Source organism: Rhineura floridana, chromosome 1 (genome assembly GCF_030035675.1).
Source record: "Rhineura floridana isolate rRhiFlo1 chromosome 1, rRhiFlo1.hap2, whole genome shotgun sequence".
Classification (NCBI taxonomy): Eukaryota; Metazoa; Chordata; class Lepidosauria; order Squamata; family Rhineuridae; genus Rhineura; species Rhineura floridana.
The window spans coordinates 138,911,880-138,970,442 of NC_084480.1; the positions used below are offsets into that span (position 1 = coordinate 138,911,880).

Consider the following 58,563-nt stretch of genomic DNA (forward strand, 5'->3'; position numbering starts at 1 on the left):
CTCATAGAGCTACAATCCTCAGAAGAGGGGTTGACTGTTAAACCAGTCTGGCCATTGGAGGTCTGTCAGGGGAACAGGAGTCTCCTAACAATACTCAGCACCCTTCACAAACTATACTTCCCAGGATTCTTTGGGGGAAGCCATAACTGTTTAAAGTAGAATAAATGTCTGGCTGTGGGTGTGGCCACCTGATTAGGCAGGACAAACAGCCGTGAGTCTGGCTTTTAGAACACTGACAGTTGGTTTCTACTGTGCATGCCTGTGCTATCATAGACACCAATTTTAAATTTCTTAAATTAATTAAAAATCAGCCATGCATTTTTTAAACTGCAGAAGATGAAGGTCAGAATATGGGGCAAGGCCAGTAACAGGATTACAGGTACTCTGTGAATATGGCTGATTTTGAATTAATTTCAACCAATTATGAGATCCCTGACAGAAAAAAGTCCAACAAGGGTCTGAATTTTTATTTATTTTGGACTTTAAACTCTAGATTCTCTCCGAGTGTTTTGTGTGTGTCATGAAAATGTATAGGGCTGTTAAGCAAGTGTTTCTGAGTTCAGGACAAGTTTTGAAAAAAAATTTTTTTGAAATGATGTTATGGGAAGCAGCAGAATGGCATGGAGGGTATTTTCAATTTAACATGAGGGAATGTGGAAAATCCATGCTGGCTATGGTATACAACCACTCTGGAGGCTGTTATCTTTTGGGGGTTGGTGCTTTTGGTTTAAAAAACAACCAGCCAGGGCAGAAAGCGGATCGTGATAATAACAGTCTGTGAAGGAAAACTAGTAATCCCAGTCTGCATGTTTACTCGGACATAAGTCCTATACAGGGCCTTCCTTACTCGTACATATGAATAATATAATCGCCTCAATTCCCCATTAGGACAGAGTTATGCTGTCAGGCCCCCAAAGCTGTAAGGCGGAGAAGAATCAGTGCTTTTGAATTCGTCCAGTCGGGTTGTACATAAAATCCGTAGAGAGCCCAGACCTAATTCAGTTCCGTCCCCAAATTTCTATACAGCTCAAAGCAAGTCTACAGGGAGGATTCTGAGGCCTGATTTTTCTATGTTCCCAGAACTCCAGTTTTTTGTTTTTTAAAAGCAAACGGTTGTAACACGACATTGAGCCGCCGGGAGAAGAAAGTCTGCGTGTAGGAACGAAGTCAGTTTTGTCAGGAGAGGAAAACGAGGAGAAGAAATTAGAGCCGAGGGGCCACGGGAGTGCGCGGGGAGGGCAGATCCTCCTAAACACTCCCCTCCCGAGTCCAGCCGGCTCTTTCCTCCTTCTCTGGCCCGCTGTGTTATTTCCTCTTCCTCTCGGCGGGCGGGAGGAGAGAAAGGGAGGTAGGCTGGGCAGGAGGAGGAGGAGGAGGAAGAGACGGCAGTGGCGGCGCTGTGACTACTGAGCGTGTGTGTGTGTGTAGGGGTGACGACGCGGGGAGGGAAATAGACCAGGGAGACCGACGAGATCCGCCGCCGCTGCTGTCGTCGTCGAGCGGGAGGGCGGCGCTAGGAGCTGGCGGGGGCCTGAGCGAGCTTACAGAGTCACCGTGTCACGGCGGCGGCACCCGCCCGCCTGCTCGCTGCCTCCCGGGAAGAGGGAGGGAAGAGAACTGCAGCCGCTACCTCCTCTATCCCGGAAAGGCCTCCCCATCAGTGCGACCGCCGCCTCCTCGCGACACCACCGGAGTCGATTCCCCTCCCTTCGCGCGCTCCCAAGCCGAAGCGAGCCATCCTAAGCTGTGCACAAGGAGGGGTGACTTGGGAGCCCAGGCTAGGCCAAGCCGGGCCCAGGCTGCGGATCCGGTGCCGAACAGCCAAAACCGGGGGGTGGGTGGGAGAGGGGAACTGGAGCCCGGGACGGGCCTGGGCTGGGCCGGGCCGGGCCGCTGCCGCCGTCTTCTCCTCTGAACTAGGATGTCCCGTCATGAAGGTGAGTGTGAGGCCGGTGCAGGCCGGGCCTGGGCGACACAAGCCGGGGGGGGGGAGGAGAGCGAGAGTTGGATCATCATGGCGCCGCCGACGCTGCACTAGGAGTGGTGGTGGTGGTGGTAACAAGTAGGCAGAGAAGCCGGCAACGGAGCCCAGCCCGGGGTAGCAGGAGCTGCCGGCGGCGGCGGCGGAAGAAGGGCGGGCCGGACCTGCTTTGCATTGTCATGGGGCCTGTGTCCGTTACGGCTCCTTTTCGTCCCGGACCAGGAGGTGGCCTGAAGTGCGGCCTAAAACGAGGCCCAGGCTGTTGTGGACACCTCAGCGCCGGGCCTGTCTTTGGCCCCGCCCTAGGGGGGATAGTAGTTATGGGGCGACTGCTGCCCCGTTTTCTGGGGGGGAGGGAACTATGCCCTTATGGCGGGCGTGATTGATATGAAGAAGCGTGGATGAGCGAGCAAGGCCCAGCTGGCAGGGAAAGGAAAGTATTTGTGTTGGGAGATAAAAAGGATGGGTTTTGGGGGCTGGCTTGCACACCAGACAGTGTTAAGGTTTGTTGTGGGGTACGTGGGAATGGCGTACATGGGCTTGAGTACATGAGCTCCCAAACGGCAGTGAGAGTTTGGGAGTTAAGGTGGAGGAGAACTACGTTTTGGTGTGTACATAGGCTTAGTGAGCCAGAAGTAGAGAGAAATCATAAATAGGGCTGGATATGCAAAAGAGAGGATGTTTGGAAAGAAGTGGGGGCCACGCAGAGTGAGGACGAATGTGGTAGTTTCACATTTTGTTGACGGAGGAAAATGGATGTATGTTAAAGTTCTGGGTGGGGTAAACACAGAGTATATGGTGGCGAGAGATTGCCAGCAGTGCTAGTGTGGATGTATACCTGGAGATGAGGGTTATGGACGGGGACTAAAGGCCTGAGAACTACACAGAGGACACTGTGTGCGAGTTGATGTGATAAGGAAAAGGTGTATATAGAACTGTGCTGACGTAAAGCGTGGACATGTGAGAAAGTGAGTTTTGAAGAGGAAGCTGAAATTGGGAACACTAAAGAGTTGGTATGAGGTTCAGGATATACTTCTGGGAATTGTTATTCTTGTATAGCAGAAAAAGGCTTGTATGGTAGCCATGAACAGTAGAAAATAATTGCAAGTTGAGAAAGGATAAGGGAGAGAGATTGCGTAGGATCTAATCTTTGATGTAGATTTGGCTTGTATAATGTGCTTGAAAACACAAATTTTCAAACACCTTTGTTGTAAAGTTGATTGGGGTTGAATAGCTTGTGGGAAACCAAGTTGCAAATGTAATCTAATCTTGTAGGTAGTTCCTTTTCTAGTGGCAAGTAAGAATATGCATCATTCAAGTAGCTGTCTATACTTTTTCTTCAAGCTGCTTCATGACATGTAGGTACATGTGGTCTGGTGAATTCTGTATAGTTATTTACAATGTTGACCAATGTGTGGCCCTCAAGATGTTGCTGAAATAAATAAACTCCCATCAGCCTTAATCGTTGGCAACTTCTGGAGGGCCACATGTTAGCCATCTCTGACTTAAATCTTTCCCTCTTAGATATGTTATGCTGTTTTCATTCTACGGGATCTCCGGGGTAGATTAGCTTTTAATGCTGTTATTAACTGGAAGGGTGGTGTTTAGATTAATTATTGATTGTGGTCCTCATTGTTTTTATATTGTATTTTACTGTGTTATGTACGTCGCCTAGAGTGGCCGTTCATTCGGCCAGATAGGCGACTCATAAATAAAATTTTATTATTATTATTATTATTGCTTACTTGCATTTTGCAATAATACAGAGGACAACTCAGGTGATAGTTCAGTTTGCCTTGTATATTATTTATTGTTGAAGCAGGAGTAAATGGATGATCAATAAACAATAGTGAAAAGAACTGGAAAGTTGAAAAGGTGTGTGGCTAAAAGCAAAAAATGTATGACTAATGGACCGTTTTTGTTTTGTTTCTGTGTTTTGTTGATACTAATTAGCAATAAGATGACCTGCAGAAGTTATCTGTAGTAATGCTTTTCAACAAGCAAGCACAGATGACAGATTTAATACCCAATGGTTATGACATACGGTCGTGGAAATAAATATGCATAGGCATTATCAAATATCCATAAGTTAATGCTAATGAGGAATGAGCAGTCCAGGACAACTAAAACTTTTGTTTTTACAGTGTAAATGTTGCTGAAAGTGTTAACGTTATTTTTTATGAAAACAATCTTCCATCTTTTACTAATGGTGGGTGCCTTTTTGATAGCTGGAATTCCATCAGCTAATGGAATTCCAAATTCCAACTATCAAAAGGCACTACTAACCAATAGTAAAAGATGGAAGATAGTTTTTCATGTTATATAAAGTTCAGGCTTCCATCTTTTACTGTTGGTTAGTGCCTTTTGATAGTTGAAATTCCATTAGCTAATGGAATTTGCTGCCAGATGTGGCAATGACCACAGCTTAAAAAGCTTTACCAGGGAATTTGAGGGTATGTCTATTATGGATCCTCGCTTTTCATAGGCAGTATTGCACTGTATGCAATTCGCTAGGGACCAGATAACTGGGGAGACCTTTTGCCTTTGTGCTCTGGTTTCTGGCTTCCTGCATCTGATTGGTTGCTGTTGAAGACAGGATACTGAACTAGGTGAATCCTTGGTCTGATCCAGCAGAGCTTCTGCTTTTAAGTTAGTGAACAGTAGGTTATTTTACTGTTGTCCTTTTGAGGATGAATGGTTCTTAAATTGTTGTTCAAGGACTACAATCAAGTTGTAAGCAGGCTTAAAGTATAGTAGCAGGATAAAGATCCATTATAGCTGTGCTGATTAAAATTATAACAGAGAGATGCCAAGTACTTTTGAGGTTTATATGTATCCTGTAGATGCCAACTCATCAGAGTTTGAGAGCTCTCCCCTATAAATGGCTGTAATAATAATGGGTTTAAAGGTATTTGCTTAAGTGTGAGATCTTGGAGATTCAGCAAGCACACAATCAACTGGGTGCACAGTATGAACATGTTCTTGTAATTTGTGAACTTCTTTAGTTTTACAGCTTGATCCTGATTTTTACTCAGAAGTCCCAATTCAGTGTTCATAGGACTGCAGCCTTAAAGTCAGTTTTATTTTCTGCAGTGGGATTCCAGTGATGAAAGGAGAGAGAGAATATTTACTTTTTATTAATGGGGATGATCTCAAACTGAGATGCTCTCAGAAAATCTGAAAGAAGTCTGTTATTGTGGAGACTTTTGCAAATTATGGAGGTTATTCAAAGGCAATCTTGTTTTAATATTGGCTGTGTGAGTATTTTGGCTGATATTTTGTCTGTGGCCATTCCATAAGATAGAACACACTAAAACATGATGCAAACACATTCAGAGTTCCTTGACCTTTTGCCTATCAGAAAATGAACATTAGCTATGAAATTCTCTTAGTAACTCTTGTTTTAGTAAGTAATGTTGATTTTCTCATAAGTAGCTGTTTGGACACACTGAGTATCTCTCAGCAAGCAAGTAATAAAGGCAAGTTGAAATAGTTTCTGTGCATTAGACAGTTGAAGTTTCAGAGAACTAAGTATTAATAATCTGAAAAGCCTTGGGTCCCATAATTCAGGAGTAGGTTGACAGGCAGCAAAGCTTTGAGTTTCTCCCAGGGAACAAAAACTAGAGTTCTAGGAAGTTAGTTCACTTAGCTTGTAACTGAACTGACGTAGGATGTGGCATTGGTAACTACTGCAGCACACTAACAACTTATGTAGTGCGCCTGCTGAGATCCATGCTGGTGGTATAGTAAACGGAGGCCTTGATTCTGCAACTAGTTGTACCAAATCTTTGTTGCCTTTCAGTGAAACTGCTTGCCAAACAGTTGTGTTTGGTATCTTTTCCATGCTCAGACAGCAGTGAGTAGATGTGGAGAATTGCCATACTGGATTAGACCAAAGGTGTTATCTAACCAAGCATTCTATTTACAACAGTAGTTGGCCAGATGACTGTGGGACAAACGGCTTGATAGGGACTGCTATCAGAGCCTTTTAATAGAGGTTTGTTTTTAATTCTCTTGGCTGATAATCTGAAAGATCTTTGCTCTATAAATTCCTCTAATTCTCTTTTGAAGTCATTATGCTAGTAGCTACCACATCTTGAAGTAGGTTTGTGCTAACCCTGAGTTCCAATATTTTGAAAGAGAGAAATGGTTGATTCAGTCCACTGTGGGTACAGTGCGTAACAGACTCTGGCTCCCCTACCCACTAATGCATGCACATTCATTGTTGGGCTGTTGCAGGGGATTGGGCTGTTGGAAGATACCTGGGCATGTCCTCTTGAACTCTGTAAAACACTATGAACATTTGATGGTGCTTTATATAAACAATCTATACTTTAACGCAAATTAGGAACAGAGGAGAGGGATGGAAGTGAAGGCAGGGATTAATAGGGAAAGAATATGTTAGCCTGAGGTACAGTAGGAGACTGGGAGTTGTGCCAAAGTCTTCACAGAAAAGCTGTGTTTTGAGGCAGTATTTGAAGGAAAAGAGAGAGGTGGCACCATGCAGATTTTGGAAGGCATTTCCAAGCATCAGAGGTAGCAAGGGAGAAATGCTGAAGTAATTTGAGGGAGCAGAAGATCTTGGGACAGTTGAGGGTAGGAGCAGAATTCATGGGCAGGGATATAGCCATACATAAATCAGAGACAAAGGAGGTCAAGTTTATGGAGTGGTTTGAAGGTACAGGTGAGGAGGGGAGACGTGTACCTCCCACATGACCAGCCCTCCTCCTCCCACTTAGTCAAGAAATGTGGCTCAAATTCCTAGACTCAGCAGAATAGGGAGTGCTTTTGTTTTATTAATATATCCCACTTTACGTTACAACAATAGAAGCAGCATACTATAGGAGTATGAAAATAGATCAAGATAAAATAAAAACACATACATTATAACAGAATGACAGCAATTAAAAAAGCAAACTAAAATTCAGCAAATAACATTTAAAACTATAAAGCATATCATATATTGAACCCACCTAGAATAAAAAAGGCTCTACAAACCATCTGAAAACAGGAGAGGTAGCATGGCAGATCTTCACCAGGAAAAAGTTGACTAGACTTCTTACAGTCTTTGTGCTACCACGGAGGAGGCTCTGTCTCATACAATATACTCATCTATTTTATCTCATATATGGACAGGATAGAGAGCATGGCTTCAAGACTGATCTTCTAAAGTCTGAGCAGGCAGTTTTTTGGTGAACCTGTCCTAAACGGTTTAGGGTTTTAAAGTTCAGTATCAGCACTTGCGCCCAGAAACAAATGGACAAAGTGAACAGATGGAACAACTTTGGTGTTATCTGGCACTCAAAGATCAAAGCCTTTAATATTCTGTCAGCAGCATTTACTCTGAAATTTATATACTTTAAAAAAGGCAGCCTCATGTAGAGAGTATTTCAGTAGTGGAGACAGGAAGTGACCAGGACAGGATAACAGGCAGTAGGTTAATCTTCTCCAGGAAAGATTGCAGTTGATGAACCAGCCAGTGCTGGTAAAAGGCACTCCTCACTGCCACCTGCGTATCTGGGAAATGATGGATCAAGCTCTTGCCTGCTGCTTTAGGGGGAATGCATCCATCTTCAAAACAAGTTGAATATCCTTATCCAGAAATTCTGACCAACAGTGTTTCTGTCTTACCTGGATTAAGTGTCATCCAAGTGTCACTTGTTCACTGCCATCTACTCCTGAACTAATTCTAGGCAGCAGTTTCTTGGCATTCATTACCTTCATGGGAAGATGGAAACAAGAGGTAGAGTTATGTGTCGTCATGGATGATCTCTCCCAGCAGTTTTGTCTAGACGTTCGAAAGCAGGGGAAATAAGGTGGAACCCTGAGAAACCTGCAGATCAAAGGCCATGAAGTAGAACTGCAGTTTTTCAAAGCTGCTTCCTGGGATTGACCTTTCAGAGATGAGCAGAACCATTTCAAAACATTACCCCAAATTCCATACCTTCAAGGAATCCCAAAAAGATTCTAATTATCAGTGAATTTATAGTCATTGAAAGGTCCAGGAGAGTCAGCAAGTTCACCAGCATAGGAATCTACAAGGGTGACAGAGGCAACTTTTCTTCCAAAATGCGAGATATGGGATTTGGGCATAGGCTTTCCATTCTCAGTAACAGATTAGTGTGATAAACAACTGTATGTGTGCTAAAGGGTGGGATGAAGAGCACCAGGATGTCCTGTGAGATTCCTCTGTGTGGAGGCGATGTACCTGTCTTCGGACAGGTTTAAAAACAGAACATTTTCTTCATATTTGCTCTTTACATCATATAATAGTCTTTTATTTTCAGCCTTTTTTCTAATAAATTTAACATTGAATTTGTCTTTGTTTTGTGGATGCCATATAGTGAGTAGACATTTTTCAGTGACCTTTGAATGTACTCTCAAGATATTATTCCTGGTTAGTCTTGGCTAGGAATGGAGGAGGAATCTGTTTTAAACTGATTTATGCATGAAATTTGGAAGTTCCAACTCAATTGAGCTTTGCCCACCATTGGGCCACATCTTGCACTGAGTGCCCACTTATGTCCAAGCTGCTCCTGCATTGTCTGTTTTTGCCTATAATTAGTCTTCATATATGCACATGCAAAGATTATATATAATATGTATAAAAGAGTCAAGCCCTATGTGGTATGTGATTTCTGCAGCATAACTTTATAAGTATTTTTATACATTTATGTGCATTGCTATATGTATTTGTTTATGTGCTTGTTACTTTAAGAAACCTGGAGTATTAATACATATAATTTTTCATTTAATATACATATTTTCAGAAAATTCCATCCCTGATCTTGGTCAATTTCAGTTTATATGTTAATTTAGGATTTCGTGTCCCAGTGTGAATCACTTTGTGCTTAAGTTGAATCTCATTTGGCATTCTTTAGCTTATCACAATATGGAGGCATCCTATTTGAGTTCTTCAGTTTGCTTTGAAACTTGACTATCATGCTGTTCGCTCCAGCTCGCATTCTGTGCATAAACTAGCATTTGCCAAGTATACAATGTTGGGCTTTCACCATTTACTTCCCTCTAGTGTGAAAATTATTCATGTATCCCATCCTTTAGTTTTGTGTAACTAGTTACTGTTCTGTAATACCCATTCCCTTAGGTTTGCTTAAGAGCATTTATTAAGAATCAAAGTGTTTTTGAAAGCCCAAGCATAAAATATCAAGGCCGTATCTATTCTTCACATCCTCAAAGAATCTTAAAAAGCTGGTGAAGCAAAATTTCCGTTTGGAGAAATAGAAGTGGACTGCCTTCAAGTCGATCCCTACTTATGACTACCCTATGAGTAGGGTTTTCATGGTAAGTGGTATTCAGAGAGGGTTTACCATTGCCTCCCTCTGAGATTAGTCCTCCTCAGCTGGCTAGGGCCTGCTCAGCCTGCCACAGCTGCACAAGCCAGCCCCTTTCTTGTCCGCAACTGCTAGCTGGGGGGCAGCTGGGTCCTTGGGACTATGTAGCTTGCTCACGGCTGCACAGGTGGCAGGGCACATAACCCCTGAGACACTCACTGTGGGGGTGATCTTTAGCTGGCCCTTGACACCCAGGAGACGCGAGTGGGGATTTGAACTCACAAACTCTGGCCTCCCAACCAGACTCTCCTCTGCACTGTGCTACAGCCCACTAATTCTTTTTTAGCAAAAGATTATTCTTCTATATAAAACATGGTATCCTTAATTTTACTTTCCTCTAATTTATCTGATAGATACATAATGTTCTGAAACTGTCTCCCCGTTCCAAAAAACCTTTCTTTTAAAGTTATGTTAGATGGACTACCCTTCAACCCTTTGGCAAGGAAGCAGATTTAAGCAACAAGTTACAAATGGTTTGTTTTTAACAAATCTTTCTTAAAATTACTATTGGATTGGATTAATGCCATCTGACCCTAGTGACTTATTTCTTTGAAATTTGTCATTTCTAAAGCTTCATCCTTTTCCACCTTTCACTATGAGACCTGTTTGGAAAAGATGGTTTATTTGTGACCATCTTTCTAGTATCTTATTTAGTAAATAATGATGCGGATGACTTAGTTCATTTCTCTGCAATTTCCCTTCTTTTGTACTCCTTTTATACAGTTGTCACCTCCTGGTCCCACTGCCTCTTTGATGGGATTCCTGCTACTAATGTGAGATTCCTCTGTGGAGGCGATGTACCTGTCTTCGGACAGGTTTAAAAACAGAACATTTTCTAGCCCACAGTTTATTTATGTCCCTCTTGGCTTGACTTATTATAGTTTTATATGTTGCAGATTCAAGCAGAGTCCCCTTGGCTCTGATTCTTGAGTTAGCAAGTGGAATCATTAGTGGCCTTCAGTAGGTGAAACTAAATTTTCACATCTTTTGTTGCAAGAACAAAATCTGTGCATGTATCCTACCAGGTTGTGGGCATATTACATATTGAAATACACAGGATGTGTATGTCTTGACATTTTTCCTTTGATGCAGTTTGGATTAGCAATTGAACTATTAATGAATTCTATTTATCAGTAGCTAATGGCATGCACTATACTTTGAACCATTATACTTGCTAAATGTCTGCCGTGGAAGGGATGTGGAATATCATGGTTGTACATATCTAATGATCTGTGCAGAACCAAGACTTAATAATTTGACATTATTTTTTTAGTCTTTGCTGCCGCCTCTGAAGACCTTATACCCACAGTAGAAGTGGAAGCCTAGCAGTGTCAGAGATGTTCCTGATTCTGATTCTTGCCAGCTGTGATTATCGGGAATGCTGTGAATTGACATCTTAAATATACAAAATCATGGGTAGTTTATGAACTGAGTTATAGGATAGGCACGAGTCCTCTTTTGTACATTGCATTCAGTCAATAATGCATGCATATTTCAAGATTTCTTCCACTACTATGATGACTAAGTGTTTACCTTAATCAAATGAAAGCTTGCAAGTCTTATCCCATCAGTAATATTTCAGAGCTGTGTATTGTATTATACACCTGACACATAGTTGAACTGTGGGGTTTTTCTTGTGTTGCTTGACATCTTGAAATATGTAAGTCTAATTGCATCCTAGATCATAGGCCAATTTCATTATCTTTTGAATACTGAGACACCCTTGTTTCTGAACTAAAATTGGAGGTATACATTCTTGCAGCTAAACATGTATAAGGGTAAGAGTTGCCTTTCATGTCCCTGTGTTTTTGCATGAGACCCTGTTCTGTGCTTGCCTCCTGATTGGAAAGAGGCCAGTCCAGACCAGTGTTCCATGCAAAGGGGCAACAGGCAGAAAACTGAGGATTGGTAAGTCTGCTTCATCTCTGTATTGGGCATTACTGAATGATCCAACAATATTGATTTAAAGAGTGGGTAGAATTACTTACCCTCACTGAAAGGTGATTCGAAGGATGCACGGCCAAAACAGTCAATGATGTAGCTACACAGTGAGCAGCCTGCTTTGAAGGAGCAATGTTGAATACACAGGAGGCTTTAATTAGCTTCTTGCAGCAAAGTAGTGGCTCTCTTGCAGCACACTGGTGTGCCCAAGCCCACAGTTTAGGAATTAATATCAGAGATCATATTAAAAACCAACCAAAATACTTGGTAAACAAATTTACATATATGCAAATATTAAATGTAAGCAAGAAGGGTTTTTTTAATGAAGAATTTTGGTTATTAAAAAAATATATACCTGGATACTGAAGAAAAGTTTAATATTACATCAGTGAAAACAACATAACCATAACTCTGACTATTTACAGTCAGTCATGGCTTTGTAACTGGTTTTGTGTCATGGTATATGATACATTTGGTCTTTTCCACTTTTTTTTTTAATAATATGGAACCTCATACATCTCTTGGTTCCTGTTCCTGCTTGAACTACCTTGTTATTTTCAGTGCAGGGACTTGACCCATACCTATACAAGAGAGTTTATGCAGATTTGATCCTGCTCTTGGAATGAATGACGGAGTTTTTGTACACAGTTCTTTGGATTAGGACACACATTTCCATGCTTGTCCAGGACAAGTATTGGGAAGGGTTTACTTCCTTGTGGAAAGGCCTCTGGCCTAGCAGGCTAACTTAAAAATTGCCTTCTACCAGGGAAGAGACTTTGCTTCCTTCATGCCTTGTGCAGAAACCAAGCAGACTGGTAGAGGAGGAATGGAGCAATCTGACCCTTTGTCTACCACCCCACTCTCACCTGTGTGGAAATCCTACCAGGTGAGTGGTTAAATACAAGGCAGACAGAAAATGACCACTTTTTAGACCACTTTTCTAAGCTTTTATGTGATCAACTGTGCAAATATCATAAACTAAGAAAGTGATCCTGGATGTTTTCTCTCTTGCCTGGGTTCAGCAGTATGCAAGTGCAGAAACAATGTTGGTTGATCTTTTTACAACAGCTAAGAGCTGGAGAGGTTCTGTGGGATTGTCTTATTTTCTTCCCTCCAGCACAAATCTCTCCCTCCCAATTTAACTAGTTGAGTGTTAAATTTGCCACTGATGTTAACTGGTACTGAGGTTAAATAGGGTGCCGTCTTAACCAGAACTTGAAACCATCTTCAGAAGCTGGTCTCAAATCTTGAAACCAAAACAATTCATTTGAACATTTCTAGCCCATCTTCTCTCTACATTGAAAGTGGTCCAAGTATTGTAGTATTTGCATAAATAGTTGATTATTAAAATGTAGCACATTAATGGGAAAATACAGATAAACATTTATCATGAAACATCTTCAGCATTTATATAGAACAGGGTTGATAAAAATAAATGGTTTTTAAAAAAAATAAAAAACCAGATTTCAAAAATTTAAATCAGATTTCAAAATTTTCTTAAAACAATTAGTAAAAAAAGAGCCTAGGTCAAAGATATAATCATGAATACTAATTCTATGAATATGTTAACAGCAGTTTATGGCGATGGGAGATAACCCGATTAGTCCTATTCTGCAGGTGGTGTGCATGAAGTGCATGTGCTCTCTCTCAAGACCTTGCCTCTCTAAGTGCAAAGATAGAGATGTTCAGTGAATAGATAATTTGGGGAGATGGAGCAGATCTGAACAAGGAGGAGACCGCTGAAGTGGTAATCCAGCTCTTAACAGCAGTAGCTTCTTCTGCAGGTGTAGAGAGATTTTTTCTTCCTTTGGACTAATTCATTCTAAACTGGGGAATAAGTTGGGAACTGAAAAAGCAGGAAAACTTGCATTTCTTTTCCAGACAATGAACAAGGAAGACAAAGGTGAAAAAGAAGATTGAGTTAACTGAACCACCCAATATTTTAAGTTTCTCATGTTGGTTTAAATTGCCTAAATTATATTTTTTAAAGAATTTTACATTTATCTAAAAACTGAAATACTTAACCATTCAAAAATCCATGTGCATATTTTGTTAATGTTATTGTTCGTTGAAGAAGAAAACTAACCAGAAGAATAACAATTTTACAGCATTAGTACAATTTAAAAGCCTATTTGGTGGTTGTCATTCTGGTACATCATGACAAAATACTGTGATTACAGTCATAGAATCATAAAATAGTAGAGGTGGAAGGGGCCTATAAGGCCATCAAGTTCAGCACTCTGCTCAATGCAGGAATCCAGTTTAAAGCATACCTGACAGGTGACTGTCCAGCTGCCTCTTGAATGCCTCCAGCATCAGAGAGCCCACCACCTTCCCAGAAAATTGGTACTATTGTCATACTGCTCTAACAGTTAGGAAGTTTTTTCTGAAGTTCAGCTGAAATCTGGTGTCCTGTAACTTGAGACCATTATTCCATATCCTGAACTCTGGGATGATTGAGAAGAGGTCCTGGCCCTGCTCTTTGTGACAGCCTTTCAAGTACTTGAAGAGTGTGATCATATCTTCTCTCAGTCTTCTTTTCTCCTAAGACTAAACATGCCCAGTTCTTTCAATCTCTCCTCATAGGGCTTTGTTTCTGGTCCCCTAAACATCCTTGTTGCCCTCCTCTGAACTTCTTCCATTTTGTCTGCATCCTTCTTGAAGTGCTGTGTCCAGAACTGGACACAGCACTCAAGATGAGGCCTAACCAGTGCTGAATAGAGGGGAACTAATACTTCACACATTTTGGAAACTATACTTCTGTTAATGCAGCCTAAAATAGCGTTTGCCTTTTTTGTAGCCACATCACACTCAGCTTGTGATCAACAGCAATCCCAAGATCTTTCTCGCATGTAGTATTGCTGAGCTCATCTTATAACTGTGCCTTTGGTTTCTTTTTCTTAGGTGTAGAACTTTGAACTTCTTGTTGTTACATGCCTTTTGGTCGATTACGACTTATGGCAACCCTATGAATCAGCGACCTCCAATAGCATCTGTTATAAATCACACTGTTCAGATCTTATAAGTTCAGGTCTGTGGATTCCTTTATGGAATCAATCCATCTCTTGTTTGGTCGTCCTCTTTTTCTACTCCCTTCTGTTTTTCCCACCATTATTGTCTTTTCTAGTGAATCATGTCTTCTCATTATGTGTCCAAAGTATGATAACCTCAGTTTCATCATTTTAGCTTCTAGTGATAGTTCTGGTTTAATTTGTTCTAACACCCAATTATTTGTCTTCTTTGCAGTCCATGGTATCCGCAAAGCTCTCCTCCAACACCACATTTCAAATGAGTTGATTTTTCTCTTACCAGCTTTTTTCACTGTCCAACTTTCACATCCATACATAGATATCGGGAATACCATGGTCTGAATGATCCTGACTTTAGTGTTCAGTGATACATCTTTACATTTGAGGACCTTTTCTAGTTCTCTCATAGCTGCCCTCCCCAGTCCTAGCCTTTTTCTGATTTCTTGACTATTGTCTCCATTTTGGTTAAAGACGGCGGCAAGGTATTGATAATCCTTGACAAGTTCAATGTCCTTGTTGTCAACTGTAAAGTTACATAAATCTTCTTTATGTCATTACTTTAGTCTTCTTGATGTTCAACTGTAGTCCTACTTTTGTGCTTTCCTTTTTAACTTTTATCAGCATTCATTTCAAATCATTCCTGGTTTCTGCTAGTAGTATATCATCTGCATATCTTAAAGTACTGATATTTCTCCCTCCAATTTTCACACCTCTTTCATCTTGGTTCAATCCCGCTTTCCATATGATATGTTCTGTGTATAGATTAAACAAATAGGGTGATAAAATACACCCCAATCGGTTTCTTCATATCCTTTCCTTACAGTAGCCTCTTGTCCCAAGTATAGGTTGCGCATCAGGTCAGTTGGATGCTGTTGCAGCCCCATTTCTTTTAAAGCATTCCATAGTTTTTCATGATCTACACCAGTGTTTCCCAACCAGTGTGCCTCCAGATGTTGTTGGACCACAACTTCCATCTTCCTGACCATTGGCAATGCTGACTGAGGCTGATGGGAGTTGTGGTCCAACAACATCTGGAGGCACACTGGTTGGGAAAGGCTGATCTACACAGTCAAAGGCTTTGCTGTAATCTATAAAGCACATGGTGATTTCCTTCTGAAATTCCTTGGTCCGTTCCATTATCCAACGTATGTTTGTGATATGATCTCTGGTGCCTCTTCCCTTTCTAAATCCAGCTTGGACAACTGGCATTTCTTGCTCCATATATGGTAAGAGCCTTTGTTGTAGAAAACTTTGAACTTATCCCTGTTAAATTTCATTCTGTTGTTTTCAGTCCAATGCTCCAGCCGATCAAGATCCCTTTCCATTTTGTTTCTGTCTTCCAGGATATTAGCTATCCCTCCCAATTTTATATCATCTGCAAATTTGATGTGTATTCTCTGTACCTCCTCATCTAAGTCATTGATAAAAATGTTTTTTTTTTTACAATAATTTTTATTCAAATTTTCATAAAACATACAAAACAAAATCATAAAACATTCAAAGACAAAAAACAAAACAAAACAAAAATGATTAAACAAAAAAATAAAATATTGACTTCCCATTTGTCGCAGATCAAATCAGTTATAGGTCTACAATATATAACAATCCTGTCTCTTAAATTATATTATAAAATCACTTTCCTCCAGTAGTTATCTTAATTAATCATCAAATCTCATAAACATTACTTTATTCTTTCCACAAAAAGTCAAAGAGAGGTTTCAACTCTTTAAGAAATATATCTATCAATTTTTCTCCAAATAAACATGTCGATTAATCCATCTCGTTAATAATAATAATAATCTTATTGTCATAACCATAGTCCAAATAAACATATCGATTAATCCATCTCATCAAAATCTGTTAGGTCCAATAATTTCAATAGCCATTATTCCATTATCCATATTAATTCCATCTTCCATCTTCAATAGTCCTGTTAAGTCCAGTAATTTCAGTGTCCAATCTTCCATTATCAGTATTCCATAATAATCTTGCTGTCATAGCCATAGTCATATAACAAGAGTCTGATGGGAATTTCCTCTATCCCAAATATTTTCTTGCCATCAATTCTGAATAAGTTGCTGAAATACTGTTGTAAAGTCATATCTCTGTTCTTCTTTTTTACAGAATGCACTGGCTCATCTCTTGAGAGTTTTTCCATTGTCACATGGCTGCAGTTAATTCCATAGATTTTCTCTATATCTAGCTCCATCACATCATTCCAGTCCAGAAGATTATCCAAGCCATTGATAACTTTATCTCTAATATCTTCATTAATTTCTTCAGAGATAACGTTAAATTCCAAACAGTAGATTTTATTTCTAAAATCCATAAACTCCAGATCTTTTTCCAATTCCACATTTGTTCCAATCTCCAGGGCTTGTATCTTCCCTTTATTTTTTCTTTTCTCATCTCTGATCTCATTCTCCTCTCTCACAGGATCCCCTATTTCTTTAAGCTCCTGCGTCATTTTGCTCAGTTCAATTTTCAGCTCCTTACTGCCCTGTCGCAGGGTTTGTTTCGTTATCTCAATCTCATCCATTATTTTCTGAAACATAATTACTTCCAGATTCTCAGCCACTTTCTTGATTGCCATTTTTAAAACCACGAAAACAAAACAAAACAAAAATAAAGAAGAACCACTTCTTATTTCAGCAACAATTGGGTTAATATTCCAGGCTTGATGACATCACAGTATAAACAGAGCAGCCTGCCTTATCTCTCTATGTTCAAGAATACAAAACAAATTTAGTTCCCAGCATCAAAACAGTTAGTGGCGTCGTGAAGAAGCAGATTCGTCAAAATAAAATAGACCAAAAAGAGAATAGTCCCAGACAATATAATGTTCCTCGGAATAGAAATCCCTCTTCTGTTTATATCTTTAGAATGCACTTCCAGGACAGCTTTTTGCAATAGAAACAGAGATAAGCTGTTAATTTCGTGAATAACAGAGAAGAGTTATAGCTCACCCAGAAGTTCTTTAAAGCTGATTCATTTGACAAATCTCTTTTTGCTGCAACAATTTAAACCAAGTAAAAGAAATAATAGAAAGAAGGGTGCTTGCCTGTTAGTCCGTTTTCTCTTTGAAGAAAAGATAAACGTATCGCATTAATCAGATAGAGCTTGTTCGGAAGTCCGTCCGGCATTGCTGGCTGGACCTTTTCTCATAAATTAATGAAATCCAGTCCTCCCAACAAAAACAGGCTTTTGAGGTTGATCTCTACGTTTCTCCCTGCCCGGGAGAAATTTCATCAGTCAAAAAAAAAATGTTCTGACTGATTTATATCTGAATAAGCTTCTTCTGCGGCGGGAGCCCGTCTCAAAAGCAGGCACAAGCGAAGTCACCCTTCCCGGAAGTCAGGTCATTGATAAAAATGTTGAAGAGCACCAAGATCAAGCACTGTGGTACCCTGCTTGTTACCTCCCCCCAGCTTGAGAAGGAACCATTGATAAGCACCCACCTGATAGTTGTTCCATCCAGCTCACATTTAGCTATCTTGCTAATCTGAATATCATGGGGCACTTCGTCAAAAGCACTGAAGTTGAGTTAAGTCCACAGCCTTCCCACAGTCTGCCAGGGAGTTTACCCGAACAAAAAATTAGGTAAAATTAGTCTGACAAGATTTGCTCTTGATAAATCCACGTTGGCTTCTAGTAATCACTGCTTTGTTTTCAAGGTATTTATAGACCGACCACTTTATAATCTGTTCCAGAATTTTCCCAGGGATTGATGCCAGGCTGACTGGTCTGTAGTTCCCAGGTTCCTCCTTTTGCCCTTTTTGAAGACAGGGACAACACTGGCCCTCCTCCAGTCATCTAAACAACTGAACAGTTGGAGATGGGTCATCTCATGAATGTCTTCACAAGTTCTTTCTGCTTTAGTACTAAAACGACCAAATTTTCATCCCAGTTTTGATTATAATTAATTTGAAAACAATCCAGAATAATTGCTTAGTGTGTACCTACCTTCGAATGAAACCTACATCTCTGAATATGTATTAAGGTTATATTAAACAATAATGTACTTCTACTAAAAACGATTGAAAAGAAGATTCTGATATTCCCCGATACAGAAATATAATTTCGGACTCCAGAAATGAAGTCTTTGTGCAGAATTACGCTACAAACTTCATAAAGCTGTTTTGAAGCAAAGAGTAATTTGTGCTGATATAGACGTTTTATATAGTTTGCATCCATTTTTGGTATCATCTTTTGAAGAGACAAGGTGTAGTATAGTCTAGTGAGGTCAGGTGAGCAGAGCAGTCCTATGCTTACCTTCTGCAGGGTCCTGAGATACGCTGCTGCTGTGCTGATCGGATGGCTGCCATATACAATACAGAGCTAGTGCATTTGGAAGGGGGCAAGGGGAGGGAGGATTGGCATATTGAGGAGAACGGTAGTCTCTTCCTGGTTTTTTTTACTTCCATCAGCCAAGGGGCCATTCTCTCTGGTTACTTATTCACATTATTTATTTATAAATATATTTGTATACCGCTATTTCATTTAAACACATCAAAGTGGTTTACAACAAGCAAAAAAAAAAAGACAGGAAAACCAATAAAATACAATAAAAATAAGGTCAATTATTATGCAGGTGATGTCTTACAGGGGCAGCTAATGGCGTTTCTCTCAGACCTTCCCAGAGGCTCTGTGACTGTAAGGGGTAAGAAGTACCTAGCAGTTGGCCTTAATTGGAGAGATTCCAAGTGACCCTGGAGAAGAAAGACACCACTACCAGAACATTAAAAACAACAACAACACGTCTCTGGCAATACTGCTGCAGCCCACCAATTGGAGACTAGGCTGGTGATGATGTCCGTATGCCCACAAAAGCAATCAATGAATTCATTGTGATCAGCACATACCTTTGTGTCATCGTAAACACCCAGGATGATACCAGAGGACCCCCTCTCCATGAGCCTCAGTGACAGAGTTAGCGAAAACCCCAGTAATGCTAGGCGCCAGGTAACTCTAGGGGCAGGCATTCCAGTTTCCTTATGCTCCTCCCAAGCACTGTTTTGGAGCACAACATGCACAAAGGGATGGGAGGAAAAGACGCAGAACAGAATACTTGCATAGCTCCATGGGCAGAGTACTTGAAGAGAACATGTACAGTCCTTCTGGGATGGGTCAAATACCTACCAAGGGAAGAAAAGACTCAGCCACAGGAAGGGGCCAGGACACGCAACAAGGACAGACATACAGTGACTCCTGGTGCCTTCAGATGCATTGTGAAAGAGAGAGGAGTTAAAGCCCTACCAGGGGAGAGGAACAACATGGTGCTACTCATCTTTTGCGTGCCTGGAAAAGTCCAGTCATTTCTTTATTTCAATATATATATAGGCCACCTTTCAGGATTTAACCCTCCCAAGGCAACTTTCAACATAATTGCAAACATAAAATCCATGCATAATGTAATTACGAACCATAAAACCACAATCTGTAAAACACTAAATCATCATAGAAGGAGCAATAGAATAGTATATAAACATATAGTATATAGTATATAAACAGTGTCAACAGAAACTACTGGTTTCTATGTGAACAAGGCAGAGACAACAATAGTTAAATACAAAACTATTAAAATTTCAAGTAAAAGCAGTTCATAAAAAAACCAGGGCTGTGGAGTCGGTACACCAAACCTTCCACTCCGACTCCTCTATTTTTCTACTGTCCGACTCCACCCAAAATTGCTTCTTGTCAATCAAAATTTATTTGGAAGTCGGAGTCGATACATTTCTTCTGACTCCAACTCTGACTCCGACTCCTCCCAAAATTGCTTCCGACTCCGACTCCACCCAAAATTGCCCCCGACTCCACGACTCCGACTCCACAGCCCTGAAAAAAACAAAAAATTTCAGGGCTCGTTTAAAAAGTCACCAACATAGAGGCCATACATCCTATGTGGGGATAGGGTTCCACAAGCATGGGGCCACCCACTGAAAAGGCTGCATGTCTACATGTGTCTACAGTCATGTCAGACAGAGCCGGGCTCTAGTCTGTGAGCCACAGTAGCAAACAGCAGTGACACACATCTTGTGGCATTTTTCTTTTCCCTAGCCGCAGGGCCAGGAGCACATGGGCTCCAGGAGGAGACCTGTTCTTGTAGAACAACTTACACCTTGGAAATCTTTGCCCAGGGGATAGTCCGCACACTAGGAATGGGAAGAAGACTGTTGCTATCCAGGTACTACATGGGCAGCCAGCTCCTTTAGTGCCCCCGCATGTGACCAATCTACCTCCTTGCTGTTTTGCTTTATAGATTAGCCATGCCGGATAGCATCCCAGCAGTACTTACTTCTCTGAGCCTCCTTCTCCCAGCTTACTGCCCCATACATTCTGGCAGCAGCACCTATCCTATGTGTTAACCCTGAGATGCATGCCCCCTCACTTTCTAGAAAGCCTGACTAGACGGAGGTGAGGTCTCTGCCACTGAGTCCATCGAGCTCCCCGCCATGTTGCTTTTACAGTCTAATCCTGAGGCTAGCTGAAACCATATCAAACCGGGGGGGGGAGAGATCCTTATCTGCCATTTGATAGTAACAAAGAAACAACACACATTACTGTGAGTTAGTTATGTACTTGTTGTCTGAAGTAAATTTAGAGGTCCCACAATACCGGAGGCAGTGCTCTAAAAGGCTGGTTAATGAAGTTTGGCAGGTAGCTCTGTCTAATCATTTAACACATTGGGTTTGGAGGGCAAGGTGTCAAGGAACAGAAGAGAATTTTTTTAGAGATCTCAGGTTTATTTTGTTTGCATATATAAATGGGTGGGAAGGGGAGATTTGGCCACCTGACTCTCAAGGGTCATTTTGGAGAGATGTTTTGCATTACCCGAAAGCAGAGATGCTTATTTTTGCTATATGCTGTTTTTAATCGATGACACAAACCATTGTACTTAACTGAAAGTTTGTTATATTGTTGAAACATTTATTTATCAGCATCTAGGATGGATGCCAACTGCTCATCCCAGCAGTGGTCCTGTGCCTCAGAAGTGGCTTGACATACAGGGTAGCAGTTGCAGTGATCCTTCTGCCACCAGCTCCATGCCTTTAGTATAATGGTCCGTCTTGGAACTTCCTGGTTGCATGAAATGGGGTGAGGAATGAATCCTTTTCCAGCAGAAAGATGTGGAAGACTCTGTTCCCCATTGGAGGGCAAAAGCATTGAAGCAGTACAGTTCAGACAAGACATGGTATGCCAAAAAAAATTAGTTTAGTGGTGGAGAAACATGGGTGGCAGTTGCAGCAGCTCTTTATTACAGCATATATTCCTTTCCTTCATTGGTTACCTGTGTGGAATGCTTTGTCCTGGTACTCCTAGTTGTTATGCCCCTTCAGTTGCTGGGGATCTAAGAGGGGGAAGTGTTAGCAATGTTCAAAAGACATGCTGCTGCTAATAGACTGCCTTCAAGTTGATTCTGACTTATGGCGACCCTATGAATAGGGTTTTCATGGTATGCGGTATTCAGAGGGGGTTTACCATTGCCTTCCTCTGAGGCTGAGAGGCAGTGACTGGCCCAAGGTCACCCAGTGAGCTTCATGGCTGTGTGGGGATTAGAACCCTGGTCTCTCAGGTTGTAGTCCAGTACCTTAACCACTACACCACACTGGGTCTCTCAAAAGACATACTTTTTTCAAATTGTCCCCTTTTTGTACAAAGTGCCCTTTCTTTCTTTCTTTCTTTCTTTCTTTCTTTCTTTCTTTCTTTCTTTCTTTCTTTCTTTCTTTCTTTCTTTCTTTCTTTCTTTCTTTCTTTCTTTCTTTCTTTCTTTCTTTCTTTCTTTCTTTCTTTCATATACTGCCCGCCCTTCCTCCCAGCGGGAGCCCAGGGCGGCAAACAAAAGCACTAAAAACACTTTAAACATCATAAAAACAGACTTTAAAATACATTAAAACAAAACATCTTTAAAAACATTTTTAAAGCGTTCTAAAAAAAGGTTAAAAACTGGGTTTAAAAAAAAAAGTTTTAAAAAACTATTAAAAAGAAATTCCAACACAGAAGCAGACTGGGATAAGGTCTCAACTTAAAAGGCTTGTTGAAAGAGGAAGGTCTTCAATAGGCGCTAAAAAGATAACAGAGATGGTGCCTGCTTAATATTTAAGGGTAGGGAATTCCACAGGGTAGGTGCCACCACACTACTTTTCCTATGTTGTGCAGAACAGACCTCCTGATAAGATGGTATCTGCAGGAAGCCCTCACCTGCAGAGTGCAGTGATCAACTTGGTATATAAGGGAGAAGACGGTCTTTCAGGTATCCTGGTTCCAAGCTGTATAGGGCTTTGTACACAAAAATTAGAACCTTGAACTTGGCCCGGTAGCAAATGGGCAGCCAGTACTATTCTTTCAGCAGCGAGGTGACATGTTGACGATACCCTGCCCCAGTGAGCAGTTTCGCCACCACATTTTGCACCAGCTGCAACTTCTGGACCAACCTCAAGGGCAGCCCCACATACAGCACATTACAGTAATCCAGCCTTGAGGTTACCAGTGCGTGGAGAACAGTGGTCAGGCTATCCTGGTCCAGAAACGTCCGCAGCTGTCTTACCAGCTGAAGCTGGTAAAAGGCACTCCTAGCCACTGAGGTCACCTGGGCCCCAGGTTACGAACCTGCTCTTTCAGATGGAGTATGACCCCATCCAGAGCAGGCAACGGATTAATAAAATGAACTCGGGAACCACCAACCCACAGTGCCTCTGTCTTGCTAGGATTCAGACTGTTTATTGGCCCTCATTCAGCCCACCACTGACTGAGTCCAGGGAGCGGTCCAGGGCTTGCACGGCCTCTCCCGATTCAGATGTTACAGAGAAATAGAGCAGGGTATCATCAGTGTACTGCTGACACCTCGCCCCAGATCTCCTGATGACCGCTCCCAAGAGCTTCATATAGATAACAGCATGGGGGACAAGATGGTACCCTGCAGCACCCCACAGCACAACTGCCAGGAGGCTGAAAGACAGTCACACAATGCTGTTCTCTGAGAGCGACCCTGGAGATAGGATCGGAACCATTGTAAAATAGTGCCTGCAATACCCATCTCATGAAGTTGGCCCAGAAGGAGACCATGGTCAGTGGTATCAAAAGCCTCTGAGAGATCAAGTAAGAGTAACAGGGTCACACTCTCCCTGTCCTCCTGATAAAGGTCATCCATCAGGGTGACCAAGGCCGATTCAGTGCCTTAATCAGGCCTGAACCCAGATTGGGATGGGTCAGGATAATCTGTGTCATCCAAGAGTACTTGCAATTGCTGCGCCACAACCCTCTTAATCACCTTCCCTAAAAAGGGGGTATTTACAACTGGTCGGTAGTTGTCACAAACCCATGGGTCCAGGGTGGGCTTTTTCAGGAGTTTTTCATATCTTCTCACTACATTTTCCCCTTGTGAGCTCTAAATGTTCATGACATGGGGCCAGGGAGATACAACCCCATGCTGTGCATGTTATCTTATTTGTGGTATACAGTAGGGCCCCAGTCATATGGTAGGTTCCGTTCCAGGCCCTGCCGAAAACCGTCAGAAAGTGGGGCCCTACTCAGCTGTAGTGCAGGAGCTCCCCGCGTTGCAGCTGACTGCAATCAGCTGAAGTGCGCAAGCTCCCCGCGCTCCAGCTGGAGCTTGGGAAGTTCACGCGCTCCAGCTTATGCCTGTCAGCTGGAGCGCGGTGGCTGGAGCTCCCCGCGCTCCAGCTGATCGCCCTGCTGGCCTCCGCCGTATTAGCGGAACGCCGGCAAGCAGGGCCCTACTGTATTTGGATGGGGTGAACTGTGATTTGCTGTTGAGTTATACCATACTCTCTGCTCTGTTGTGGTGACATGGATAGTTGGGGCTATTCTTTAAATAAAAAATGAGCTGCTCATGGGCATGGCTGGATTGAAGGGGAATAGGGTTTGATGTAAGCTCCTCCCTCTTACTACCCACATCTCCCCCCCACGTTTTCTGCTTTGCTAACAGAATGGTGCTGATCTATTATAGTTCCACTGGTGTTTACAGTGCCTTGGAAAAGTACTCAGACCCCTGACCAGTTCTCTCATATTACTGAATTACAGATGGTATATTGTAATTTTATTCTGTATGATAATGAATTTTGAAACACTGAAACTCAAAATCAATTATTATAAGGTGACATTGGTTTTATGTTGGGAAATGTTTGTAAGAAACTTAAAAAACTGAAACATGTTGCTTGCATAAGTATTCAACCTCTGTGCTGTGGAAGCTCCCAGTTTACCCAGATGAAAGAAATTGCCCTATCAAGGACACAGTTACCTTACCATTGGCCTCCACCTGTGAATCATTAAAGTTGCTGTCACATTGTCAGGATAAACCCCCCACTGTTGAAGGATCATTGGTCAGGCTGTGGATCTGAAGGAAAATGAGCATTCTATGGAAGTGACAGATAATTAATAATACAAATGCATAGATTAGGAAAAGGGTACAAACTAATATCCAAGTGTTTGGATATCCCAGTGAGAACAGTTGGATCAATAATCAGGAAGTGGAAGCTGCATCGCACTACCTAGGCACTGCCAAGAAAAGGCCATCCCTCAAAACCCAGCGCTCGGACAAGAAGGAGACTTATGAGAGAAGCCACAGAGAAGCAAGCAATCACTTTGAAGGAGCTACAGAGTTCAGTGGCTGGGAGTGGAGTAACGGTGCACCAGTCAACCATATCAAGAGCTCTGCATAACACTGACATGTATGGGGGTGATGTGGGAAAAGGTTTTGTGGTCAGATGAGTCAAAGATAGAGATTTTGGGCCAAAACTCAGAACGCTATGTGTTGCACAAACCTAACACTGCCCATGACTCAAGACACACCATCCCTATAGTGAAGTATGGTGGTGGCAGCATCAGGCTGTGGGGATGCTTCTCATCAGCAAGGAGTGGGCATCTTGTTAAAATTGAAGGAAGAATGGATGGAGCAAAATACAGGGAGAAACTGCTTCAGTCCACTAAAAAACTTAAGCTTGTGAGGAAATTCACTTTTCAGCAGGATAATGATTCCAAGTTCAAGGCCAAAGCAACATTGGAGTGGCTCAAGAACAAAAAGGTGAATGTCCTACAGTTGTCCAGTCAAAGTCTTGATCTCAATCCCATTGAGAATTTGTGGCGCTCTTTGAAAATTGAGGTCCACAAGCGATGTCCAACCGACTTGAATGACCTGGAATGAATCTGCCAAGAAGAACGGGCCAAAATCTCTCTGACACTCTGTGCAATGCTGGTACATACCTATCCAAAAAGACTTAAAGCTGTTATTGCAGTGAACATTGGCTCTACCAAATATTAATGTGTGGGTGTTGAGTATTTATGTAAACAACATGTTTCAGTTTTTTATGTTTCTTACTGTCTTTTGCAAGGCACTGTATGTCCTGCTCAAGTTAGCTAACATAGCAGCCCTTCCACAAGATTCTAGATTAGAGCATTTTAGCCAGTGGAACTTGCATATAGGACTATGCCTTCCGGCATATAGTGAAAAACAACCATAAGGCTTGAAGAACATAACTGCCATTAGAATGACATATCAATTGAGGATTATATTTGGAGCAAAGGAATTGAATTCATAAGCTGAATCAGCTATGAGAGTACCTAGAGATCTGAAAAAGTGTTCCTTAACTTTTTCCTTTCAGTTTTGAAAAGAGTTCTGATTAAATGTTTTTTACTTTTGTCCTTTCTACTGGATGTCAAGGGCCTGCATCTTTAACAGAAGTTAACCTTTCATTTTCTTTAAAAAAGATTGCTATACTTCTTGGTTGCAGGAGCCCACTGTAAAATTAATCACTGTTCTGTGGAATTTTCAGCAGTGTGAATTGCAGATATTTTATTTCCAAGTGCTGCCTTTCCTTAATATGTGTGCTCTTTAACTCCAGTAATCTTGCAAGCAGATATGTGCCAAAAGTATGAATACAGGTTGGCTCTTGATTATCTACTTAATCGGCACTGAAGATACTGTTTATAGAAACCCCCGTCACTGTCAGATTCAGTACAAGAATATAGAAGGTGCTATACCCTTTGAAATGAGACTAAGAACCTAAAGAATTGCCTTGTTCAATCATGTAAAAATAAATCTACTCATGCATTCTGTTTTCAACACTTGGCTGTCCAGATGCCTTTGGGAAACTCACAGGCAGGGTATGATTACACATAAGAGTCTTCTCTGTCCACAGCATCCGTTGTTCATCTAGTGCAGTGGTTCTCAAGCTTTTTTGGTTCGCGGCGCACTGTAAAACATAAAAATTTTCTGGCGCACTTCGTGTACAAAATTAAAAATATATTAATATATTTTAAACTATGAATAAAAATAACAAACTATAGAAAACTATTACCCTATACAAATGGGTTTCTTCTCATTTTTAAAATATACTTTCATAATATTTGAGGCACACCTAGCCACCTCTTAGGGCGCACCGTTTGAGAATCACTGATCTAGTGCCTTAGTGTACACCTCTATAGCCATAATTAACTTGCTAGAGCCAGTATAACATAGTGGTTAGAATATTGGACTAGGATGCGGGAGATCAGGGTTCAAATCCCTTCTCGGCCATGGAGCTCACTGGATGACCTTGGGTCAGTCACTATCTCTTTAGCCTTACCTACCTTACATGATCTCAACAGGGTGGTTCACGACAGATGCTCTTGTAGGTCACTGATTCATAGGGTTGCCATAAGTTGTAATGGACTTGAAGGCACATAACAACAACAAGAATTAGCTCCAGAAAAAGATGCAGGTGGCTAGCAGTGGTGGGGAAATGCACTCCAACCCTGATGTGATTTTGTTTTAACCCAGATACTGCACTGAATTTTATAGTTGCATTGCTCAACGACACCATGTTGAATTTGAATACTGTGCTTGATTGAGGGTCAGTGATGCATTTCTCCATTTACTTAACAGGTACACTGAATCATTGGGTTGAGATGGGACAAAAGGCCTCTGCACAATCTTGTTTGGTATTTCTTTGCTAAAAACTGAGACAAAGATTACAAATGCTCTTTAATTTTCTTTCAAACTTTTTGGTACAGTGCCCCAATCTCTGTTCCTTTTGTATATATAACTGTAAAATTTCATTCTAACATCAAGGGATTATTTTCTGTCCTATGCAGATAAATTCTGTTTGGCCTTTAGCACTTGCCTCTTTCTACCTGCAATTCTCTAGCTCCTGGTATAGACTTCCAATATCACTGTGGGCCAGAGCAGATATATAATTGGTGGAAAGCTCAAACGTAGTTAAGAGATTGTTATGCCCCCCCCCCTGAATTTTACATCGGCACATATATTAACTATGGTAAGGCTAATAATGAGGATGTCAGAGCTAAGAGGGCATACTGATGAGCCTTAAAATCATTCTGGATTATAGAGCATAGCATTTTCTGTATCCTGTTTCATTTTGAACTTTTTGTTCATCTTCATAGTTATTTTTATTCATTAGACTTGTTTAGCTTCTTACCTGATTTCTTCTGTCCTTCAAAATACAGTTCTTCAGCAGTTCAGAATTGTCACATTTGGACCAGTACTCTTATGTGTCAGGAACTGCAATTTTTCAGAGATAGCGTGATGTGTAGTAGCTGGGTTGTTAGACTTACACCGGAAAGATTCTGGTTCAAATCCCTGGTGAGCCACAAAGCTTGCTAATCATCTTAGGCAAGTCAATGTGTGTCAGTCTAACTTATCTCATAGGGTTGTTGGGAGAATAAAGGAGAGGGAACCTTGTTTTGAGCTCTTTGGAGAAAAGATAAGATAAGACTATAATTATGAAAAACATATCCCCCAATAGAAAATACATTTTGTTTGTGGTGGAAAAGCCTAATGGAGCCACAGTTTTTGAACACATTGCTGTTTGTAGATGTGAAGAAGTGTAATGATGTTTAAATCTTACTTACTTGTCTAAACTTTCCAATTTGTCTGGTAGTTTATGATGTAGTGCAGTATTTCCTTATCTTTAAAGTGACTGATTTTAAAAGAGGGCAAAGTCATATGGCAGAAAGAGTTTTGCTCTGAAAATAGTTGAAGGAAAATCCGAAGTGCACTTATGAAATCCATTCACTGGTGATACATTAGACTTTTCTGTACTATTTTAGAGATTATAAAATCTGGATAGAGAGGATTTCAAGCATTTGCTAGATTGCTAGTACAAAAAGTTAGATGGCCAACCCTGTGTACCAGTACTATGACTTGTGTGGTAAAATGAGAGTATGGGAGCTGGTAAGAGTATAATGAGTGTGTTTACAAACATTTTGTGGGTGATGCAGTGCTAAGCTTGCCTGATGAGAAATTATTGGTGTGCTTAAATACAGGATGAAGTGGAGTGGGTGATTTGTCTTCAGGAAATGAGACTTGTGATATGGTACAAAACCGCTTTGAGAAACATTTTTAGGAAAAGGTGTAATCTACTCTCTAGAATTTCTTCTACTACTTTAAATTGACAAAAGGTTTTCAGGAGGTGAAATTGCAGGAGACCTAGGTGTTTGGTACAACAGTGAAACATGTCTTTGAACAGGGGTGGATAACCTGTGACCTGTAGGCTGGATCTGGAGCACCAAGCTCCAGGAAGTGGCCCTCCACTGCTTTATCTCCTTATCTCTAGAGCAGTCTTCAAAGAACAGACAAAAGTGCCCTATTTTCCAATCTCAGAGATTGGAGATAAAGCCTCCAGCCTGCTCTTCAAAAGTAAAAGGCAGCATTTCTCCCCTACTCCAGCACTCTTTTTAGTTTGCACAGATCCTTCAGCTGAGATTCAGGGAAAGTGAAACTCAATGTTGCTGAAGTACTCTTCAGAGCTGCATGGGAGGTGAGGGAAAGGAAGTGGTGGTGGGGAAATGAGTGAGCCTGAGACTTGCTGAGCCTTGTTGGTTGGTTAAACACACAGATTTGTAGCTCTGTATCCTGATTGTATTTTCCTATTCAGTGCTGATTTATATTTTATATGGTTTGATCTTCATTCGTGATGTGTATTGTTAGATTGGTCTGTGACTGAAATAAAATTTTACTATGCATGTCATATACAATGGTTTAAGGTGACCTGTAAGCATGTTTTCCTATGCACCTGTTTTCTCAATATAAGGAAAAGAGGGAAAAAGAGTACAGTGATCTAATTCCTTGGCTCAAGTAATTAGCTTAAAATCAGTAGATTTCCTCCTTTATGTTAAAAAAGATAGGAATTGCAAACAACTGATTCTGTTTTATGGAACATTATTCATGACCACTTAAGCTTTGGCAGTTTTGCTTGCTACAAAGTAGAGGCAAAGAAGATGAATTGTTAAAAGTAGAATTTATCAGTCTTGCTGTGTTTTTTTGCCACCTGTTTTCTAGCTCCCTGCCGCTCTGATGTATACCAAACAGCTGAACAAATTCTGCTAAGTGGGAGAGGGTGCTTGAGAGCAATCATGTCAACCAATCAGTGTCATCTCTTTATTCCCCAGAGTAACCAGGAGTTTGACAGGAGTGCCAGCCGTGCTTTCTGGGAAGCCCCCCTAGGGCCTACAGTAATCCACTGGATTCCATTAGTCTCCATGTGGGTATCATTCTAATAAGGCCTTGCATAGGGGAGAAGCCAATCTAAACCTTAATGGGAAGCACTCTGACAATGATAACGCTAAGACATCCGTCACCCCCCGACTGCTGTCCTCCTGCTCAATTTGAGAGAACCACGTGTGCCTTATGGTATGTTGGGACACCCCCTTCATTGTCACAGAATAGTAGAGTTGGAAGGGCCTATAAGGACATAGAGTCCAAGCCCCTGCTGAATGCAGGAATCCAAATTAAAGCATACCCAACAGGTGGCTGTCTACTCAGTTAACAACGTTGAGGAAGCGTCAAGAGACAGGCTGGGATAGGCGAGAGCTCGATGTGCAGTGGACTGTCAGCTCAGTCAAACTGCAAATAAAACAGTACTCTCCTCCTTTGCATGTACATTAGAGTGTATTGGAAGTAAGATCCCTTGTGTGGAAAGATTTTCAGCCAGAACTGTTGCTCACAAATAAGTTGACAAAGCTCCTATGCCCCAATCCAGCTCTGTTCATGCATAGTTACGTGTAGAGACGTAAGATGTCTGGAAATTTTCAAGCCATGGGAAGAATTAAAATGGGGGGGGGAGGGAGGAAAATATGCAATACTTATAATTTAGAACCCTTTACAGATCAAAAGCTACTTTGTTATTTTAGGAATGTAAATGTTGTATGTATAGCTTGGTTTGCCCAGAACATCATGTTTGGTAAATTAAAAGTACAGTTTATTCAGACAATTTAATTTTTTTTAAAAAAATTGTTACAAATTGAGCTACAAGCTGCAGTGGTGAACTGTAAGGAACCTGCCATCTCTTGGTTTTGCCAGTGAGGAGCAGGCAAAAAACAAAAACAGAAGAAGCCATCAACTTATTTATTTACCAAATTTATAGCCCATTCTTCCTCCCAAAGGAGCTCAAAGTGGCAAACACACAAGCAATGAAACATCAAAAATCTATTTTACAAAGTAAAACAAAAAAAATATTGTGTATTCTGAAAATTATGTCTCCTCCAGTGTCAAGCAGACAAACCATAGAAAGAGCTGGAAAAAAAGAGGAGATGGGGAAATCCAAGACTCACACACATTACAATTGTTGCAACAGGCTGAAAAAATAATTCAGTGTCCGCCAAGACCATCAGCAATTTTCATGTGGTCCATGGGAAAAAAAGTTTGAGAACCACAGTTCGAGAGGCAGAAATGCATCTTTTTCTTGCATATGAGAGTTGTACTCTCAGCAAACAATTCAAGACTTTCTTGTCTTCGGTGTATTGGAATTATAATGATCTGATATTGTACATGTCTTACTTAAGTCTTCCTATTACTTGGTTTTTGAAACAAAATTGGGGAAGAAATATATGAACACTTTGTCTTAAACATTTTATTCATCATTCTAAAAGGAAATATTTCATAATTCAAACGTTCAGTTTCGGGGGTCGGGTGGGGGAAAATGTTGGTTCCCCTCCCCCATTTCTCCAGTTTTTCCCCCAGGCCTTCACATTTCTAGTTTAGTATCACTAGCTCTACCAGAATGTGGTTTGCGATACGCATCTGAGTGCACATCTAATCCATAGTAGTGCAGTGCATGAAGATGACATCTTTTTTGGGATGCTTTGATTTAAGTTCACAGGTGTTATCTATATGCGAAAATATATATTGGCAATGTCATTCTCATTTGGATGTGCATTGTGGCACAGCTAGTCACACATATACATGACTTGAGTTGGAACGAGGTGATTATATGTTGTGGTTTTCTTATTCCTTAGTGCAGCCTTCCCCAGCCTAGTGCATTCTAGATATTTTGAACTACACCTCTCATTAGGCCCAGCCATCACAGCTGTAGCTGCTTCAGTTAATAGTTTGTATAGTTAATTTGCAGCCTGAATGTTCAAATCAACAGGAAAATATCTATTGGTTCTTGTACCAGTTGAACTATAAGAAATTGGGTCAGAAACCAGAGCGATGGTTGCTTCTACTGTATTTGACTGACTGAGGACAAAGGTGATAATTGCAGTTGCTGATACTGTTTTCTTGCATTCAGCACTGTAAAGTAGTTTTAATGAGTGAGGCTGCACAGTTAATAGATAGAAACTCCCATTCAACTTAAACTTCTGAATAAGCATGTTTGGGAACTGCCTGCATACTTGACTTCAGCATTTATCTAAACGGCGTCAGAATTGTAAGAAAATTACATTATTCCATATTTTCATTAGAAGATGTTTGGAGTTGTAGCTTGTATGTGTTTTTGCTAGAAGCAGTGGCACACATTTTCAAACCAGAATGTTTTTTTTCCCTCTTTAAATGTGCAACACTGTATAGAAATACTTTCTCTGCCTTTCTTGGTACCTTGCAGCTTCTCTTGTATGTGAGCAATGCTGATAAGCTGTTTTTTTCCAGTTCAGACAAGGGGTTAAATCCATAATACAAATCCTCCCATTGCTGCTACTCTAGAACTTTACTTTTATCCCTTGTTAGATAAATTGGCATATGTTTTGTAGTGTTATATGGCACATCGGCAAGCTTTCAGTCTGTGGTAGTGCTCAGTGATGTGTCTTCTTGAATTAATTATAAGAATAAACATTTCAAGACATTGTGTCGGGTATATTACTTGTGATGGAGACAGTAGAGCCTCACTACTGAGACATTTCTCTTAGAATTTATATTTTTATTAATAACCTTAATTATCAATAAACATAGTCAAGAATCCTAGAGTTATAAAATAAGCGATATGATTCTTCCATCACTAATTAGATAATTAAACCAGTTAAGCTGATTTTTCCCATAAGCCACCTCTCAAATGCTTTCAGAAATATTAGTGGATACTTCAGATATACTAGTGGATTGCAACTTTCTTTGTTTCTAATGCAGTGGTATATTTAGAAGGCCAATGTTTTATTAATCCAATGATGAATTGAAAATAATTTACTAGTTTTTCATTTCTCTGCTGTTAACATTCTTGCTACTGTTAAAAAAATTAACATTTTAACTAATTTTCAGTCCTAGTACGAATATCATTTAAAAAACACAACCAAGTGAGCGCTACGGTCAGGGTGTCCATATCAGCCCTTATTCCTGTAATTGGAAACAGGATGTCTCTTACCTGTTTCCAGAATCTGATTTGAGCATGGCAAAAAGCAGAGAAACCACATTATAATAAAATGAGCATGTAGTAAAAGGAGTTAAGGCATTAAATATAATGTCAACTTTCTATAAGTTGAAATTATGCTTAATGCCAAAGATATGTTTAGTGTAAAAGAGCAAGTAACTTAATTAACAAAAGCTAAGGTGAATTCAGAAGTTTTGGTGAACTTCAGGTTTTATTTTATTATTGTGTAACTCAACTTGAAACAATGTCAGCATGTTAAAGGCTGATTATAAATCTTGTTAGTTCCTAATTGAGCAGGAGGGTGTCTTGGTATCATTAAAGTATGTTCTGTGGACTGTGGCCAATCAAAGGAAATACAGTGTTTACAAAAACTTGGTGGTAACATCAGTACTTGGATTGGAGTACGTTTACAGCTAAGGCAAATAACTCTTTAAAAAAGTTTAGCTAAATGGCATCCTACACCTTGTTGAATTAAAAAGTCCCAAAAACACCAAATGGCAATTGGTGGCAATTATGAGCAGAGAACATATACAGGCATACCCTGCTTTAACGTTCGCAATGGGACCGGAGAGTATACTTAAAGCGAAAATAAACGTTAAGTGAAGCAATTGTCTTCACTTGTAGTGCACGCAATCACCACTAGATGGCAGCAGCGTCATGCCAATAAAGTATACGTTATTGCGAAGCACGCGAACGTGAAGCGGGGTATGGGGACGAATGGAGCATGTACGTTATAGCGAGGCAACGTTAAGTGGGGCATGCCTGTATTTCTGGTACCCTGAACTTGGCAACATAGAGTTCTTGATGAAACATGCAAATACTTCCCTTGATTGTTAAATTGTTGCATATTTTTTATATTCTGTTCTGGAAACACTGGTATGAAGAAATGCAGTATTCCAAGATGTGATCTATTTCTATGTATAATGCATGTAGAAACCAAATGTTCCTGTTACTAGGACTAAAGAACATATTTCCCCCTACATTCTTTGCCTTTGCTTCTGGAAGATGAAGGTATTATGATTATTTACAACAATTGCTACAGTAGTTTATGTAAGCAGTTGGCAGAAATGCAGCATTTATATTTTTAATATTCTGGTTATCAGAGGAGTATCAGTATAATCCTTTGTAGGGGTGAGGGGCCTGAGGAGGGCTCATTTGCCATCCGAGCACTCCATGTTACAAATCCTCTAGCACCTTAAATGTGTTAAGAACAGAAGAAGAGCCTGCTGGATCAGGCCAGTGGCCCATCTAGTCCAGCATCCTGTTCTCACAGCAACCAACCTGTTGCCAAAGGGAAGCCCACAAGCAGGACCTGAGTGCAAGAGCACTCTCTCCTCCTGCTGTTTCCAGCAACTGGTATTCAGAAACATACTGCCTCCGACTGTGGAGGCATTATGCTTCCAAATACGATTTCCATATCTGATACAGCCCTCTTGACTTCCCTCTGCATTAAAACACAAGAATTAATATTATCACTGAATAAACCAAAAAAGCATTCATTCACTTGCTCCTCTCTCTCCATATAACATCATCATAAATAACAACTAGCGTTAAATAGTACTTTTTAGAATGCTTAAAGAACTTCATGTATATTTTTTTCATAAGGCCAGTCCATGACAGAGATAAGGTTTAAACTGGGTTCATAGGTGCGTTTCCTAGCCACTATGCTACATTAGCTTTTATGAGATCTCACCTAACCCAGCTGCAGGTAGTTAAAAAAACACACCAGAACACTCTATAGAATTGATGGCAGGAAGCCTGTCTGTCTACATCTGCCCTGATCATATGTAAAGTGTGTGTTGGAGTCTGATTTTAAGAAGAAAAGGGGCAGATTGGTAGCTGAATACCGCCCTCCTGGTAGCTTACCCTGCAGTTTGCTTTTTCTTCACCCCCCATCCCCTCTCTTCTAATATCAGAAGTGAGTCCCACTGAGAGATGACTGGGGCAATGACCTGCAGAGGGATTATGGTGGGGGGAGTTCACCTCATATATGTTTTCTATAAATTAGACCCCTCTTCATATGTGATGGGGCAGGTTCTCTGTCTGCTGTGGCTAGGGTAACAAAGTGGTGCCCATGTTTTCATAGCTCAGAGTTTAGATGGAATATTATATATTAAAAATCCAATAGAGGCAGGTAATGGGAGTAATGTGACGTGTATAGTTTTCACATACAGATTTTTCACATGACCAAACAATTTAGCTACTTGGACTAGGTGTTGGGTTCAATGAGAGTATAGCCTGTGATGCATGAACAGGTTTTTGGACTTCAGATGGAAAGGTGTGGATGTGTGTAAAGTGGGCCCTGGATAAAATGCTGCTGGCATTTTATGAATGGTTGGTCTTGGAGATTTCTTTTCAGAAGGTAGAATTGATGAAAGAAGGGACTTTATATGTGGCTCTTGTAAAGAAATCCATGAAAGTAAATTCTGGTCTGTAGCCTTTAATTACAAAAGTGAAATACTGTGATGTTGCATATTGTTTTGACATAAACTTTATTTAGGCCTTGATTATATGTTTTGGTGAGAAACCAAATTCTTTCAACTATTAATTTCACCTTAATGTTTCTGGATGATATAATAGCAGAAGAAACACTAGCCTTTTAAAATTGGATGCATGATATTTAGGGGTAGAACAATGCTGAAAAAGTCTTAGGAAAGTAGTCTGTTCATCATTTAAATTAGGATGATCCATTTTTATCTTTATGCTTCTATCCTCCAGTGGCATAGTTTTAATGGCTTTGTCCTATTTTTATTTGCATTTTTAATCTGTTGGGGAGGTAAAAATGTGTTTGGGGGTGGGAGAGATAGAAATCACCTCAGCTGAAATTCAATGTCATGTGGGCATAGCTGTTTTTATTGCTGATAAATAAGAGTTGCACATTGATTGAGGCCTGCCATTTAGGTGGAGGAATACTTGATGAAAGTGTGGATGTGGCTCTAATTTGGAATGCAATTATGTTAAGCTGTCACTGATGCACATTCATATCAATAATTTACTAGGTCTGAAAGTGTTGGAGGAAAATGTCCTGAGTACTGTTTTTCAGCCAGGTAGCTTGACAGAAGAAAATGCAGGATGCATTGCCATTATAAGCTCACTGCATGGCAAACTGCTATATTCACTCAGCCTTAGCATGGAGTTTCAGGGGCCAAGTGCTGTCAGCTGGAGCGCGGCAGCTGGAGCTCCCCATGCTACAGCTGATCGAAGCCTGCTGCTGCGCCAGCACAATCAGCTGGAGTGCGGGGAGCTTCAGGGGCCAAGCGCTGTCAGCTGGAGTGCAGTGGCTGGAGCTCCCTGTGCTACCACTGGAGGGCACTCCAGCTGATTGTGCTGGCACGGCAGCAGGATTCGATCAGCTGGAGCGCGGGGCGCTCCAGCTGACAGTTCTTGGCCCCTGAAGCTCCCCGCGCTACAGCTGATTGCGTGGTACAGCTGATCGATCAGCTCTACCACAGGGAGCTCCAACAGACAGCGCTTGGCCCCTGAAGCTCCCTGCACTACAGGTGATTTCGTGCTACAGTTGATTGCGTGGCCACTCTCGGAGGAGGAGAAGGAGGGGCGGAGGACGGGGCTTGCATTGTATTAGCGGAACACCGAAAAGTGGGGCCCTACTGTACAAAGCTTCATACAGCTTGGGACCAGGATACCTAAAAGACTGTCTTGCACATTATATACCTAGTCGATCAGTACGTTCTGCAGGTGAGGGCTTTCCTGCAGATACCATCTTACCAGGAGGTCTGTTCTGCACAACATAGAAAGTGGACCTTCAGTGTTATGGCGCTTTGGAATTGCCTCCCCTTAAATATTAGACAGGCGCTATCTGTGTTATCTTTTCGGCAACTACTGAAGACCTTCCTCTTTCAATAAGCCTTTTAAGTAGAGACCTTATCCCAGTGTGTGTCTGTGTTGGAATTGCTTGTTAAGGTGTTTTTAAAGCTTTTTTTTTATAAAGATGTTTTAAAATATGGTTTGTTTTAATATATTTTAAATTTTGTTTTTATAATGTTAGAATGTGTTTAGTGTTTTTGTTTGCTGCCTTGGGCTCCTACTAGGAGGAAGGGCAGGATATAAATTTAATTAAAAAATAAAATAAAATAAAATAAATTATAGTTAATGGTTACTCTAAGTTTAGAAGCGTGAGATTATGATATATTAATTTTATGAATGGGAAGTGTTATTTAAAATATATTTAGAAACATTCTAAAATTAAAGGTTTGTGGTTCCTAATGCAAAATTCTAAATGAAAAGTGGAAAGGTTGTTGTTACTCTGCTAGTTCTTTTCTCTTTTTGGCAAATAACTTATCCCATGCTGTTCTGGAGGCTTCAGCATTCCTCTGGAGAAGCTTTTCAGTGGGCTGTAGGAGAAAGAAGGAACTGGCGAAAATCTCCCTCTCCTCCTTCCAGCACACTATTCCATGAATGGAATTTTGTCTGGGAAATCTGCCTTCAAAACACTTGCTGGAGAAGCTTTGCAGGATGAGAAGAAAAATTGTTTGGAGTTGTAGAGCAGGGAGATCTCTGGAATGCTTAGCTGCACCTGTTGTGGATTAATGTGTTTTGAAACAAAAAATATTTTGTGTTGTCGTGACATGTGTTGACATGAGGGTAATTTGTTAACAAGAACTAATGGGGTGGTAGTTTTTGTGTGTGGTAGTAAAAAAATTTCTACTACTATATTTTTCTGTTGAAAAGTTTCCACTTTTAGAAATTCATTATTTCATGTTTCTAAACAATCTTATTAGTTAACACAACTCAAGACAAACTGGGCAACTGGAAAGGACACAACAGTAGTCAGACCTAGAATCAATGTTGCAATTAACTTTTTCAGATGTCTGTTCCTATGAAGCATAATAAATAATTGCAACTCTTCGGCATGCTAAAATTAGTATATTAACAGTTTTCAGTGACTTTCATACTTTGAACGTTTGTTTTCAGGGTTAAAGTATAAGATACTGATTAAGCAAGTCAAATGTTTCCTTAGCATAACTGCAGTGGCTACATTCATTATTTGTTCATTCAGTTTATAGCCCATCCTTCTTTCCCAATAGAAACTCTAGGTAGATAACAGCATGACACAATTGCAGTATAATTTATTTTGAAAGTTGTAGGTATTATCTACTTCCCACTTAAATGTAGTGTAATATATAGTTAATAAACTTTTTTGTTTGCAGGTGTCAGCTGCGATGCATGTTTAAAAGGAAATTTTCGAGGTCGCAGATACAAGTGTTTAATTTGCTACGATTACGATCTGTGTGCATCTTGTTATGAAAGTGGCGCAACGACGACAAGGCATACAACTGATCATCCTATGCAGTGCATACTAACAAGGGTAGATTTTGGTGAGTGATTCTTACCTCTTTTTTGTCATATTGCATATATCATGATTTTGCAGATTATAACTCAAGACAGTTACTAAACTAACCTTGCTCTTTACTGGCTTCGCTTTTCATTTTATTTTTGAAACAAGGTTGCATTTAATTTGAGCATAGAGAACAAAAAAAATGTTAAGTCCTTTCCGGGCATTTTATGATTTTTAGTCTCCCATCCAATGGACATTTACTTGTGAGTTAAGCCTTCTGAGTCAACTTACATAGAACTGGGCTTGTGTTACAACAAGAGGTAGGAGAGAAGATGGAAAGGAATATACAATAATTTTAAAAGTACATGCATCTTTATAAAAATGAATAATCAAACATAAGTGGATGGATTCCCTTTCTTTTTTGGTCTTTTTATTGTTGTTCTGAGCAGTGTTTTGTTGGTTATATAAAGAATTAGTAGGAAAAGCAAGAGAGAAGTTAATTCTTAAGCCTTTTTTCCTCTTTTTTAAAAGAAGACTTCTGTCTTGCTTTTCCTTCCAACTCTTTATATAACAACAACAAAAATCAAACAGACCATTTATCGGAACAAGAAGTATGGCAGATTGATGTAGAATGTGCAAAGTTTGGAAATAGAATGCAAAATGTAGGGAGATGTGAGAGCAAGAAAATCCAGTGCTTTGACCAAACAATACATTTAAAAAACCTGTATGGTTACATTTCCTCAAAACCAAATGCTTCTGTGAGAATGACTTAATTATTGTGTTCATTATTTCTTAGCATATGTACCTTTTGAAAAGTGCTTGCATTCTTGCTGTCTGTATAAACCTCTTGTGCAGTAGAGGTATTCTCATTTTACTGGTAGGGAGCTTCAATTGCAGCAGAATTGCCTGCTCTCTTGAGGAGGCATGCCCAGAATGCAAGTTCCAGTTTCCTTACTTTATAGACCATAAACATCAAATATAGCCTAGAGTTATCAAGACAACCATAGCAGAGAGAAAACAATACACATGCACACAAACTGTGCCTTTTAAATTAGAGCATAACCCTCCCAACAGTCAGAAGCCACAGTTTAGTGGGATGTAAACAAGCTGCAATAAGCCTTGTACTAGCACACTCCCCTATTTGCATGGCTGGGAGGAATTCTTTGGAAGCTTTTGCTTAAAAGTTTGCTGTTTTGTCTGAACTGACAAGTTATTTTTAACATTAACTATTAACGTTGTTAAACAGTGGACTAGTACTAGTTTCAGAAGATGCATTTTCTTTAAGACTGCAGCAGGGGAGGAAGAGGTTAAATTTTCACTCTCTAGGCCTCCTCTGATCCTATTAATTATCACTCTCCCCCAGCTGATGCAATTTGCATTTTTTGTAAAGTTTCATGTTAAATGTAGTTTGGCTCTCAGGTAGAAAAAGGGGTGTTTTTTTAAAGGTTCATAATTCTAACTAGGGTGTAAATGAAATGTGCCTTCCATTTAAATGTGTAAAAAAGCATGCCTCAGTTTCCAGAAATTTAGAGGATGATGTTTAAGGCTTTGGTATAGCTTAAAGTTGAAGGTACTTTCTTAAGAGCATTATATAACTGCTGACTGCTCCAAGCCCTTGCGATTTGTTAAAACATGATTCCTAGCTGAACTTTCATATATAGGAGAAAGACTGATTCCCTCAGCTTTTTCCTTTTGGTGACATTTGTACATTTTGGAGTAAAATGATGATATAATATTTGTCATTTAGAAAATAAGATGGTAAATATTACATTCCAATACAATATACATGAAAAGCCCATGACATAATCAGAGCAGAGTAAAAGTGGTCAGCTATCCATCAAAAACATCAAATTGTTCTAGACGAGTGGTCAAAAAAAGGTGTTGACTCAGCTAGTTCATTTGCACCATGCTGATCTCGCCGCTGTGAGCACACTTTCCTGGGCAATAAAGATGCTAGGGGAGTGTAGCTAGAAAAGATCCTCTACTGGGGTAAGCAGGCTGACTTTTACTAATGTTGTAGTTGTCTTCTTTCCTGTATACAGTAGGGCCCCACTCATACGGCGGGTTATGTTCTGGACCCCTTCCGAAAAGCGAAAACTGCCGAAAAGCGTAACTCAATGAATAGAATGGTGCGCAACACCCGAAAACCGGCGTAAAAGTGGAACAAGCACTGTATGAGTGGGGCTTTAGTCTAATTGCATCTAATTGAGACCGCTGCATTAGCCAAGCGCCATAAAGCGGGGCCCTACTGTATTACTTAATTAATATCAATGACGGGGTAAGTAACCTTTGGCCACCCAGATGTTACTGAACTCCCATCAACCCCAGCCAGTATGGTCAAATGGCCAAATATGATGTGAGTTGTAGTTCAGCAATCTATGGAGGGTTAGCCTCCATAAGCATATGTGTTACATATATATAAACAAGGTTTATTTGCCTGAAGCATTTTTAACTCTGCTGTTCAGCCAAACATAGGTTTCTTTGATGACATTTTGTTTGGAAATACTTTTTAAACTTTTAACAGGGGAGGGGAGGCATATTAGATCTCTGGACAGAACAGAACCACCAATAAAACTGGATGTACTTCTGTCAAGTACAGGTTTGTTCAGGGTGGTTTACCTGCCTCCTCGTTAACTTCTTTAGTGGCTTGACAAAAATAGGAGGCCAGCCTTGGTCTGTAGTTTCTTCACTAGCACACATTGCAGTGTGCTTTCTGGATCTGTCAAAGAGATCTGTGAAATGCAAGGAGTAATGGCCACCAGCTTGGATGGCTTTAAAAGAAGATACAAATTCATGGAGGACAGGGCTATCAATGGCTACTAGCCGTGATGGCTGTGCTCTGCCACCCTAGTCAGAGGCAGCATGCTTCTGAAAACCAGTTGCCGGAAGCCTCAGGAGGGGAGAGTGTTCTTGCACTCGGGTCCTGCTTGCGGGCTTCCCCCAGGCACCTGGCTGGCCACTGTGAGAACAGGATGCTGGACTAGATGGGCCACTGGCCGGATCCAGCAGGCTCCTCTTATGTTCTCATGTTCTTAAGGAAACCCACGTTCAAATCTCCACTGAACCATGAAGCTCACAGGGTGGCCTTTGGCCATTCATCATCTCTGAGCCTAACCTACTTCACAGCTTGTTGTGAGGATAAGATGGGGTTGGAGAAGAACTGGGGGGGGGAATAAAATAAGGGGTCATGCGTTTTTTAAAAAAGAGTCTTCCCTGATTCATGCTAAGTGTGGTGGTTGCTGCATGTTACGGATTCCTGCATGACATACCTATAATCTACTTTCTTCATGGGTAGGATGGTTTGCATAGTAAGTCTCCATTCCAGGGCCATCAGAATGCAGGGAAACATATTGTTGGTGTGGTGCCTTTTACCATAAAAGAGTCCACCTGGGCCATGCATTACAAATGGAGTGGTATAAGGCTGTGACTGTGCCGAAGTGTGTATTGATAAGAACTATCCTGCTGTTTGCAACAGAAGCACATTGAGAGAGTGATGGTGAAGTGTGAGTTATGAATCAGGCCTGGCATAGCCTCACCTTGACAAATGGAACTAATTTGCTAATTGCCGGCCAGTTTGTATTGTTTTTTGGTTTATTTGTTGTAGTCAGTTACTTCTGGAATGGCAACCGTTTTGTAAAAAAAAAAAAAAAACCTTGGGGCTAACTTCTACCTTGCAAACTGGGACTGATATTTACTGGGTCTTAAAATGTAACGTGGAAAAGGTTTTGGGGAATGTTTTGGGGAAACCTGAGTATACTGAGCCATTCCCAGTATCTTGGAAACTCATCTTGCTTTGCCTAATATTTTTTAAAAAGATGTAGGAATGAGGGGCAGGAACAGTTATCTCACAAACACAAAGGGGCAGGTGGTTGTTAGCATTTCTGCCTCTCTTGATGTAACAATCCTTTATGACATTAGGAATTTGTATTTAAAAGACATCTATTCCATTTTTAAATACGGGTTTTCAAAGCTATTTACAAAAGAAAAATAAAACAGTATAAATAATCATACAATTGAAACAAACAGCATAAAACAAAACAAAAACCATCAAAACCAACAGCTACTCATAGCATTAAATCAATTAAGTGCCTCAGCAGATTGATTCCCTAGTGAGGCCGCTGCCTCAACCTGGAGCTCCGGTGACCTTGCTTCTGACAAGTACAGTGCTGCTGCTGGGAGGACACCCCTGCACCCCCTGACGAGCAACCATTGGCTTTATACATGGCATTACAGATACATGGTAATGCATGGCTTGCAGTGCAAAACTTGGTTGCCCTCTAAAGCATCTAGCTTATTCAGACATGGAGACGTGGATTACAGAGGCTTTTGGGTAGTGTTAGGGATGACTGTTGGAAATCACTAAACCAGCATAATACTTCCAGAGCCAGTAGTAATCATACCAAAAGTTTTATTCCGCAGACCAAAACTGATTCAGATATTATGTGTACTCTTCAAGCGTTTCATTCTCCCTACAGAGATTAAAATCCTTTTATAGTGAGAAACATATGTATTACAAATAGTGGTGATTCTTCAATAGACTTTCTTTAAAATTCTCGGTGACCATAAGATGATGTAGGGAGTTTTGTTACCTTATTGCCATGGATATAGTTATCTAGGATCACTTGAAAACAGCATGACTGTAACTCACGTGACCTGATTAAAACTACTTAAATGCCAGATTTATAGAGAGCAGGCTTTCTTAGTCCTATTTCTGTTGGTTCCTGTGAGGGCGTGTAGTAGTTCTGTGTTCCTAAGTGACATTCTTGCTCTTCTTCAGGTTGACTGAGGCATCATTTATGAATTTTCCTAGTTCAGTATGCACAAGGACAGTTGTTTTTTTGTACTTTTGAGGAAGATTATTTATTTATTTATTTGATTTATATCCTGCCCTTCCTCCCAGTAGGAGCCCAGAATAACTGCTCTTGGATCTTTCACTCAACCTTTCTTGTATTGGAGCCACATTCACTACTGGGAGGGTAGGCGTAGAAAGCTTCAAGGAGCACTTCAAGCATTCTGTGTTGATTTAATGTTTATATTTTGGGCAGGTACAGTCAAAACACTTGCTCCCTGTGGAGAGTGGTCAGCAAATAAGAATCCAACCTTAGGAGCATGCAGTCTTTCCCTGCAGCCTATCTCATTGCTGAAGTTTTGTTGCATTCGTGGACATTGTTCCACACATGCGATGATTTAGCTGGATATATCAATTAAATTTTCAGACTAAAAAATTAAGATGTTTTACTTTTCAAAGACAAACCAGAATCTACAGTCTGTACATTTTAATGTCATGTAGCTAAACATTTGTGCTGTTACCAGTTCCCTCTGTCCCTAGTCCCATATTCATTTTGTTTAAAACAAAATATTATTACAAACCAAGATTAGATTTCGGGGTGTGGAGAGAAAAGACGGAGGGGAAGTTCTGTTGCTCTTACAGAAGTAGTTTTGTGGATGAAATATGTAGTTGGATACAATAGTCATTCATTGGAGCGTATACTGGACCAAATGTCTGAATTTATTTCTGTGTATCCCATGTTTGTAACCATGATTGTCTTTATGAATAGAGTTCTCACATATTTTCTTCCTTACAGATTTGTACTATGGTGGAGAAGCTTTCTCTGTAGAGCAGCCGCAGTCTTTTACTTGTCCTTATTGTGGAAAAATGGGTTATACGGAAACATCTCTTCAAGAACATGTTACTTCAGAACATGCAGAAACATCAACAGAAGTGGTAAGCAGAAGCAGCTTTATTTCTGAATACCATCAGAAATAACTTTTAAGTCTTGAAACTCTGCTCATTCAATTGTTTAGAAAATAAATTACAGTTTGTAAATACTAAACTAATATTAAAATCATTGGGGTGGGTCACTTACCAGTGCTTTTTAAAAAATTAACAATTCTATTTTCAGATTTTGTTTTGTCTTCTCCTACCCCACCCCACCCCAAAAATCCTTACATGGAAAAGGTGGCTTGTCTGAGGACTCATAGGGAGTTCATGCTGTGTATGGATTTTAGCCAGAGACTTGCTCACACTCTTAACTATGCAATATACTGCTGTCAGTCAATAGTGTACGTGGGAGATTGTAAAAAAATCTTTGGATTTTTTGGTGGTGGTTGTGTGGACATTTCAAGGATGTCTCAGTTGTCTTATTTACGGTGCTTCGTTTACAGAAAGATCGCCGTTTTGTTTCTTTGCAAGCTTGAGGATAGAAGGGTGCGGCTTGCGTTTACCTAGATAAAGGCACCTATATAATAAATAGCATTGTCTTTCATAGTCTACTGAAAGTCCATCCACCTATGGTTAGTTCAGCGGTAGGAGAATAAAACAAATTCTACTTCTAAGTGCAGGTTTCAAATAATTTGGTGCTGAAACTGATTAGCCAATTATAGAATATTCAGTTGATTTATCATTTTCCTTTTAATTGATTACATGTAACTAAACATGCATATTATCAAAACTGCCATATGCTGCCTTGAGACAGACTCTAATATTATTATTGTCCCTATAGTGAAATGTGCCAAAAATGTAACCAAACACACCTTTTTGTTACTGTTTAGAGCTGAGCTATTTATATACCTTACTGAGGCTCAATTAACACACTAAGTTTAAGGTTTTGTTCATTAATCTATCAAATAAATTGCAGCCCTACTTATTCTGTAATTGAGCCTGTAACATAGTTCTGATTGATTCCACTGGGTGGCAGTAATGTTTTATGGATGTGGAATACTATACCAGTCTGCATGATGAGTGTACCTGGCAAACTGCTCTTGTTCTTCCTGGTAGCCCAGACATTGTTCTGCATAAGTTTTTTGTAAAATTCGATAGGAGGCTGGCTTATTCTAGAAATTATCAGAGGGACATCAGTGAGCCATAATCCTGACTCAGTCATCTAGAAGTCTCTGTGCTTCTTCAAAAGCGGCAGGCTGCTTACAGACAGCCATTGAGGGTTTTTTCCTGTGTTCCAAACGTTAAATGCCCTGTGATTTGGCAAACGCAGTTCAGAGAACAGCAAGGGTGGAAAGGATGAAGTTGTTTGATTGCTGCCTAACAAAACCAGAACTTGACTACAAGTTTATTAACAAGTGTATTCATCAGATTTGATGCACCAATTGGTGTAGTAGACAAAAGTTCTAAAGTCTTGTGTGTATTGGTCTTTTGGACACAATCACACAGGTTTATTCATCATTTGCAGAGACCTTTGAGTTTAGGAGTACATGAGAGCCTTTGCAGAACTATTGGAAAGCGAAACTTAGTATGATCTCATGCGTATTTTACATAGGTTAGACCTGTGTGCATTTTACTTCCCATTCTTTAAAGCAGAACGGCACAAGAAAAAGTCACAGAAAGCAATGTGATCCTATAGTATAAACAAGTTGTGATCCTGGGACTCAGGGACAGAACATGAGATAAGTGATTTTGTTTGTATCTGTTGATGATTCAACTATTTTTCTCATGTTCTTTCATTAAGGTCCAGTGCAGTTGAAATGCTGGCTCCCTGCAAACCATGGTTTACAAACTAGGAGCTAGTTATGCCAGTGTGCTATCTCTCTTCTCTGAAGAGCAGTTGTCCCAATCCCATCTTGACCTGAACTATAGCTTGATTTTGTATATGTATCAAAACAAATCTGGTTCTCCCACAGTCATCACTTACAAATCCACTGTGCATGATTACTGTCTCAGATCTGAGAGAATTATAGCCTGTCTCTGTGCAAATGTAATATGAAACCTCCCCTCTTGGGAGTCCCATCTTCATGAGGCTGGCTCCTGGTTTTGCAAGTTGTGGTTTCTAGGGAGACAGCTTTACATCTGTATGCGTTCTTTTTTTTTCTTTTTTTTTAAGGAGAACCTTTTAATATAGAAGCAGCTTTAGTTTCTCACTTCTGGAAACATAGTATTAATGGAGAGCATTATCTTAACATAAGCTCCAGCCAAATCACTTCCAACATGCGGCCTAAAGTGCCTCACATTGAAAATTGCATTCTTGCTCACTGATCTTTGAGTAGCTGCAAACAGGATTCATTTCTGAATTATAAAAGTACTTTGGAAGTTAACTTCAGTAAAGTTTTCTCATACTGGAAAAAAACAATGTGGACTGCTGGTGGAATCATGGAGTGCTTCATCAGTCTTCCAGCAGCCCACTCAGTTTTTATACAGATCACACAGGAGGCGAAACCCACTCTCACACATCTAGCATGGAAACCAGAAAGTGCTGACAGTGGAGGAAGGGAGTGGTTCTTTTTACCTCTGCTACCAGCCTGCTGCGTTTCTGTGCTAGACATGTAGTCGATGACCCTTCTGTGCATTTAGCATAGAAACACAGCAGACTAGTGGCGAAGGGACAGAGTGATCCATGCCTCCCTTTCCAGCTCTCTTGGTTTCTATGCTGGTTGTGCAGGAAGGAGTGTTGCTGTCTGCGCATGCAGCACAAAAATGCAGCAGGCTGATGACAAAGAGATGAGCAGTCTGTGTCCTTGTTGCCAGCCTGCTAAGGCTCTGTGCTGGATATGCAGGAAGTGGAGCCCTGTCCTATGCATACGGCATAGAAATCAAAGTGACAGAGGCACTACCCCTCCTCCCCGGTCTGCTGAGCTTCTGTGCTGCATGCCCAGCATGGAAACCAAGCAAATTGACAGGAGTGGCAAGGAGTACTACTTTTTAGCTTACAAAATGTTTGGCTAGCCTTTCTGTTATTGAGAGGGCTTGGCAAAGTAGGGACAGAGTGCTCAATCCACTCTTACAACTAGAAAGAAAGTGCAGACTGGTACTTTTTGGTGAGATCAATTTGCAGAGATGATCAAAATATTTGTATTTTGCACATTGATATAATATGCAACCTATTGTGTCACACAAACCTCAAAAGTCAAACACTTTTTCAAGTTCCATGATTTTACATAGAAAAGCCTCTTTCACTCATTATGGCCATGTTCAGATGTAACCCGAAGCCAAACAGTATGGTCTGTTTAACCATACTGTGCACAAGCTGGGTGCTGATGCATATACAGCTCAAACACTCCCACCTTACTCACTCCTTTGTTAAACCATGGAGCACTTGGTTTATAATTTAATCTGAACTAGCACCGAGCCAGGTTTGTTCTTGGTTTCCTAATCATGGTTTGTTTGGGAGAAACAAACCACAAGTGCTGCCTTGAACAAAATGCTAAGCCAGTCACTGCGCAGTTAAGGAGGTCTAAGGCAGGAGCACTTATTCCACAGAATGGTTAAACAAACCATACTGCTTGACTTAACGTTATTTCCAAATGTGGGCTGTGTTTGATAGCGTCATGTATTATGTTTTTAAGAGATGATGAGTGTAATACAAAGAATACATTTGCATTATTACTACTACTTTACCTTCCACCATTTCCTCCGAGGAGCTCAGGGTGAGATTGTGGCTTCTGTACCACTTCCATCTCTAAATGGAAATGGACTGCCTTCAAGTCGATTCCGGCTTATGGCGACCCTATGAATAGGGGTTTCATGGTAAGTGGTATTCAGAGGGGGTTTATCATTGCCTTCCTCTGAGGCTGAGAGGCAGTGACTGGCCCAAGGTCACCCAGTGAGCTTCATGGCTGTGTGGGGATTCAAACCTGTGGTCCCAGGTCATAGTCCAACACCTTAAACGCTACACCACACTGGCTCTCTACTCCTTACTCTGGAATGGCTTTTATGTTCAAATATAATTTTAAGTGGTTTTTTTAAAGGACACTTAATGATTCTTTTTTACAAAAATGGTTTTGAAATTTTAAAAATTACCTTAAAAACTATTTTTGTCTTGGTTTTCCTAGTGTATTTGTCTTTGTCTATTACCCCACACCCAACATTACTTATTCAGATCTGTGCAACTTTAGCCTGTTTGGAAATCATAGCATCATAGAATAGTAGAGTTGGAAGGGGCCTTATAAGACCATCAAGTCCAATCCCCTGCTCAATGCAGGAATCCAAATCAAAGCATTCCTGACAGATGGCTGTCCAGCTGCCTCTTGAATGCCTCCAGTGTCGGAGAGCCCACTACCTCTCTCAGTAATTGATTCCATTGTCGTATGGCTCTAACAGTTAGGAAGTTTTTTCTGATGTCCAGTCGAAATCTGGCTTCCTGCAACTTGAGCCCATTATTCTGTGTCCTGCACTCTGGGACGATCGAGAAGAGATCCCGGCCCTCCTCTATGTAACATCCTTTCATGTACTTGAAGAGTGCTATCATATCTCCCCTCAGTCTTATCTTCTCCAGGCTAAACATGCCCAATTCTTTCAGTCTCCTAGGGCAGTGTTTCCAGTCCCCTGATCATCCTTGTTGCCCTCCTCTGAACCTGTTCCAGTTTGTCTGCATCCTTCTTGAAGTTCGGAGACCAGAACTGGACACAGTGCTCAAGATGAGGCCTAACCTGTGCTGAATAGAGGGGAACTAATACTTTATGCGATTTGGAAACTATGGAAAGATTTGTTGTTGTTGTTGTTATGTTCATTCAAGTCGATTACAACTTATGGCGACCCTATGAATCAGCAACCTCCAACAGCATCTGTCATGAATAGGGTTACCAGATCTCCATTTTTCAGCTGGAGACTCTGGTTTTTGGGTGTCCCCTCCAGGTCTCTGGGTGACTCACCTTAATCTCCGGACTTTCAGCTTGCATTAAAAAAAAAAAAGTTTCTAGGTGGTTTGGTTCCAGAGATACCAAAACGTTAGCCGCCCCCCCGACAACTTCCTAGTTGCTCTAAGTTCTACTCTAATCCCTGCCCTTTCAGGTTTTTAGCCAATAAGAAATCAGGGTTGTGATTGACAAGGAATTATAGAGCCACAAATGTAGAGTCAAATTGAATTGTCTGCCTTCAAGTCGATTCCAACTTATGGCGACCCTATGAAGAGCGTTTTCATGGTAAGCAGAATTCAGAAGGGGTTTACCATTGCCTCCCTCTGAGGCTGAGAGGCTCAGAAACATGCTTTTTTCTGCTTTTCTGAACATCTCACAGATTGAATAAGTAACAGTTCAGTCTTTTTCACTCTTGTGTGTAGGAGTCAGACAGATTTAAATTTTGAAGAGGGCAGTGTTTTGCAAACTTCTCAAATTGAAGCTTCAATCCAGTAATTGCTTTTCCAGAGTAAACATATCCAGAGTAAACCCCATTGAATTCAGTAGGACTTCCTTTTGAGTAGAAATGCTTAGAATTGTGCTGTAAACTGATGGGACTTTTGAGTGAACATAGGAAAGAATTGTGTTTGTGTTGTATACCTTTCTCTCCCCCTCCAAACCTATTTTTAAAGCAATTAGGCAGGGCTTACTTAGGTATCACTGTTTTTATTATGTAGGAAACTAATACTGATTTTATTTTTTTTAATGTTCTGCAGTGATCAACTGGTTTTGACTATTATATGAGGTGTATGTATTTTTACATCTCCAGTGTGTGTGTGTGTATATGGGAATCTTTCCAACAACCCGATGAGGTAGGGTTGCAGTCTGGAAACCAAGGCAGCTCACAATAAGAAATAAATTCCTTTAAAATCCAGTAACCATAAAAACAAGTATAAACAAGCAAAACAGCTTAAAGTGGCATGATTCTGAATTTTGGGTTGCTTGAATGAAGTTGCTTATCACTTGAGGTTGCAGTTCTATCCCTGTTTGAGTAAGCCCCACTGAATACATTGGGACTTGCTTTTGAATAAATATACGTGGGATTGCACGATAAATATCTTTACAGGTTGTGTAAATAATAAATATATTTGATAGTCATGCTTATACAAATATTTCTTAATTTTTCATATTTTTTGGTTTTTGGTTGGGAATCCTCACTGGTTGTGAGATGCTTAGTTTTTTGCCTTACTCGTAGGAATCTTGTTGTGGTTGGTATGGTATTGCATTTAAGAAATCATCACTGTGTTATGTTCTTCTTTTTCTATTTGCATTTCATTTACCTTTATCCTCACTCCCTTTCATCCATAGAAGCAACAACAGTGGTTCTATGCGCTCCGCTCAACCTTCTTAAATCCACTGATGATGCACCTTGTTGTTTGTTTCTTGTCCAGTAGTGGTAAAAGAATTCACATATTGGGCAGTGTGGCTGCAACTGTTGTTGTTCCCAAGCTGCTGCCTGTGAAGGTAGACCAAATCATGCGTGCTTTCTCTCTGTCAATAATATTCACTGGAATTGGGTTGGCTGATTAAGCAAGTTTATAGCAGCCCACAGGGGAGACAGAAAAGAGTAGGCAGGGGGTTGCCAACCCTACTTGGATATGGATATCTTTGCAGAGGATCCCCTGTCAAGCTTTACCAACAACACAAGCTAAACCATATCTACTGAGAAGTAAGTCCTATTGAGTTCTATGGGGCTAAGTCCCTTAGTAAGTGTGTTTAGAATTGCAGCTCTTCAGGGGCATCCATCTTTACGCATGAGTGCTCCCATCTAATATCTCCACAGCACTATGCTCCTTTCTTCCTACAATGGCCTTCTGGTGACTGGCCTGGCCTGGCCTGAGGGCACTTGAGCCCTTTTTGCTAGAAGCAAATTGGCTAGATTAAATGTTCCCTACCCAGGCTCCATCTTTTAGCCAATCAGATGTTTTTGTATGAATTGTATGCGCCAAGCAACTGTGGTTGATACTTAATGTATTACGCTTAATGACATCACTTGGACCCACCCCATGATGTCACTTGGACCTGCCCCATGACGTCACTTGGGCCCGCCTCCAAAATCTCAGGGTTTGGGATGCTTCTGACCTGGCAACCCTAGTCATGAACCACCCTGTTCAGATCTTGTAAGTTCAGGTCTGTGGCTTCCTTTATGGAATCAATTCATCTCTCAATTGGCCATCTTCTTTTTCTACTCCTTGCTGTTTTCCCCAGCATTATTGTCTTTTCTAGTGAATCATGTCTTCTCATGATGCGTCCAAAGTATGATAACCTCAGTTTCATCATTTTAGCTTCTAGTGATAGTTCTGGTTTAATTTGTTCTAACACCCAATTATTTGTCTTTTTCGCAGTCCATGGCATACACAAAGCTCTCCTCCAACGCCACATTTCAAATGTTGATTTTTCTCTTACCTACTTTTTTCACTGTCCAACTTTCACATCCATACATAGATATCGGAAATACCATGGTCTGAATGATCTTGACGTTAGTGTTCAGTGAAACATCTTTGCATTTGAGGACCTTTTCTAGTTCTCTCACAGCTGCCCTCCCCAGTCCTAGCCTTCTTCTGATTTCTTGACCATTGTCTCCATTTTGGTTAATGACTGTGCCAAGGTACTGATTATCCTTGACAAGTTCAATGTCCTCATTGTCAACGTTAAAGTTACATAAATCTTCTGTTGTCATTAGTCTTCTTGATGTTCAGCTGTAGTCCTACTTTTGTGCTTTCCTCTTAACTTTCATCAGCATTTGTTTCAAATCATTACTGGTTTCTGCTAGTAGTATGGTATTGTCTGCATATCTTAAATTATTGATACTTCTCCCTCCAATTTTCACACCTTCATCTTGGTCCAGTCCCGCTTTCCGTATGATATGCTCTGCATATAGATTAAACAAATAAGGTGATAAAGTACACCCCTGTCTCACACCCTTTCAGAGTTCATTTTAGAAGGATGTGTCCCAGTTGCCTGGACTGACTTTGCCTTTCTTTCCCTTCCTTTCTCTATAGTGGAGTTTATCGACAGAAAGAAAAGCAGAAAGTAGCTCTGTTAGGGAGAGATGGATAGAGGATCAAGCTCCCTGGGATTGCCTGGGTAAACTGGATGGAGCTGACTGACTACTTCCTGTCTGGGGAAAGGCAGAAAAGAATATATAAACCCCCACTCTGTCTGCATAGCAGCGCTATGGGAGCTGCCTGCAGACTGAAGTTCTTTTGCCACCTTTTAGATGTGCTGTCTGGGAGTCCAGAAAGGAACGGCTGCTATTAGAGCTGTGAGGTGTGAAGAAGCCATGGAACGCTTACGACAGTTGTTCATCCTAGCTCTTCCCTGTCTGGGAGCATGAAAGAGAGAGGGGTATGTCTGTGTGTGATAGTAGCTCCTTCCTGGTTGTACTGGCAGCAAGGAGTGAGGAGGAGGGTTTGGCTAAGGGGAAGGTTCAGGTGAATGAATTGGGGTGGGGACTTTTTCCTACTCCCCAATTATTTGGAAGGCTGATTTTGATCATCATTATGAACTGGAGGATGGAGTTGTACGAGGGCTGCTATTTTCTCAACCTGACTTCAGATTAGTAGCTTGTGTTCAGTGTAGTGGCTCCTGTTGTTCACTTTTTTGACCCTTGCTCAAATGGACTTTCTAACTTTTATCATTTCAGATTTGTCCAATATGTGCAGCATTACCAGGAGGAGATCCCAATCATGTTACAGATGACTTTGCAGCTCATCTTACACTGGAACATAGAGCTCCTAGAGATTTAATATCCTTGCCTAAGCCAGGAAGAAACATCTAATTGTTGCCTTGTATATTAACAGCTACCTGTGTTGATTCTTAAACAGGTGGTTCTGCTAGCACAGGTGTGGGGAATGTTTGGCCCTTCAGATATTGCCAAACTACAATTCACATCGTCCCTGACCATTGGCCATGCTTGTTGGGGTTGATGGGAGTTGTAGTTCAGCAACATCTGGAGGGCCAAAGGTTTCCCATACTTGTGCTAGTGTGTTGTTTGGTTTGAATAGCTAGATAAGCCAAAGCAGATCTGTTCGAACACTTCATGTTAATTACACCAGTAATTCTAGCCTAAACTGGTAGGATTTGTTTTCCTTTCTTTTGGGGAAAGACTTGGAAATTTATAGTGTCTGAACAAGTGACCTCTCCTCACTGGGAATACTAGCAAAGCATTCAGAAGAATAAATTCCTGTAGCTTGCAGAGTTTTGTTTGACATTCAACAGTGCAATTTTTTTGGATTAGAGGATCCAAAGATATAAATGAAACTGCTGTAACAACTGCTAGGGTAATTTAAAGACCTTGCTAGCTAATGGGGCTGTGCTGGGCCACACCAAGCTAAGCGTTAGAAGACACATTACAGCATTTGGGGGGAAGGGATGGAACAATGGCAGAGGAGTGCACCCCAATTCCAACGTGTGTGTGTGTGGAATGCCAGCAGTACAGTAAGCAGGGTTTGAAGACTCAAGTGGGGCTCCTTTGTGTGGCCATCTCTTAAATCATTGTGCCTTTCCACAAAGTCAGGTATTCTCCTCCCAGCCCAGTGGTGCGGTCAGGAGGAAAATCACTACGTCTGTTCTTCCGAGACCATGATTGTAGCACTAGGCTTGGGAGCCCAGCACTAGAGAAGAGTGTGGTATGTTCCTACATGTGTGTGTGTATGTGTACAGACAGTGCTGTGTGCCTGCATGTGTGATGGGTGCCCGATGAGTGTAGTACACGTACGACCACTTTGGCCTCGACTACTGCTGGCATGCAGCCCTTGGAGGGTTGGCCAACCTCAAATGTGTCCCTTAGACTGAAAATGGTTAGCCATCCCTGCTTTAAACTAAAGATAAAGCTTTGCTACTGTTAAAAGTCCCTTCTTCTAGTGGCCAAGGTTTTCCTGTTTGCAACTGATCCCTGCATGTTCACACTTTTTCCTTAACTTGTTGGTTACGATGAATCCAGTGGTGTTCGGCATGTACGTAGAATGTTTCACCCGGGCCGGGGTTTGGGTGGCCCTCGCGCACGTAGATCAAACATGCACTTTACTAGCAGTTCCACTGGTGGGTTTTCATCTTCGCAGAGTTCATATTCTCCAAGCAATAGGGAAGCCATGGATCCTATAGCTGGTAAAGTTTATTAATATTTATGTTTTCTTTGTATTTCTGCGTGCTTGCATGGTTTGAATCTAACATAATGAATTCTGTTTTACTAAAAGCAAGAATGTCTGTGGTTTAACTTTATCCCAGTTCCCTCTAGAACAGTTTGCAGTGGATCACCGTTTTAGTATATACATGTAATATCTACTGTTCTGTGATCTGTGTATGTTTATAATTTTTAATCAGTTGCAGCAGTATTGAACTATTTGAACTGACTGAGAAAGTTTTAGGGAATTTCCACCTTGAAACATAATCGCGGCCAGTTCAAAGGTCTCTTCAGTGCTTGCTTAATGTAATATTGTGTTATAGCACTAATGATGCATCAGGGTAGATGATCATGAGGGGCTGTGTCTTAGGTACTAGGAATGTCCTTACGTCTGTTTTACCTTGTAGCTAAATCAGAAGTGTATGGAACAGAATTCTAAAAGCAATTTACTGTGGTAAAGCAAGGTGATACTTTTGTTATTGTGGATTTCATTGTATTTCCTGAATCCTATTCTTTTGGCAGAGCTTTTATCTCAGTTGTCTGGTGTGAGGCGTTCTGCCGGGGGACAGCTGAATTCCTCTGGCCCTTCCGCATCTCAGTTACAGCAGCTGCAGATGCAACTACAGTTGGAACGACAACATGCACAGGCAGCACGGCAACAACTGGAGACTGCACGTAACGCGACAAGGCGCACCAACCCTAGCAGTGTCACCACCACTATTACACAATCTACAGCAACAACCAACACGTCTAACACAGAAAACAGTCAGCAGGCTATCCAGAACTCTCAGTTCCTCCTTACAAGGTAACTCATTCTAGAGGGATGGTCAAAAATTGCTATTCTTGGTAGTGGTTCACTCCAGGCATTGATACCAACTTTTGCAGTTTGTGCATTCTGCTTGCATCCTCCTCCTCCTATCCATAAGCTGCTTTTCATCCATCTCCTTCAGCAGTGGTCATCTGCACATGTACACTGCTTTTTCTGTTACTATTTGTATCTGCAAGGACTGTTGACTTAAGTTGCAAAGGGCAGAGAGGGAAGAGAGTTTAAAAGTGGCTCAAATTGTAATCTAAAGGTAGAGGTTGAATACAAATTTTTCTTGCATTTCATATTTCTAGAAAAATCTGGGAAATTACTGAGCAATCTGAAGGCCATATAACACAATGCTCTTTTCTAAAAAAAGCATTAACAGGCTGAAGGACTGCCAGTTACGTAGTTGTACTTTATAATGGGAATAACTCAATTCCAAGAGTATGGTATATATATTTTAAGTTTTATTGATCAAAATATAGTACAACAAATAAAATCTCTCTCTCTCACACACACACAGAGTTACAAATACAAAATTTGTATCAGTTATAAAGTAGAAATATTCAGATAATAATGGCTTAAGATGCTTTTTCTTTCATTCTTCTTTAATTCTCAGAGAATCACTGAGAACTCATAATGCAGAACAAAAGGGACTTAATTAAATTTAAAGGCATTAGTTTACTGAAAAAGTTGATTCTTGTCAGTATCAAGCTATGGTTAACTTTGCAGCCACAATTTACATTATTTGTTAACTTTTTAAAATAGTTTGTAAAGCCTAAAAGAAAAATTAGTAGATCAATCACCTGCTAGGCAGAATGTGTTAATAATAGCCCCACACATGTCCACCACTTATGATCAGCAACTACCACTGTCGGTACGACCTCTCCCAACATCTCATTTTTGTTCCATTAGAAGTCTTGGATATCTTCAGTGAGGCAAAATACCATGCATGTGGAGTACCATGACATGGGCCTCTCAAATGTACACAAAGCAATATCCAGTTGCTCATATTTTGAAAAGATTCATCAAATATTTTGAGAGATAATTCTTAAGTCACTTTCCCACTTACTGATATTAGCCTCAATCACTTTGGGCTCTTCAATTGGAAGAGACTCTTCAAAGTCGGACCTTTCAGCTTCACTTCACTTACAAGAAAGCTCTTCCTCTGAAGCATTAATCTCCCTTGAACTTTCTTTCCAAAGTTTTATGTTAAGGTAATGTCTTGCTTAACAAAATAAGAAAAGGGACCTCGTTCTAAATATCCAGTCAGTGATTCCTTCATTAAAAAATACTTCCTCCTTTGATTACATCTTGGCATTTTTTATACTTTTGATCAAATCAAGTCCTAATACCATCTTTGAGTCAAACTGTGAAGATTCCCAGAACAGAGATTTTAATCTCAGATCTTCAGTAGGTTATTGGGGTGGGTGGGTCGCCCTCCCATTGCTACACGCAAGGTACCCAACTTATCTGATAGTTGTTACTCTAACGCCCATGGCTCCTATTTGCCACCCTGGGCTCCTGCTGGGAGGGATATAAATGGAACAGCTTACCGGAGGAAATACGCCTGGCGCCTACGGTTCTTTCTTTTAGGCGCCAGGTTAAGACCTGGCTATACTCCCAGGCATTTTAATGTTTAATGCTTTATGTTTAATGTTTTTAGTTTAATGTGTTCCTTTGTTACTGATTTTATTCTGTATTGTATTTTAATCTCGTTTTTGTACACCGCCCAGAGAGCTATTAGCTATGGGCAGTCTAGAAATGAAAATAAATAAATAAAACTGAAAGCAGATGATATGAAAGGTGAATGAGAATTTTGGGGAAGTGGTTTGGAGGGACTGAATGGATTCCATAGAAGAAACATTGGAGCATTTGTGATCATAGAGGATTGGTAGGGACTCTCGTTGTTGGATATAGGCAAGGAATGATTGATGCTGCTGCTGCTGGTGGTGGTCTTCTGTTTCCAGTGTAGAAATAAATCAGATGCATCTTGAGCCTGGGGATATAACATGCTAGGTTCTGGTATTTTCTTGAATGTTCCCACCAGCATCAGATGCTACACAAGTACAAAAACAACTCTGAACCCAAATTTAAAAGACGTGGGAAATCCTGATACACACTGATCTTTTCATTTGATAAAAAGTTTAGTCCTGTAGGTGAATGCGCTTGGTGTGCACAGTGTTGTTGAGCCTTTGATTTTTCACCTGTATCTTGTCCCATCTCCTCTTGTGCAGGTTGAATGATCCCAAGATGTCTGAAGTAGAGCGTCAGTCAATGGAGAGTGAGCGGGCTGACCGCAGCCTGTTTGTTCAAGAGCTCCTACTGTCCACTTTAATGCGGGAAGAAAGCTCCTCCTCTGACGAGGATGAGCGTGGGGAGGTTGCTGATTTTGGTGCTATGGGCTGTGTAGATATTATGCCTTTAGATGTTGCTTTAGAAAATCTAAATTTAAAAGAGAGTAATAAAGGAAACGAGCCTCCTCCACCTCCTCTTTGATGACATCCCACTTCGCAGACAATGTCCTCTGTGCTGTATTTGCCAATGAAAGTGGACAACAACTATCTTGGGTTTGTTTTGGTGATTGTAATTTCAGGTCTGTCACTCTTGTTACATTGTGTACATTCAAAGGAAGAGAGAAAGATATATATGATAATCATTTCCACTTAAAAATAATTTTTACTTCTAGCAGGTAAATGTAGGTTGCAGATCAGAGGGGAATCCTCTGTGCCCTGTACTTTTTGACATGCAAAAGGTTCTCCTAATACTCCACATTCAAACTGAAGAGGAAAAAATGAAATCTCTAATGAAGCTGCTGTGTGTATTTATGAATATTAATGAATAAAAACTGCTTGGATGGTTTACCTTTACTGCATGAGGTTTTTTGCAGCGTGCATGAGTTTTAGTGACCTTGTCATTTAAAAAAAAAATTAAATGCAAGGAGTAAAACTATAAACAACCCCCTCCTCAAAAAGCTTTCCAATTACTCAAAGTTTACAAGACAAAGAAGTGAATGCTCACTTAGCAGCGTGTGGCCATCAAGTAGCTTTTGAATAATGTATGTCTGAACCACATTATATGTGCTGTTGGCACATCATGCAAGCTCTGCAGCGAGACAGCTTGTTGTTTCCAGAGTGTGGCGTTTTGCTCGGTGTGACCCTTATGTTGCTCTCTTTAACCATCGCACATCCACGTGGAGTTTCAGCCTGCATTTTATGCATCTCTAGGAGACACAAAAGTAAGGCCACTGCCAAAACCTTCTGGCAAAGGGGGCTTTTGTGTGCCCTATAATCAAAATACTTGTTCAATTTTGTTTAAAAGTTTTTTCTTTTTGTGGTTGTTAAACAAAACCATTTTCAAACTGTTAAAACATGTTTTATTCAGGTGTAGATTATTCATTTACTTACTGTCTTAAAAGAAAACAAAGTTAACCTGGATTATGTTGTCTTAGTTTTAAACCTTCACAGTCTCAATCATATGTTTTTGAGTTATTTATGTATTTGCTTCCTAGTTTGCAGAGACTTGTCAGCAGCAGGAGAGCTTGAGGAGATGACTTCCCAAACTTTTGTCAATATATTACAACTGCATTCTTAATGCTAATTCTAGCACCTTTTTATTTATTATTTTTTTTCTGGCATAAAAAAGTAAAAAAGCCTTTTAATTGAATCATGCCACCTACATGCCTATACTATTAATCCTGTATGTATAAAAATGTACAGTGTTTTTGTGCATAGACTTTCATAATAGCCCCAAGGCAGAGACAGGAGGAGTTTTTGGTTTTGGGGTGGGGGGTGGGGAAGGGAATGTAAAGTTAGACT

General features: G+C 40.6%; 1 protein-coding gene across 2 annotated transcripts; it reads left to right on the forward strand.

Moving 5' to 3' along the window:
* The first annotated feature begins 1,281 nt into the window (after positions 1–1,281).
* Positions 1,282–57,607, forward strand: KCMF1 (potassium channel modulatory factor 1). Of its 2 annotated transcripts, none has more exons than XM_061633768.1 (7): positions 1,282–1,937; positions 38,062–38,229; positions 43,775–43,914; positions 52,459–52,560; positions 53,747–53,921; positions 54,460–54,742; positions 56,983–57,607. In XM_061633768.1, exons 1-7 carry the CDS (start codon positions 1,922–1,924, stop codon positions 57,242–57,244), a joined length of 1,146 nt encoding a protein of 381 aa, XP_061489752.1. In that variant the 5' UTR covers positions 1,282–1,921; the 3' UTR covers positions 57,245–57,607. The 2 variants fall into 2 exon arrangements, with proteins under 2 accessions (XP_061489752.1, XP_061489762.1); XM_061633778.1 differs by lacking the exon at positions 1,282–1,937 and adding an exon at positions 3,318–3,339.
* The last annotated feature ends 956 nt before the right edge of the window (positions 57,608–58,563 follow it).

Coding starts and splice junctions, on each gene's coding strand:
- KCMF1 (XM_061633768.1), top strand. Junction 43,915..52,458: donor CAGAAACATCAACAGAAGTG/GTAAGCAGAAGC, acceptor TTATCATTTCAG/ATTTGTCCAATATGTGCAGC. Junction 52,561..53,746: donor ATAGAGCTCCTAGAGATTTA/ATATCCTTGCCT, acceptor CTTGTTGGTTAC/GATGAATCCAGTGGTGTTCG.